This window comes from Pinus tabuliformis, chromosome 5_1 (assembly GCF_031772625.1).
Source record: "Pinus tabuliformis cultivar Carrire ecotype Pingquan chromosome 5_1, CPIR1, whole genome shotgun sequence".
Lineage (NCBI taxonomy): Eukaryota > Viridiplantae > Streptophyta > Pinopsida > Pinales > Pinaceae > Pinus > Pinus tabuliformis.
Window position 1 is genome coordinate 62,595,768 of NC_142305.1, and position 72,089 is coordinate 62,667,856.

General features: G+C 39.3%; 2 pseudogenes; both read left to right on the top strand.

Moving 5' to 3' along the window:
- Positions 1-27,723: 27,723 nt before the first annotated feature.
- Positions 27,724-28,440, top strand: LOC149163461 (dolichyl-diphosphooligosaccharide--protein glycosyltransferase subunit 1A pseudogene; annotated as a pseudogene).
- A 4,775-nt stretch (positions 28,441-33,215) lies between these two features.
- Positions 33,216-33,932, top strand: LOC149163462 (dolichyl-diphosphooligosaccharide--protein glycosyltransferase subunit 1B pseudogene; annotated as a pseudogene).
- Positions 33,933-72,089: the final 38,157 nt, after the last annotated feature.

Genomic DNA, 72,089 nt, shown 5'->3' on the forward strand with positions numbered 1-72,089 from the left:
GAAAGAGATTTTCCCGTCCGATGAGGCCATTATAGAGATTATGTCTCTAGAAGAGCTCCCTTGGTCAGATCACCACCATCGCTCTTCGTTTCTCCCTCCCCATCCGGAAATGGCCGCATGTCTCGAGCGGTTTGCTTCACGTGTCCCATCTCTGCCTCTCCAAACACCTATCCAGCTATATCAAGTGTCGTCGGAGGGAAATTTGGGAAATATAACGCAAACCCAGCCAATCGACATCTCTGTCAAACCAGGGATTGTCGAGAATATTTTCATTGGAGTCACATGCACTCCTGAGGAAGTTCAACTTTATACCGCTTTATTTCGTGAATTCCGGGATGTCTTTGCATGGTCTTACGAGGAAATGCCCGGCATCGACCCTAGTATTGTGGTGCACGAAATTCCTACTTATCCAGGCGCCAAGCCTGTTCGTCAGCGTTTACGTCCTGTGCACCCTCGAAAGGCAGCAGCCATCAAGGCTGAGGTTGAAAAGCTTCTTCGAGCTGGTTTCATCTATGCCATTCCTCTCACGGAATGGGTATCTAACATAGTCCCTGTGAATAAAAAGCAGGGCACTATTCGGGTCTGTGTTGACTATCGCGACATCAATCGTGCCTGCCCAAAAGACAACTTTCCTACGCCTTTTATCGATTAGCTCATCGATGACTGCGCAGGAAGTGAAATTTATTCCTTTATGGACGGCTTCTCTGGTTACAACCAGATCAACATAGCCCCCGCAGACCAGCACAAGACAGCTTTCATTTGTCCTTGGGGTACCTTCGCTTATAAAAAGCTCCCTTTCGGTCTCAAAAATGCCGGTGCCACTTTCCAACGTGCGATGTCGTATGCTTTTCATGATATCCGACACATCGTACAGCCTTACCTGGATGACCTCCCAGCTCATTCAGCTAAACGTCAAGACCATCCATCTCATTTACGTGAAATCTTTCTCCGCTGTCGACACTACCGTATTCGACTCAATCCGCATAAGTGTGTCTTCTGCGTGGAAGCTGGCCGACTACTCGGGTTTATCGTCTCCCGGGAAGGCATCCGTCTGGATCCCCTGAAAGTCGAGGCCATTTTGAATCTTCCTCCCCCTGCCTCTTTGCAACAATTGCAGAGCTTGCAGGGTAAAGCTAATTTTCTCAGACGATTTATCCCGAATTATGCCGAGGTGGCTAAAGGCTTCACGCGGTTATTAAAGCGAGACACACCCTTTCGTTGGGATGCCATCGACCAAGAGTCTTTTGAGCGCCTTAAAGACCTTCTTGTCTCAGCTCCACTCTTAAGACCCCCGAACTATCGCCGCGACTACATTCTCTATTTAGCTGCTGCTGACACCACCATCGGTATGGTTCTAGTGCAGGACGATGATGCTGACACCGAGCATGTTATCTATTATCTTAGCCGCAACCTTCTGGATACGGAAACTCGCTACGCATACGTCGAGAAGTTGGCATTGGCAGCTATCTGTGCCGTCCAACGATTCCGGCATTATATCCTGTTGCGTACAATGACCGTGATCTCTGATTGCAACCCCATGACCTACATTTTTTCATGTCAGCTGCTGGGGGGAAAATACTCGAAGTGGATTGTAATCCTCCAAGGGTTCGACTTGGAATTCACTGCAGCCAAGTCTAAGAAATCTCTGGTCTTTGCTGAACTGCTCTGTTCCTTACCATCTCACTCTGCACCATCTCGCTCAGAGGAGAATATTTCGGATGAAACTTTGTTTCTCATCAGCACCCTCGACCCGTGGTACGGGGATATTATCATATATTTACAAACATCTTCGTTCCGTCCCAATGTATCAAAAGATGCTCGACGACGAATTCGTCACCAAGCTCAACCATATCGTATCTTGGGCGATACCCTGTACCGCCTCGGCGTCGATTCTGTTCTTCGCCGATGATTAACTCTCGAGGAGGCTGAGCGAGTCTTGAATGACTGCCACTCCGGCGCTTGTGGCGGCCATATGACCGGATATGCTACCGCCCAGAAGATCCTTCGTGCTGGTTATTTCTGGCCTTCCATCTTCAAGGATTGCATCCTTGCTGTACGTGCATGTCACGAATGCCAGGTTTACCACCGGAAGATGCGTGCACCTGTTGCACCACTGCACCCTGTTGTAATCGTCGGTCCATTTGCCAAATGGGGCATCGATTATACATCCTGTAACCCTCGTTCATCCGGGGGGCATGGGTACATTATCGTTGCTGTGGATTATTTCACCAAGTGGGCCGAAGCGATGCCTACATTGAACGAAGACGGTCACACAGCGGCGCAGTTTTTATTCAATCATGTTATCACTCGTTTCGGAGTCCCTCAGGCTATCGTTACAGATCATGGAAAGCATTTCCGAAATCATATGATGACGGAGCTAACGACCCAACTAGGCTTGCGCCAAGATAGTTCGTCACCGTACTATCCACAATCTAACGGTCAAGTTGAAGCCGTGAACAAAGTTTTGATCACCATGCTTCAGCGCACCGTCAATACGCACAAGTCTAACTGGCACCTTATGCTTTTCCTAGCCTTGTGGGCCTACCGGACTTCTGTGAAGGATGCCACCGGTTTCACTCCTTTCCAGTTGGTTTATGGACTGGAGGCTACCCTTCCCGTCGAATGCGAGATTCCTTCATTAAAATTAGTTGTCGAGTTACTTCCCAACACCACTCCGGTGGAGGAACGGCTTCTTTACCTAGAACGGTTAGACGAGACTCGTCATTTGGCTTCTCTGGCTATCGAAGCACAGAAGAAGAGAGTCAAGGCTCACTTTGACCAGAATATTCATCCTCGTTCCTTTGTTGAGGGAGATTTAGTACTGCTCTACGATCAAGCTAAGGATAAGCTGTGGGCAGGGAAACTCGAATCTATGTGGTTAGGTCCCTACATCGTGAAAAGAGTTTTGCAAAAGGGCGCATATGAGTTGATTGATTATGAAGGAAATCCTCTTGACAAGCCCCGCAACGGGCTGTATCTGAAGAAATATTATGCATAACTTCGCGCACTCACTTTGTATATACGTGTGTTTTGTGTGTTGTGCATGATTTCGTTTTTGCTTTGGTGTGAAAGCGTGTTTGCCTCTTATTGTGTTTTCTTCTTCTCGTGCAGATGTCTAGTGCACCTTATGTTGGTTTCGCTGATGGCGCCTGCCGTAGTACTTGCAATTTGTCATCTGCGGCGTGGGTGATCTACGATCCTCACGGAGAATTGTTAGACCTTCAGGGTGTCTGCCTAGGTCGTACCACTAACAACGTTGCCGAATACAGCGCTGTAATTGAATTACTTGCCGAAGCAGTTGACCTCGGCATCCGAGAATTAGTGGTGAACCTGGACTCCCAGCTGGTCGTCCATCAACTTAACGGGCGATATTCCGTCAGAGACCAACGCATACTAAGGTTGTACCTACGTGTAAGATTGTTGGAACGGAACTTTGATTACATTACTTATCAACACATTCCAAGACGATTGAATACGTTGACTGATGCATTGGCAAATCATGTGTTAGATAGACATTTGCGTAACATATAACATCATACAAGAAGACATAGAAAACATAATAGAGTAAAACATATGTAAATAAATCATTTCAAGCATAGTTTGCATGTGTGTGCCTTTAAGCTTGTTTAAAAATATAAAATACATGGGTCATGTGTCGTGCAAATTCATACATAAGATCACAGTTGTACTGAACAATTGCATAACATAAACAAAACATCATCACATGTAACCATGATCCATCCAAAAAGCCGGTATGTATATATATATATATCGTGTGGCGCACTAAGGCGCTCAAAAATAAGTGTATATGTCCAAAATCAGTGCATCTGAGTCATGTGTCTCAAAATAACAGTGGAAATAAAGCCTAGGCGACTATTGATCCGGGTGGTGCTCTCTGTAGTACACAGCCGCTCGTGCTACCCGCCTCAGAAGGCGGTGCACCCTGGGTTCCACCCCCACTGTATGGATCTGGTGCCCTAAAGGGACCTCCTCGACCCCCTGGTAGTCAGGCACTCCCTCCAGCAACCCCTCAAGGTTGCGAGCTACAGTCTCTGACGTGTCAACCCCTGGAGGGACTAAGGCCAGGGCTCCAGCTCCCTGTCCCTCTCTCCGTGCCTCGGCAGCCAGGCCAATGGGTCTAGTGGGCCCCACATCTGCATACCATGACATTTATTAGGACATGTACATGAAAAATTCAAAAACATTACAAAACTCAAAAAGTCAAGGGTTATACCTGCATCATCCCACTGTTCCCCTGGGGGTAGCGCCATATCAGGGTCATTGCGGAAATCCATACCCGAGTATGGCCAATCCTCCACGAAGATAACCTGCTGATCCAGCCAGTCCCGGAAGAATGCTCCCCAGGAATGCGGCCGGCCACCGCCTCCGCGTGGCATGATACGAGCCCATCGTGTGGCCCTCGTCTCCCGAGGATCCCTGGGAGCATCCACAGCCATCGTCTGCAGCCGCATGGCTGGCACTCGCTCTAGGATAAGCGGGACTAAGATAGACCCGTAGTCGAACTGCTTCGTCTCTCCGCGACGACAGTTGTTGAGTTGCCTCTTCATGTTGTTGGTCACCGCTGTGGCCCGATCGAACACAGTAGGCTCAAGGCAATCGAGAGCTAGCATAAGGGGAGTCTTCGAGGCCTCGTGGTTGGCCATGCTTCCCGCTGCCCGGGTCACCATGAACAGGATGGTGCGAAGGACTATGTTTCTCACTGTGGGGATTGCCACTTTCCCACTCCGCGTCTTCTCGGCTTCTGGACATACTCGAGCCATGAGATCGTTTAGAGGACTACCGCCAGGTCGTTGTCCCTCTATGATGGGCCTTGCACCCCGGCGTGACAACCCAGTCAGAAAGAAAATGTCCATATGGTCGAATTCAATGTCTTGGCCCCGGATGGTGAATTTCCCATCCACCGGGTTCCATGCCCTGATCAGTAGCTCGAGGAGATCATGCTGGGCCCTTAGGCGCGGTGTGAGGAAGAACTTCATGAACCCGCATGCCCGCATGGCATTGCAGCACTCCACACTTGCAAATGCAGCTATGTCCTCGACCTCATGCACTCTTTCTTGCCATTGGAAAGCCATTGCGTCCTGCACAAGCCATGAAAAGAAATTAGAAGTGCTGGCATGAGATTTTTCACGTTCAAATTGAAACAAAAAAATTTTCCGCGCCAGCGCGGCTGTTTTAAAAACAGCCGCGCTGGCCATGGCAGCCCTGTGTTATTTTTCAAGGTCAGCGCGGAAGAACACGGGTTTTCTGCGCTGGCCCGAAGTTGGGTGCGTTTTGTCCTAATTCGGCCAGCGCGGACCCGCGTGGGAAATCCGCGCTGACCGAGAGCGCATCCATGCGCCAAGAATTTGTCCGATTGGGCAAATTCGACCGTTAAAATCCTATAAAATATGATCAAAATGCAGGGCAAGGAGAGGAGAACCTACCTGGAAGAAACGGTTCGAAGAATGGTGTCCGTACGAGCTGGAAATCACTCCGTCAACTTTCTGGCTTCTCCACGTCCTTCACGTCCAGAAATGGTAAAATGGTAAAAATGATTTTTCACCCCCCCTATTTATAGTAAAAACTCATAAATGTCCATATTTTTGGGTTTCTACCATCTTTTGCCATAGATTTAGCCCTAGATTTATCGAATGCATGTTTTAATATGTTTTTTACACATATCGAATGGATTTATGCGGGTAGTGCTCTTGTGCAGGTTCGAATAGACGGTGAAAATCATCATGGTCCTGAAATCACTTGGTCCCAACAATGTCGTCTTTGAGCTCTTTTCCGACATAAAACAAGAAAAGATGGCCGAGCCTCCTTTCAGCTCGTCAAAGGGAACGAGAAGCGGTCATTTTAAGCTCTTTTTCCGACCGTATAACTTAAAAATATTGCCGGGTGTTTGTCGTTTCGCACTCGTTGTCGGCTCTAAAACGACGTGTTTTCAACCGCTTTTTTTACTTTTTCGGGTCAAAAGCACTATTTACGAAAAGTACTCCTCGATCGTAATGGTCGGGCGGTTCTTTCGAGCATTGTTTTATACTTTTTCGGGCTCGAGAGACACAACTGTACGAAAAAGGACCCCCCTAGAGTCTTCTTTTCTGCTGTCTTTTCAGGCTCTCTAAACAAGAAAAGACGCCGCGTTTTTCCTTTGTCAGGCTCATTAAACACTTGATGACATCGGACATTGTCAAAATGACACTCTTCAAGCATATGCTATCCCCGTCAAGCTTGTCATCCAAAAATAACCGGGGTACCTGCCAGAAATGGTGGGGAAAATGGAACTGTAATCATAGTCGTGTCGGCAGTATGTCGCTCTTGAACATGGCACTCTTCTGCTTCGTGTCTGGGTGGGACCATCTCATCTTGTTTTCACTGGCCTCCGTGGGTTTGGGTTATCCTATTCGACCTCTCATCTGCTCATTGCCATCATTACTATACCCTCTGCTCATTTGATGTCAAATACTGCCAAACCCGCTACAGTGCCGCCGATATGTTCAAGAGAAGTTGACCTCTGCAATAATACAACCTCATCTGCTATCTCACACAAATCATTTTTCCTCTGTCTCGCGTCGATGATGTGGGAATCATTATGGCCCACCTTCGATCAAGGTCACTTCCTGTCGACTTCAGCTCATTATCCGGGAAGGTGACTTAGAGACTCCTTTCGGGTGCCTTAGAGCCTGCATGCCTCAATGGCAGGTTCTTCGTGTTCGACACGAGGTTTACATCATTGGCCTTCGATCGAATGATTCCGTGGGTGTTTGACACCAGCTCATTGATTCACATGCCGCGGATTGTACCTATAGTACCTTGAGGGCCATTGTCATTATTGGTGGTACCTCTCGCGTCTGTTAACAGTTTTCATCATTGACTGGTAATCAGACGATGTTCATGCATGTTCGACTTCAACCGATATATTCACATGCTTGAACTTGTACTTTGTTCGGATCGGGACGGAGCGCAAGACCCTGGATCCTTGTCTGTTATGGTCCAGGTTGCGATTTTGTGGATGATCATTACATGACTCATTGATGGATGGCTGCGCCCATACCTGAGTCCTCATGGATGGCTGCGACCATACCTTATCATTATTATGGTCTCTTTAGCTGGGTGGCTGCGTCCATTCCACAGACCTTTTCGCATGTCTTTTAGATGGCTACGCCCATGCCTAGACTGCATGTATTTGATTATCAGAGATATTTCGGTCCTTCCTGGTGGTGTTCCAGTTCGGCGTGTGTTGTAAAGCATTTCACCCCTCCCACTCTCTCAGTCTTCATGCTTTAGGGGGCATCTGTTACACAGTAATTTGTCACTGCCTTCCTGTCAATCACCCTGTTGTGCCAATCACTAAGTTCATGCCTTCTGAACTGGCCCAGAAACCCATTTTTCTAAAGTTTTATTCATCAGCGCGTCTGTTTGCAAAATACCCGCGATGACTGGCGCTCCATAGTGTATTCCGTGCGCTGCCAGCTCGGAAGGACATCACTTTTCCGCGCTGGTCGCCAGCGCGCCTTTCCCGTGTTCTTCCACGCTGACATGACTGTCCCAGTTATGTAGACGCGGCGACATCGTGTCAGTTGCCTCATAATCCGCGCTGATCCAGTTTGGGCAAATTTGTTCAAACAGCCAGCCTTCCAGATCACTCCAGGCTTGGTTGTTAGCTTTGTGAATGTCGACTCCCTTCTATGGCATGTCTGTTCGACCCTTTGCAACCACTTCCCTTGAAGATAAGCTCATCCTTCCACCCTTTTAGGAGGCTCCTTCTCCTATATATACTTCCACCATTACCATGAGCAGCTAGTTAGACATAGCTTGGATTGTATAGAGCTTATAGTGCTCAGATTGCTGCCTATAGGTATTTGGTGTGCTAGGTGTGGAAGTGATTGATTGCTTAGGGAAGGTTGTTTTGTGTTGCTTGTGTGTGAGAGAGAGTTGTTTGTCTTGGGAGAATCATCCTCAAAGGTGAATGCTTGAGATACATGCTGACCGGCCCCTCCTGAGAAGTTTACCGACGTCAGAACATTTGGTTGTACTCTTCTCTATTCTGATTAATAATAGATGACTGCTATTATTGTTCCATTCTCATTTGTACTTGCAATGGTTAAATGTGAATTACATCTTTTCTGACCGATGTATGGTTGCTTTTACTAGATTTCACGCTTGCGTTTGTTTCCTCTTCGTGTGTGCAGGTATCTATTCGCAGAGATCGCGAGGGATCGTGACCAGCTGAAGCGAAGGAGCGAAGGCAGTATCCCTTCGTCAAACGACAGCGCTGGAATCCAAGTAGGTGCTCTCTTCCTCTTGTTTAATTGTAATTAGGAACATGCATAGCAGCATTGTTTGATTGTTGCTAGACCCTTGCTGGGCTAGTAGGGATCGCCTCTATCCGTAGAGGGGATTTACCTCTCCAACATATACAATAAAGCAATCAGAAAAAGGAGATTTCAGAGCATATTCTAAGTTATTCAGAAGGCCATCTGACCTGTTGTTCTTGATTTTCCACCAGGAAAAGCCATCCCCAAGTGGAGCCACTGTTATGCTCCTATACCAATAGGTATTATATTTCATGATTGACTTGATGAGCTCTATAATATGTTCATTCCTTTCCTTGTTGCAAAGGTTTTCCATATTATCAAAAAACCAAAAAAAAAATGTAAAGAGGGTATACCCTAAAAGAAAAATCAAAGGGTGAAAATAAATAAAATGGTCAAAAAAGTGAAAGAAATGAACCCCAAACAAAAATAGACCAGGAAAGTGTGCAAGTCCAAAATGCCGCTACTTTTTCATTTTATATATTAAGCATTGTGTGCTAATTGTTAACTCATGCCACAATTGATGAAGAGTCAAACAGCTTAAACTTGGCTCATTCATATTTGAATTTCATGTTTTAGAGATAGAGAATAAAATCTGACCAAACTGTTTAATCTTGGCAGATAAGTAGATAGGTAGAGTAAATAAAAAGGATCTCAAAAGTTTAATCTGAGCCCTTGGATGAAATAAGTGCAGACTTAGCTATACTTACTATGCTAAGAAAAGAAAAGTTGACTAGGGTTTACCAATCTAAGCGCACCCAAATAAAGAAGAAAAAATGCTAGGCCAAAGTAGGCAGGGTAGGTAGAATGGTGTCACAGAATGATACTTGTGATAGATTATGTCTCTAAATGTGTTAATCTTTATCTCTATCACAAGTGCAAGGTAGACATTATACTTGATGCAACTCAAGCAAGGCAAGGTTACATAACTAACTCCCCTTCATACTTTTCCCTAATCATTCACTAACTCCACCAAAAGTATTAAGATCTGTGCTTAATATCACTCATAAAACATTCAGTCCATTTCATAAAGTTTGCCTAAGTAAAAACCCTATTTTGCTTAGGAAGATGCACTATCTCACCTAAAAACCGCATTCCCACTTTAGCCTAAGTTTAAACATATGTAAAGTGTTTTGACTTGGCACTTTTCATTTCAATCTCATGTTAATTGCTAACACATATTATATAAATCCCGAAACATTTTAAACCTTTCCTGTATTATATAACTATATGAAAATCCCCAAGATTTACATATTCCCGCCCCGTTTGGATACGACCATAAACACCATTTAAACAAAGATTAATAGGTTTATTTGAAATCTATTAGTAACCTTCCCGTTGCACAACCATGAATTAATTAACCGTCCGGGTTTATTAATAACTGTCCCCTACCAATCACCGTGCCCCAAAAAAATTAATACTTTTATGAACACGCTGGGCCCGCTACGTTAAAATCCCACCATGTCTCACACCTGTCCACCGCCTGATCCCTGCCTGTCCATTCAATGATTGAAAATGATTTCACAACCCCCTTTGTGATCGCGCTTTAACTCACGATCATAAGGTGGTTTTCCACCCGTACCAAATCCACGTGTCACGCAGCCGATGTGCTCGCTCATCCTCCATCCAAAACCACCCAACCCCAAAAGTGGTGCGAACAAACTGCTTACTGCCCTCTGCTGACGTCAGTCTAATTCTACCTATGTCATCCGCCCAATGAAATCCAAAAAATCCCGCCAAACCTTCGTTTTGTCAAATAAAACCGATAAAATGTCATTTTTGCTATATTTTGCTGCATACCGCGCTCTTATGCAAGTAATGTCCTGCTCCAGTTTTTCAGCCGCCACCTGACTAGAAAGACTACAATGAAGAAGCTCTGTAGCCTATCAGCCAACCTGCTACTGTACGGTTTCCTTCTTTAACGCAGTCGGTGTTGCCATGAAGAGTTCCCAAACCATCTGTTGGTCTATTTTTCCTCAGAAGCCCTGAATTCCAATTTCAATATACAAAGAACTAAAGATAGAAACCCCTTTTTTTCGCCCCTCGACGCTCCTCACACCTGAGGAAACTTCAGAAGCATGAATTACTAGAGAAAAGTGGTGAGAAGACACGTTAGTAGTTTTGTAAATTTACCCTTGGTGAAATGTAAAAGTTGAGCTATTCACCAAAACGCAATGGACAGAGATGAACAGGGTAAGCAAGTCGAAGTGTATCAGACCAGGGTTAAAGAGCATCCGTAAATATAGGGTAGCTAGCATAGAGTGATTGAAGAAGACAGCTACAAGCAAAATCCTAGGGCCTGCCTCCAACACATTCAACAAAAATAGGACCAGCACAACATCAGTTTATCTTTTCCCTATTTTCAAGACTAGCTAATTCTATTTACTTGTAAAACTATTTTTAGTCAGCCTAGATGTTATCGGGAAAACTAGTGTTTATACAGAGCTTCTAGTCCCACTAAGGCTGGTATCTACCTTAGAAACAAACACACTAAAAACTGCTTTTGTTTTCCTTTATGAGAAATAGATAAGAGAAGAATAAGGAGACAAACCTCTGTCTTGCGCTTGGTTCCTTGCTTGATTCCTCTCTCTTCTGGTAGGTCTTCGCCACTCGCTTCCTTGTCTACCGAGCTTCAAAGAGTACCTGTAGAATCAAAGCAGCATAACACTATCCAAGAACATAGATCTATTATCATAAACAATATAGGATCAGATGTACATTGACCACACACATGCATAAATCATCAATCATACAAAAATGTGGAGGAAAACTTGAATAGCTTTATTGATAATCAAGAAAGAGAAAAGAGGATTACAACCAATTGTTCTAACCCAGCATCATCCTCTCAGCAAGAAAGCCCTTCTTCACCTCATGAAAATCTTAGATCACCCAACACTATGATATTGCACCAAGAAACCAACAGCACTTCCTTACAAGATACAAAATTCCAGCCTCTGGATCTCTGGGATGAGGGATCCATATATAGATGTCTGCAAGGGAGGTGAGTCAGATTTTGAGATTTGATTAGTGTCTTCTCTCTGATAGTTCTTGATTCCACTTGGAGATTGATGATCTCTTACTCATCCCTGGTCGAATTCAGGGAGGCAAGTGTCACAGGAGAGGTTTCTGGAAGATTCCATGCTCCTCCACCTTGTGGATTGACCCTGTCATTTGTCCCTTCTCGCCCATCTCACCCCATATAAGGGTTTTTTGACATGCATCAAACCTATTGTGTGTATTTAGGTGGGATGCAATGCACTTTGCCTATGGAGTAGGTGAAATGGTCCAGTTTTGACCAGTTCTGAGTAGTTTTTCATGGAGAACTTCTGGGAGATGCTGTAATCAGTTGACCTTGTTCTTTTAGGGGTTGGAACAAAACCTTTAGGGTCTTAGGAGCCCTCGGTTTATGGACATTTATGCTTGGGGTTGCAGTGCCCAAAAATGTCTATAACAATTGCCCCCTAAAGCATCAGGTCGTTAATATTTTGATGTCGGGTGAAATGCTTTATCATGAGGATTCAAAGTTTTTTCGAGCTGGAAGGCGACCTGTAATAAGATACAATACAATACATTATCTTCATATTATTTTCATGATCTAGCTGAGGCGGGCATTCCCATGCTCAGCTTTATAAATTCATTTTCGTGTACATAGGACAGACAATCATCTGAGTGTAGACTGATGATTCTGGTAGAGCCATCATCACTTAGATTGGATGATTATCTGTGCAGCAATGATGTACATTTGATGTCTTTATTCTCCTAAATATCTATCGCAGCCCGGATGGATGAAACTAGATCCAGGGTCTTCAATCTCATTCTATCTTCACTCAAAGTACAAGTCGATCCATGTAAGAGATGTTCTGGAGTCGAACATGGAAAGACATTGCCTAATTACCAGCCAATGATGTAAGCTATTAACAGGTGCAAGAGGAATCACTGATAATGATGATGACCCTCAAGGTACTGCAGTACAATTCACGTGGTGTGAATAAGGGACTTGGCGTCGAACACCACGCAAAATCTTTCGGTCGAAGACCATTGATGTAAACCTATCGCCAGAAGTGAGAAACTTGCCATTGAGGCATGCAAGCTTCAAAGTACTGAAAGGGTTGTTCCTAGATCGACTTCTTGGATAATGAGTTGATGTCGACAATAAGTGATCCGTCATAGGAGGGCCTTAGTGAATCCCACATCAATGACACGGAACGGAGCAAATGATTTTAATGGAGGTGAAAATGATCTAGTGATATAAGGTTCAGGGTGGCGGTCATGAAAGAATGGAGTGAAAATGTATTATAGTGGGTGAGACACAGGTGAATTCTCTGAGCGACTTCTCTTGAACATATCGACGACACTGACATGATGGATTGGTAGCACTAACCCCAAATTTGGATGGTGTGATGGAACCATGGTGATGTGACCAGTGAATGGAACAACCCAACCCGACTCGGATGCGGAGTGAAGTGTCATGTTCAAGAGCGAATTGCTACCAACAAAGTTTCTTCAAGTTTTCTTCCCAATTTTTTCCCAGTCATTGCTGACCAATACATCTTTATTCCTTCGGGCAAACCCATCGCTATGTTTTAATGAGCCTAGCGATAGTGAAACTCGTTCTAGTCTATTATGGACAAGTTTGTCGCTATTAGGTTTTAACGAGTTTAATGAAAAATATAACTCGGTCCTTTTCAATTTTAGAGAGTCTGAAAAGGGACATAAAGGAAACTCAAAAAATCCTTTTTCGTCATCTAATCCCTTAAGTCCGAAAAAGTAAAATAATACAAAAGGGATGAATTTTTGGTAATTTTAACGAGCCGAACAAAACAAGCGCTTGATATTTTTGTGTAATAATCCCTTAGGTCCATAAAGATTAAAATTTAAAGGAGGGATAGCACTCCCGGTCACTTTAACGAGCTGGAGAGGCCAATGGCTCAGCAATCTTTTCATATTTTACGAGTCAATTGAAAAGAGCTTAAAGGAGACTCGTTTTTTGAGGAACGAGTGATAAATTCGGGTAGCAGCTGATTCCAGGTAAGGTTTGGAATTTTCCAATCACGGTAGTGTCACAAGGATGGCTAACAGGATCACTCTTCGCAGCTGTTCCTCAGAAGGGTAAACAATCAAGTGGAGGTGAATGATCGGCCAATACGAAGTGGAGGCGATGATGAGAACATGACCAAGGCTTCAAAGGATGAAGTAATACATTCACAATGGTTATTTACCGGAAATTGGTTCATTTTTTAATGAGCATAAACACTGGTGGAAACACTTGCTCATTGCTTATGTTTATTTTTTAACGAGCTTGAATTCTGCGTTAAAACTACTTGATTAATCTAGTCACATAATAAGGATGTCCCATATATAAAAATGGAATTATTTCAAAGCTTTGCCCCGCATCCTTTCTTTATGCAAGTTAGGAAATGACCAATCCTACGAGTTTAAAGGGTTATAGGACCTATAAATTTAAAAAATAAATGGTCGCTCTTCGCTTACGCGCCAAAAGGTTTGCATTCCCCCAGGTATAGCAAAGTAGAGTTTCCAGGTTACCCCTCAATTTGTAGACAAAACATTTGTTTTATCGGGAAAGGCCTACCTTTTCAGGTTACCCCTCAATTTGCAGAAAAAATATTTGTTTTATCAGGATAGGCTTGCCTTAATAGAGGTATCTTATTCTGGTCTAATCCCATTTTCCAAAATGGATGGGTGTCAAGCCAGTCATATACTCTCCGCTGAAACCTACCCTATACCCAAGGTTTTCCTGTCGAAACAGGCCAGGGTACATGCCCCCTAGGTTTCAGTCATATCCTCTGAATCACTTGCACTCATCAGGAGGACAGACTGGGGATTGATGAGACATTCCTTGCGTGAAAAGACCATTCAGGGTTGGTATGTGACTATTTGTTATGTGTGAACTGGGAAATGAAAGCTGGTCTATGAGCTTGACCACTCTTCCTTCGTGCGGAAAACACATTACTCTAAAGAGTGAGGAGATAATGGCTCCCATGCAATAAATATAGTCTCGTCCAACGAGAATATTATAATCGAGGGGTTCTTTGACTACCATTACGTTCATGTGAACGGTTTTCCTTCTCAATGTTATCGGCACATCGGGAAGGATCCCTAACGGTCGACTGGTTCCTTTGTCAAAGCCTTTTAGATTTCTCATCTCAGGCAAAAGCGATGGTGAACCAAGCGCTTTCCAAGCAGTTGAGGAAAGAATACACACAGAAGCCCCTTCATCTATGATGGTACCAGCCATAACCGTTCTATATACTTGAGCAATGATTCAGAATGGTACACTAGCCAGTAAATGGGGTCTACCTAGTAGATTCCAATCAAAGGAAACAACCAGGTTGCTTGGAGGTGGGACCGAATAGATGGCCGGATATGACTCTGATGAACTTCCTTCCTACGGTAAAGGATGGTAGACTGCCCCCATGTTCAACGGAGTCTGTGCTTACGAAGAGAATTTGAACAGTGTCGTTCTTGTTCTCTTCGGTGACTGTATCATCTGAAGATGGACCTTCTGAAGGCAAGATCGGGTCAACTGCCGCCTCGACCTTTTGACTTTCGTCTGGTATGGATTCATGGTTTATCTTCAATGATAGACGCTTCGGCCGACCGCAAGGGCGTGTCAGCCGGATTTTCGACTGGTGACGAACTCGGCAAGAGTTTCTTGTATCCAGGAGGAAACCGTAACAGTGAAACCGGACGGTCGTCCAAAACTCTTTTAGCTTCATCTAAGAAGGGACAACGGTGGACGACGTGATCGCCTTCACACAATTTACAAGGAAATTTATATTTTCCTTTTTTCTAGGGGATTCACTTTCATTAGTTGACGGTGTATGCTCAACATGATTGTCAGAGGTTGATGACACCGAATTGTGCAAACAAGGAGACCAGTCCCTTAAGATCCGAGGGATGCAAGAAAAATCTCGATGATAGTGGTCTCATTTGCAAATGACACATGGCGATTTAGGCTTGGTCGGTGCAGTGTGTGGATTTTCGCTAGACGATGCTTGGTTGCCCCTTTTCACCTTTGGATCCTTATTCTTCTTCTCCTTCTTCTTCTCAGTTATTTGATTTTGGGCTTTACTAGCTTCATCAAGCGAAGAGGAAGGAGGAGAGGAAGAATTGGAAGAAGTAGAGGGTTGGGGGGTAACTCTAATATCATTTAGTTGTTGACTTGACTGTTCAGGAATCACGATATTCTGAACAACAGAAGTTGAGAAGAGCCATACGGGCATGCCGATTATCAATCCTGGAAGAGACAATGTGGCCATATGGGGTGCACCAACATCTCCCCAAGAGGAGAAGGGACTAGGATTTCCTCCAAGGGGAACTCCTTGGTTGGTGGACTCCATTTTTCTCAACTTAAGATCAACGTAGGAAAGGTGATGATTATTCCATTTAAAATAAATTTTAGATGCTTTGACACAACTTGTTTTTTTAATTTTTAAGAGTCAAGAAAAAACAAAATATGACTCTAGTCGCCTTCGATTTTTAATGAGCCTGAAGTGACAAGTGCTCAGATGGACCTTTTCTGTTAAGGAGTCTGAAAAGGAACGAAAGGGATTGCTCTTGAAATCTAGAGAGAGGGATTACCCAAACAATCGTAAAACTATAGCATACTTTTTACGATACGGCACTCAATCTTCCAGAATGCTATGTTTAGTGCATTACAATCGATAGGGCGGCAGACACAGCTTCCTATGGATAAAGGATAAAACCTATTGTGGTCTCCCAAAATGTACTCGACGGTATGTGGGAGCACAAGTCCGTACTGGCACTTATCGTCTCAAAGTGGAGGAACCACCCAACTAACAGTGAAAACAACGGTTACCAGGCTTTACGACGCCGTAATACATCTCTAGCCTAGACTTCTAGATGTTGTGCGTTAGGTTCCAAATCGTTTTTAGATTCATTAAATTTATTTTATAGTTTATCTTTCTTAAGAAATTTTCCTTTCAGGTTCACCGCGTGATGTAGATGTACAATTCCTAAAATGCAATCTAAGATGATAAACAGTCGTTTAATCTTCTTTTTGCAATGAAAATCCTAGCTACTAAGGAAAGAGAGATGGCGTTCTTTCAACAAAGAGCAGAGAGCACACACTATATGCACTATCCTAAATCGAACCAACAAATAGTCTAAATGCAAATTCACATGCATGTATTTGTTTTCATCCTTCTTAATGTGTGAATGATAAAAATAAAGCTAAGCGCAAATCTGAATTATTTTCAAAACCGACAATTACTAACAAGTTTCTTTTCAAAACAAACTGAGGACAATGACGACACTTTGATATTTGGAATTGAAAACTTGCTTTCGACACTTGGAAAAATACTAACTCAAATCAAATACAACAGTAACAGTGTAATCGACTATCAAGAACAATCAGATTCTCTTCTATGACTCAAAACAACACTTGCGACACTTTCAAATCAAGAAACGATAGTACAATTACGCTACTTCTTTGTAAAGGAGAACTGAAAATGACTCAAAAATACATAAAAACATTTACAGTTCTTTTCACAATGGAGGCAGAATAACAGCAAGGAATGGGGTTTCAAATAGAGGTGTACTGACTACAGGCAGCAAAACTCTTGAATAGAGCTGAAAAGAATGAACACAGAAACCAAAATTTAGGAACAAGGCCTTGTCTGATCAGTGCACCTATAACACAGTGAAACTGAAATGCAATGCACCTACTACACTTGGGAAGTGCGATGCATTTGAATTTCACGGAACAGACAGTCCGTTGGACCAAGGACGAGACTTTGATTAGGTTCTGGGTCACAGTTTGCAGTTCAGTTCAAGGATTTAGGCCGAGCAAGTGGTAATCAGTAAATCAATCACAGGGGTAGATATAAAGAAGTTACTAGAGCCACCACGAGGGCAATTAGAGAGCTCGTAAATCAATCATTTAATTCATAAACAAAACCCAGATATAGACTGAAGCAGCATTGATCTACTTTGCACTTGCATAGCAAATGCAGTTCGAAGGCTAGCTGGCTTGACTTCAAGCTCCGTCTGTAAATTTATAAAGTAAAAAAATGTAGATGAACAAACAATCTATTCGCTCCCCAGCAGAGTTGCCATTTTGTTATCAGGAAAACTAGTGTCTATACAGAGCTTCTAGTCCCACTAAGTCCGGTAGCTACCTTAGAAACAAACACACTAAAAACTGCTTTCGTTTTCCTTTATGAGAAATAGATAAGAGAAGAATAAGGAGACCAACCTCTGTCTTGCGCTTGGTTCCTTGCTTGATTCCTCTCTCTTCTGGTTGGTCTTTTCCAATCGCTTCCTTGTCTACCCAGCTTCAAAGAGTACCTATAGAATCAAAGCAGCATAACACTATCCAAGAACATAGATCTATTATCATAAACAATATAGGATCAGATGTACATTGACCACACAAATGCATAAATCATCAATCATACAAAAATGTGGAGGAAAACTTGAATAGATTTATTGATAATCAAGAAAGAGCAAAGAGGATTACAACCAATTGTTCTGACCCAGCATCATCCTCTCAGCAAGAAAGCCATTCTTCACCTCATGAAAAGCTTAGATCACCCAACACTATGATATTGCACCAAGAAACCAACATCACTTCCTTACAAGATACAAAATTCCAACCCCTGGATCTCTAGGATGAGTGATCCATATATAGATGTCTGCAAGGGAGGTGAGTCAGCTTTTGAGATTTGATTAGTGTCTTCTCTCTAATAGTTCTTCATTCCACTTGGAGATGGATGATCTCTTACTCATCCCTGGTCGAATTCAGAGAGGCAAGTGTCACAGGAGAGGTTTCTGGAAGATTCCATGCTCCTCCACCTTGTGGATTGACCCTGCCATTTGTCCCTTCTCGCCCATCGCACCCCATAGAAGGGTTTTTTGACATGCATTGCACCTACTATGTGTATTCAGGTGGGATGCAATGCACTTTGCCTATGGAGCAGGTGAAATGGTCCAGTTTTGACCAGTTCTGAGTAGTTTTTCATGGAGAACTTCTGGGAGATGCTATAATCAGTTGACCTTGTTCTTTTAGGGGTTGGAACAACACCTTTAGGGACTTAGGAGCCCTTAGTTTATGGACATTTATGCTTGGGGTTGTAGTGCCCAAAAATGTCTATAACACTAGATATTATCTCACTCGGTTATGAGATATTTGTTGTATAATTTTCTGCATAAATACCCCCTCAATTGGAGTATTGAAGTGTGGATTCCTAGACTTTGCTGTAATATTGAATATTTTGGAATAAAGTGTTGATTGGATCAACTGTTGCATGGCTTACCGGATGAAGAATTGAAGCAATGGACTTTTCACAGATTTCTTAAATCAAAATCTGGATCAATAAGTCATCTATACTTTGTGTTTTAAAGTTTTCTTTGTTTATTATATCATCTGTGTTTCAAAATCTGAATGATAAAGAAAAAAGATAAATTTCAGAATATGCTTGATTTCACTCTGTTTTCAGTCATCATTGTTCTTTGTGTTTTCTTCTGAATTAGGATAAGCAGTGAAATCTTAATTTCTCTTGTTTCCTAATTCTTTCATGTTGATTATTTGTTAAAGAATACTTAACTGATCCTTATCAGTAATCATCCAATTTCCCTCTTTAAATAGGCTGAAGGATTCTTAACTACCCTTCACCCAATTTGAGCCCATTCCATCTATTTCAATTCTTTATCAGTTCCATGTTTGACTACCTTGCTATGTGAAACCATCCTCTGTTAAGAAACCAAATCTAGTTAAGCCATCTTCCTTGACTCCATTAGCCCAATGGCCTGAACTACTCTATGTTACCTCTCTGCTCTATTGAACCTCACCACCCAAACTCAAACAAAACTCCTAAACTTCATAAATAGCTTAATACATTTAAAAACATAGCTAAATCATAAAGAGAAAGCCCTCTTTGGATACAAATTGGCTAGATTCTGTATCTAAAATATTGGTTTTTGGTTACCTCGGCCTCATTTCCCTTTCTTACAACTTTTGGGAAAACCTCAGTGATAACACTTCCCTTTTTCATATTTATCTTTATGAGGACATTTGGCAGCATAATGACTGACTCTGCCACAGGCAAAGCATTTGAAGGGTAGCTTACCTGTTACAGGGAAAAGTGTCTACTCAGAACTGCTTATCCCACTAAGGTGTGATAGCTACCTTAGAAACAAACAAAGTAAAGCTACTTTCGTTTTTCCTTTATGAAGTATAGATAGAGAGGAACAAAGAAGACCAACCTCTGTCTTGCGCTAATCTCCTCGTTCGATTCCTCTACTTCTTGATAGTCTTTCGCTACTTGTTCCCTTGCACGCCCAGCTTCAAAGAGTACCTGTAAGATCACAGTAGCATAGTACTATACAAGAACATGGATCTATAGTCATAGACAATCTAGGATCGGATGTAAATTGACCATACAAATGCAGCAAACATAAATGACACAAGAGTATGGAGGAAAACTTGAATAGCTCTTATTGATAAACAAGAAAGAGCCAAGGGGAGTTACAACCAGTTGTTCTGACCCAGCATCAACCTCTCAGCAAGGAAGCCCCTCTTCACCTCATACAAAGCTTAGATCACCCAACAATCTGATATTTTTCTCAAGAAACCAATAGCAATTCCTTACAATATGCAAAATTCCAGCCTCTAGATCTCTGGGATGAGGGATCCATATATAGATATCTGTAAGGGAGATGAGTCAGCTTGTGACTTGATTAGTGTCTTCCCTCTGATAGTTCTTTCTTCCACTTGGAGATTGAAGCTCTCTTACTCATCCTTGGTGGAATTCAGAGAGGCAAGTGTCACAGGAGAAGTTTCTGGAAGCTTCTATTGCCTCTCCACCTCGCGGAATGACACTGCCATTTGTCATTTCTCACCCATCGCACCCCATAGAAGGGCTTTTTGAAATGCAACGCACCCACACAGTGTGTTTAGGTGAGATGCAATGCACTTGGCCTGTGGAGCAGCTGAAATGATCCTGTTTTGACCAATTCTGAGCAGTTTTTCATGGAGAACTTCTGGGAGAAGCTATAATCAGTTGACCTTGTTCCTTTAGGGGTTAGAAAAACACTTTTAGGGACTTAGGAGCCCTTGTTTTATGGACATTTCATGCTTGGGGTTGTAGTGCCCAAAAATGTCTATAACATTACCTCTAAATCTTCTAGAACCCCGTTGAAGCTTCTTGACAAATTTTACCTCATCTTCTTCTTCTAAAATATGTCTTGATTCATTGTGTTCTTCCTTTTCTTTTGCTAAAGCTTTAAATGCGACTTCTCTCATATCTGATGGTCCTCATTTTCTCTTTTCAAAGGCAGTTAAGATTCCATGAATCTGTGTCATAGTGATAATCTACAAATCCTATTTTTCTTCTATGGCGGACACTTTTGATTCAAATTTAGCAGACAAGGAACTCAAAAATTTCTCAACAAAGGTAACTTCCTTTATTTCTTCACCCAAATTCTTCATACAATTAACAACCTCATCTATACGTAAGAATTAACTAGCTATACTTTCATCATTGTGCATCTTAAGAGTTTCATACTAAATTCTAATAGTTTGAAGCTTAGAACATTTTACCTGAGAGTCTCCTTCGTAGCTCAGAATGATTTTGTCCCATATTTCTTTGGTTGTTTTGAGCTACATGACTTTGACAAATTCTGATTGTGACAGACTTCCCAATAAAGTATTGACAGCTCTAACATTTCTTTCATATTTCCTTTTACCTTTCGTATCTGTAGGAATTGCTGTTAGAAATGTATATCCTCCTTCCACAATTTCCCAGACATCCATTCCAAGTGATTGTAGATAGGTTGTGGTTTTTATTTTCCAATAAACAAAATTGCTCCCATCAAATATTGTCGGTCTGATGGATCCCATGCTTTCTTGGTTACTCATGATGATGGATCTCCCTTCAAGTGATCAAGCTTCTTATGAACGACCTGCTCTGATACCAATTGTTGGAAATAATACTGAGAGGGGGGTGAATTAGTATTATCAGATCTATAATTTTATTTCCCAAACAGATTTATATATGCTACTTCAGTGAAATGAACTAGTGTGTACATGCGACTGTACTTAAAGAAACCAACGTATATGTAGAGAAATTTTGATTTAGAAAATTTATCATATATTGAGCTTAAACCAGTATATCAGAGATTTATTAGACAGTGTAGTAAAAGAAGAATAAAGCATGACAAATAAGAAACACACATGAACACCAAGATATAAGGTGGAAACTCAGTGTGGGTAAAAACCACCTACTGCCATCTTCTCTGTCTTCTTTTTAATAATAAGAAAATCTATTTACAATCTTGTAATGGTGTAAACTCATACCAATATGCAGGCACCCACTTGCATAAGGCTACAACCTTCTCTCATTTTCCAGCTACTACTGGAAGGGAGCTACAACCCCTTAACTCTTATACTAGCCAATATGTTTACTAGTACGTAGGTGCTAGCCTGCAGATAACTCCACCCTTTGACTAGGGACCACGTTTCATGAAATTTCAAACTAGATACTCCTGGAACACAACACCACAATTTGAAGGCCACGTTTCATTCAATTTTCATACTGGACCCATTAACAACATTGAAACCTAGAAAATCATAACTGCAATACAACCATCAAATACATTTGTATCAATCAATCACTGAAACTCAACCATCACTTTTTGAATCAACCACAACTGAATCAATCAATCACTAGACAACCCATCATCACTGAAGCAAATTACAATCAATCAATCTGATCATTCCAAACACTGTCACCAGAATATAGTCACCGAAACACAAAGTAGAACTCATAACTCTACAACAACAAACAGAAACAACTAAAACTTTAAACATCATACTTCATAAGGTATACACTACTTCCATGTGTCAAACCAGCATGTATACGCACTTTTATCAAAGGGAACCAATGTACAGATCTGCAAATTCAAATTTATGATATATATGCTACTTTGATATGCAGTGCAAGCATGTATATGATCTTTTACTAAAGCGAACCTGCGTACAGATCTGTAAATGTTAACTTAAAACATCACAACTATTCCAGACTTCAGTCATACCCAGATCATCACATTTACAGAATAAAACATGCGTTAGTATTCAGATCTAGACTGTTCAAGATCAAACCACATAATGATAATACTCTTAAGCCTTTATGATCCTGGTCCATCAACCTTCATCAGCCATATAGGTGAATCCTTAGATCAGATCAAGCCAACCATCAAAAACTCATTAACCTGCATATTTGACCAACACTTCATAATATATTCAAATCCTTGCACACCATTGGCCTAATGATCTTCTCCTCCATATATAGTTTTAGGCCTTTCTCAATACCATGTCCAAAACTACTTAGGACCAATACCTTGGACCAAAACTTTTGGGTTTCCAAGATATACGTGTTTTTCCTTCTGTGAGAGTGCGTGTGTGCGTATACGCTCCTTTTGTTCAGTAACTCTGCTTGTATACACAACTTGGACAAGGTTAACCTGTGTATACCTCTCTTTATTTATTCTTTGGAGTCTTATCTGTAATTATTTATTGTTGGCCTACTGTACCATGATCTTTCATCTAAGTGGGTTTCCATCAACGACAACACCTGTATCATAATGCCAACAATCTCCCCCTTTGGACTTGATGGAAACTACAACACCATGTCACTCTCCCCCTTTGACATCAAGGGAAAAGGGTGGACCAAGATATTTTCTCCCTTTGACATACATTATGTTGTTCATTCTCACCCTTAGTACATGTTGAATTTTATGATTGAGTGCTCCTTTTGTACATATTGAGATGCACTGAAACCGTCCATGCTCCCCCTGAGCACAAGTAGAGTCCTAGACAAATGGTATAAATATCTAAAGCCATAGCTAGACTCAACAACCATAATGCCAACAATGTTGAATGTACATGAAGGCTAATGCTCCCCCTGAACCTGTGCTACCTGTGCATTGTTAACAGGTCAATGATCAAGGAATCTTTGTTAGTCAGATAAAAATTAATGAACAAAGCATATTGATAGACATTAATCATCAATATCAGTCAGAGCACCCATATCATAGCCTACCCCATTGTTTTTATTGTATGAAAAGCATATATGCTCCTTCACCCATAGAAACACGCATGTGTACGTGACTATACTCCATGAAACGTGCGTATAATAATCTGTCTCTGAAAAATTGGATTTAACAACAGGATGATGTAGTAACTACTCCCAGCTTTTGTCTGAGATATTCAAATGTCTCTCTGGGCAATGGTTTAGTGAATATATCAGCACCCTATTGTTTGGAGGGAACATACTCCAATTTGACCTTTTGTTCAAGCCCTTGTTCACATAGAAAATAGTATTTGATGGGTATGTGCTTGGTCTTGGAGTGCATGAATAGATTCTTTGAAATACTGATGGCACTTGTATTATAAAACATAATGGAGATGGGTGGAGTACATGTGATCTGAATACCTTGCAAGGTTTTCATCATCCAAAGTAGTTGTGTGCAACAAGATGCAACAACAACATATTCTACTTCAGTTGTAGATAAAGCAATTGAACTTTATTTCTTGCTGAACCAAGACACTAACCTAGAACCCATATAGAATGCACCACCACTAGTGGTTTTTGTCATCAACACTTCCTGCCCAATCTGCATCTGTATATTTATGAAGAGTAAGATCTGTATCTCTATGATACCATAAACTAGAGTTCTGAGTTCCTTGAATATATTTGAAAATTATTTTGACTGCCTGAAGGTGTGATTCCTTTGGATTTGTTTGGAATAATCCAACTATTCCAACTGCATGCATGATGTCAGGTCGGGTACTTGTTAGATAAAGCAGACTGCCAATCATGGATCTGTAAGTTGGTTGATGTACTTCTGCTAATTCATCATTTGAGCTGAGACTTCATACTATTACCATTGGGGTACATACATGTTTAGAATCTTCCATGACGTACCTTTTGAAGATCTATTTGAGATATTTGGTTTGTGAAAGAAAAATACCATCTTTATTTTGTTGAACTTATAGACCAAGAAAATAGGTAAGTTCACCAAGTGAGGACATGTCAAATTCTTGTTGCATTACTGAACCAAAATTCTGACTCATGGATTCTTCATTGCTACCAAAAATGATATCATCAACATAAACAACAATAATTAGCAACTTATCAGTTTCAATCTCTGTATATAAATTGCTATCTGTTGAACCTTTTGTAAAACCTTGTTGGTGTAGATATTTGTCAAGGTGGTAATACCATGCCCTTGGAGCCTGTTTTAGACCATAGAGAGCCTTTTTGAGTCTTCATACATGTTTTGCATCATTTCCAAGAATTAATCCTTCTGGTTGTTCAATATAAACTTTTTCTTCTAAATCTCCATTAAGGAAAGTAGATTTTACATTCATTTGGTACTTTGAATTTATGAAAGCTAGAAAAAGCAGGAAACATCCTTATGGCTTCAACTCTAGCAAAAGGTGCAAAAGTTTCTTCAAAATATATACCTTCTTATTGAGCATACCCTTTACAAACAAGTATGCCATTGTTTCTAATGACTTCTCCATTTTCATTCAGCTTGTTTTTGAATATCCATTTAGTTCCTATAATATTTTTATCATGACGTCTAGGAACTAATTCCTAAGTTTTATTCTTTTCAATTTGCTCAAGTTCTTCATTCATGGCATTGACACAACATCCATCTTTGCATGCTTCATTTACATTTTGAGGTTCAGTGGAGAATAGTAATAATAGATAGCTTGAGGTTTCTCTAATAGTTCTTCTTGTATGTACACCTGCCTCATTTTCCCCTAAAATTTGAGTTTCTGGATGATTTTTCTGAACATACCTGGACGGGGTTTTTTCTTCTACTGTTATCTCTTCTTCTGGTGCTTCATTGGTTTCTTCTCATTATCACTGTGATTTTATGTGGGAAAATAATCCCCATCTTCTTCATTGTCATAATCCTCTGCTTTTATCTATTTTTTAATTTTTGCATGCTTCATCAACTACAACATCAATACTTTCAACAATTTTCCCAAGTTTTTAATTATAACATTTATATCCTTTACTTCAGGAAGAGTAACCAAGAAGAATACCTTCATCTGCTCTGGGCTCAAACTTACCAAGTTTTTCATCAGTCCTTCTGATATAACATTTGCTTCTAATAACTTTAAAGTATTTTACAGTAGGAGTCTTACCATTCCAAAGTTCATGTGGAGTTTGAGTGCTATTTACCTGAACATTTTCTTGGTTGAGAATAGTTACGGTGGTGAATGTAGCTTCACCCCAGAAGGTTGCAGGAATTCTAGATTCATCTATCATAGCTCGAGCCATTTGTTGAACAATTTTGTTCATTCATTCTACCACTCCATTTTGTCGAGGAGACCTTGCGGTGGAGAATTTCCTTTTTATTCCATGTTGTTCACAAAAATCAAAGAATTCATCTGAGGTAAATTCCCCTCCTCGATCAGATCTTAGGCATTTAATTTTTCAATTTGATTCATTTTGAACCAAAGTGTTGAAGGCTTGGAACTTTTCAAATGCTTCATATTTATGCTTTAGAAGACCTATCCAACACGTTCTGGAAAAATCATTAATGAACAAAATAAATTATTCTTCTCCACGAGGTGACTTTGTCCTTAATGGTCCACATAAATCAGTATGGACAAGTTCAAGAGGCTTACTAACTGACCCTTCTTTTTCAATGAAGTGAGATCTGGTTTTCTTACCAATTTGACATGGTTTTCATATTGTATTTTTAGGGTTGTTGATATCTGGTAGATCGCGAACAACCTTGAATCTGCATGCTTTTCTTATTTGAGAAAAGCTTAGATTTCCCAATATTCTATGCCTCAGTAAGTTTTCATCATTTTTGCTTAGATAGCATTGTTGTTGTCCTCCCTTGAGTATGTATAAATTTTTTGGAGTTATTGTACCTTTGATCATGGTCTCTCCTGTATGAAGTTCAAGAATAACACATCCATTTGATCAAAACACCACTTCATTTCCTTGATCACACATTTGACTCACACTCAATAGGTTATGCTTTAAACCATTTATATACATAACATTTCTAGATTTAACCTTTTCTTTCAAGAAAACAGAACCTTTACCTTTTATGACAGGACGAGAGTCATTTCCAAATGAGACATTCTCTTCCTTTTCTAAGGCATTATATGAGTGAAGTTTTTGTTTGTCACCTATTGTTATCACTGAAAATGCTGTTGCTAAAAATTTTTTAGCCTAGCTTAAAGACAGGGTGTTTTCGTAGCGCCTGAATTCTTTTTTAGCAGTTTCGCAGCGCTACATGTTTAGGTGTTTTCGTAGCGTGCTACGAAATTGGGAATTTGTTTGAGTTTTCAGTGGAGGCCCAAATCCTAGCATGCCTATTGTACAGAGTTTTGCTTCCCTCCAGAAATGCAGATGAGAGCAGTGACAGCGTTCTCAAGAAAAAAGTGCATTCAGCTCGTTTGTAGCAACACAGATTTGCTCAGTGTTCTCCCTGAGGCTAATACCTTGAAGATCTTTTCCTGGGACAATCGCTTTTCTCGAGTAAATGAAGTCCTTCTAATCCCAACTCAGGTTAATTATGTTGGAAAAGTAGCAAATATATATGAAGCTGGTTATCGACTAAGTGGTGGTGCATATATCATCTTCAAGTACATTGGAAATTCATGGTTGTGGGATCATGTTCGTGTCGGTGATGAGTTTTTGACAAATGAAATGTATTTGCATTTAAATATGCGCCTCATGTTCTAATCTTTGTGTATTGACCGAATACAAGGAACCAAATGAGATGTTGAGATTTCATAAACATTACCAGCTGTTTGTGAGTTAGTTCCTCCACCGACACCTGGTTGACATTTGTTTTTCTTTGCCAGAAAAGGGGTTTTAGAAACGAGAGCGTATTATTTGAATGTAGGGCATCACAAGTTTGGGATTCTGTTCCAGTTGCAGATTCATTTTTCTCCCAGAGAAAATATGGGGATTGTGAAATTCGCAATCGGGGATGCTGCAATAACGTTTCTATGGGTGTTTGGCGCATCATGCCTGGGAGCAGGGATTTTGGTATTAGCCTCGTATTTAGGTGTGCAGGGGGGCATAACTCTGTTTATAACCCTCTCCCTGTTGTTTCTACTTGTGTTTGTGTTCTCCTTTCTAGGAGAGGTCATGGGTGGAGCAACTTGGAATCCCACTGCCTTAGCTGCCACTTTTGCTTTGGGCGCTGGCAAGGATAACTTGATAAGTTTGTCCATTCGATTCCCTGCCCAGGTAGCTGGAGCTGTTGGCGGGGCCTTAGCAATCATGGAGCTCATGCCTGCATCGCACAAACACATGCTTGGAGGCCCTTCGCTAAAGGTTGATTTGCATAAAGGAGCGATTGCAGAAGGATAATGGCAATGGCGATTCATGGAGTGATCCCGTCAAATCTCAAGCATTCAGTGTTTGCATGTGTAGCGCTCTTGACAATATGCCATCTATGTCTGGCAGCACCATCATCGGAATGGTTGCTCCTAAAGGTGGATACAGAACTTAAATATGGTTCATATGAGAATCTTGCTGCGTTTTCATTTTCACCCTTTATTGTTCACTTTGAAGATAACCAACCATTTGCAGTTGACGAGGAGCTGGTGCGAGAAATAGAAATTTCACATTGGGGAAATGTTCAGATAACTGAAAATTATCATCTTTTTCATGGTGATGCTCGAATCAAAGGTGGCTTTTCAAGGATTCAACACCAAGCAAAACCCAATGCTACAGGTGAATCATCTTTTAAGAGTCTAGTGGCAGGACTGCTACCTCGAGCACATTCGGTTTATTACCGAGATGAAATTGGGAATATTTCTTCCTCACATTTGAACGCCGACTTTAGAAAAGCAGAACTGGAGATTGAACCTCGATATCCTATGTTTGGAGGCTGGCAAGCCACTTGTACAATAGGCTACGGCTTATCTCTACAAGATTTTCTCTTCCAAGCAGTTGATGGCAGGCGTTATCTTAATATTGTTTTTGTATCTTCATTCAGTGTTGTGGTCATTGATAAACTTATTGTGAAGGTTGCACTGCCAGAAGGATCTAAAGATCCTGATGCTTCTGTTCCCTTTTCTACAGATTGACATATATAATATCTATGCACCTCGTTGTTTAGAGAACTCGAGTTCAGGAGTAAAGACGAGAGACAAGCTTACAGTTTCACAAAGTAAGGTCTCGAGGAGGGTATTGGGTTTCCTATACGGTGGATATGACCCCTGTTTTGAACTATACACAAATGAATATTTCAATAGGCCTGATGTTCAAGAAGCTCTTCACGCAAATGTTAGAAAGATTCCTTTCTAATGGGCAGTCTGCAACAATTCTGTGTTCAATGCATATAATTACACAATATTCTCAATTCTTCCAATCTACATAAAACTTATCAAAAGTGGTCTAAAGATTTGGGTTTACAGTGGAGATATTGATGGGAGAGTACCTGTAACTGCCACGAAAGATAACATCAATGCATTACATTTGCCCATAAAGCAACAATGGCATCCGTGGTTCCATGACAGACAAGTAGCAGGATGGTTTATACAATACCAAGGATTAACATATCTGACATTTAGAGGAACAGGGCACGCAGTTCCCTTAGACAAATGTAGCGAAACATTGATTGTGAATTTTTGTGCCCTGTTTGTTCCATAAAGTGTGATCTATTTCCTTTTTGGAAGATAAGATTAGAAAATGCATCTGACACAGGAACACAGTGATACATGCAAATGAAGCTGCATAGATGAACATTGGAAATGCAGGGGTGGTTGCACAGGAAAGAGACATGAATGTTTTCGGTCCATTAATATCTTCAGTTTCCTGGTGTTGAAGGTTTTGCTTTCTATGTTTGTTGCAAGACTTTAAATTATGCAGCGGGTAGCCTTGTAAAGGTTTTGTAAGGTGTTCTAACCTAATTGATCTGGAATGTATTCCATATCAATAGTGTTTGTTAAAGACTATGAGCACATCTTGCAGAGGCACATTTATGCCTTGTTTAGTGATCTTTGGAAAATGGGTTCTGTAAGAATAAGGATTCCCACTTAAAGCTGATGTGCTCGATTCAGATTATAGAATGTGCCATTGTTTTGTGCACTTAAGGAATCAGAAATGGAAACAATTTCAGATGGCAGAGCCAAACATGAGTTTGATTTAGATTTCAATTCAACACATAAGGAAGCAGGTATTGTAACAACAAGACAGTTACATGAGAAGGATGGTCAGTGTTCGGACCTTGCTGATGTTGAAGCTACACACTGGCAATCATTTAGCTATGAGAGGAAGACTATGTTTTTTAAAATCACACAGCAGTTTCGTAGCGCGCTACGAAACTGCTGTAGGTGATGATTTTAAGCGAAGAGCAGCTATTGTGATACTGTGAGCGGGAGTTGAGGAAGAGAAACACCTGTCTATCAATACCACCTACAGCACATCAGAAACATGGCAGTGTTCCATACCTGGGGTTATTAAAAGAGCTGGGACATGTTGCTGAACTTTCGAAGGATGGTGGGAGACAGGGACCTTAAAAATAGGTGTTTTGATCCTGATGATAAATGATCCATCAGCGCTAACAGGTATCCAAAGTTAGCGTTCCTTGCATCTTTAGCTCAGCCATCTCAGCCTAACTGAACGAGGACAGCTGTCAAGGATCCAAGAAGAATCAAGCATACGAGGGGAATGGAATTAGTGTTTTAGTTTGATTAGGATTTTGTGTAATTACAGCTCAGCATGTTTGTAATTAATGAATTAGTTAAATAGCATGTAGGAGTAGTTAATAGGGCCTTCGAGCTCGCTCTAGAGAGGGAAGAATGTATTCCTATAAATGGATCAAATTAGGATGTAATAGGGGTTGGAGATTTTATACAAAAACAGAGTTTTATTTGGGCCAATGTAAAAGACTTATTACAGTAATAGTAAAACAGCTGTTGTTTCTTCTCAAGATTCTCAATAGATTATATTGTTCAAATGTAATGGTGGTTTATTCTCTTAATGTTCTTTTACAGCCTTGTTACAGCATAATCACTCAGAATTCATGTTTAATGCTCTGACTTCCTGTATGCTTGGCAAGCTGTGGTTTATGTAAAGTATGTTTGAACATCTAATGTAAAGAGCCTTGACTTCCATGAAATGACTGTGCTTTTGTTTACTGAATGTGTGAGACTCCATAGCCCAATGAAGACTAATTTGATATTTGTCCAACCAGCTTTGTTTTCATAAATGTGTGAAGAGTTAGCCATCTTTTGTTGTGATTGATTCTTATCAAAAGTCTGTGAGAGAGCCCTCTCTGACTAAGGAGGCTAATCCTTAGTCTAAAGTCTGGTTGAAATAGTTTCATGAAATCTTGCTAGGTAGCAGCCCTTAGTACTGATTTTGTGATAACATTTTGGTGCGTCTGCCGGGAGCCTGATGATTACTCATTCCCGAAATTTGAAGATTGGATTTCTGAAGGTAGCAGGAGTTCAAAATGATTTTCGAGGCTGCAAAACTACCTTGGCGACTCCATTGTTGAAGAATTCAAGGTTTATACATTCATGGTGATTCCACTGGAGTTATGAAGGACCCAGAAGCTGCCATTCTTTGTTCAAGGTATGCATGCATAGATTTCTCAGGAATTCATGGTTTCCCAAATCATTTTCCCAAGGATGCATATTTTCTAAGGAATGGTCCCAAATACAACGGAGAAGATTTGAGTTTAACCTTGAATCATATATCAGATTTTTGTGAATTTTTAGAGCTTCTGAGAGTTAAACATGAGGATGTTTGTATAAGGTTATTCTATGATTCACTTCAAGGGAAGTGCAAACAGTGGGTTGAATGCTTGCCTGCCAAATCCATTAAGTCATTTCAAGACCTTTGGCTCATGTTTTTGGAGGAATGGATAGATAGGTCAGAGTTGGTGGCAGACTCTCCCTCAGTTGAAGGTTTCAAACAATGGAATGATGATCATAGTAAAGAAGAAACAAATGAATCTTTTTCTTTGTCATTATCCTCATATTTAAAATCTTTTGACTGCAAGGCAGAGGATAGGATGAGATTTTTGGATGAATTTGCTGAGGACCTTGAAAAAGAAATTGAAGGTTTAGAAGGACAAATTCAGGCATACAATTTTCATGATCATGATCATTATTCTCAGAAGTTTTCTATGGCAGAACGCAAGGAGACTATGCTGGTTCCTTTCTCTTTCACGATTGAGGAACTGAACATTGTGGTTGAAGATCAGTTTGCACAGCTGGGAAGTTACAAGGAAAGACAAGCTGATCATGTGTTCTGGGATCCTATAGCTGATTACATGGAAGAGTTTTACTCTCCAGTGTTTCAGTTTTCATATAAAGATCAGAGGCAGTTTCAGTGGCAGCGGTCATCACACTGTCAGATTGGCTCTGAACTCCAATGCGGTCAAAGAAATCAAATATCAGATAAAGCAGAGGATTGGCTACATTGGAAATTTCATATTGATTGAGCAGAAGGAAATTGAAATTGTTAGGGTAGGTAGGTAGGTAAATTGCTAATAAGCTCAAGGTTAACTGAGCATTTCTTTTTCAGTAGATGTAGCTTTCTTTCTCCTATAGTCATGCTTGTCAAGCAAATTTCTGTTTGTCATAAATGGATAAGGCATTGGACCTGCGAGTTCTTAGTGCACCACAAGGGCACACTATCCCAAGTGGAGCCACTGTTATCACTGAAAATGCTGTTGCCAAAAAATTTTTAGCCTAGCTTAAAGACAGGGTGTTTTCGTAGCGCCTGAATTCTTTTTTAGCAGTTTCGCAGCGCTACATGTTTAGGTGTTTTCGTAGCGTGCTACGAAATTGGGAATTTGTTTGAGTTTTCAGTGGAGGCCCAAATCCTAGCATGCCTATTGTACAGAGTTTTGCTTCCCTCCAGAAATGCAGATGAGAGCAGTGACAGCGTTTTCAAGAAAAAAGTGCATTCAGCTCGTTTGTAGCAACACAGATTTGCTCAGTGTTCTCCCTGAGGCTAATACCTTGAAGATCTTTTCCTGGGACAATCGCTTTTCTCGAGTAAATGAAGTCCTTCTGATCCCAACTCAGGTTAATTATGTTGGAAAAGTAGCAAATATATATGAAGCTGGTTATCGACTAAGTGGTGGTGCATATATCATCTTCAAGTACATTGGGAATTCATGGTTGTGGGATCATGTTCGTGTCGGTGATGAGTTTTTGACAAATGAAATGTATTTGCATTTAAATATGCGCCTCATGTTCTAATCTTTGTGTATTGACCGAATACAAGGAACCAAATGAGATGTTGAGATTTGATAAACATTACCAGCTGTTCGTGCGTTAGTTCCTCCACCGACACCTGGTTGACATTTGTTTTTCTTTGCCAGAAAAGGGGTTTTAGAAACGAGAGCGTATTATTTGCATGCAGGGCATCACAAGTTTGGGATTCTGTTGCAGTTGCAGATTCATTTTTCTCCCAGAGAAAATATGGGGATTGTGAAATTCGCAATCGGGGATGCTGCAATAACGTTTCTGTGGGTGTTTGGCGCATCATGCCTGGGAGCAGGGATTTTGGTATTAGCCTCGTATTTAGGTGTGCAGGGGGGCATAACTCTGTTTATAACCCTCTCCCTGTTGTTTCTACTTGTGTTTGTGTTCTCCTTTCTAGGAGAGGTCATGGGTGGAGCAACTTGGAATCCCACTGCCTTAGCTGCCACTTTTGCTTTGGGCGCTGGCAAGGATAACTTGATAAGTTTGTCCATTCGATTCCCTGCCCAGGTAGCTGGAGCTGTTGGCGGGGCCTTAGCAATCATGGAGCTCATGCCTGCATCGCACAAACACATGCTTGGAGGCCCTTCGCTAAAGGTTGATTTGCATAAAGGAGCGATTGCAGAAGGATAATGGCAATGGCGATTCGTGGAGTGATCCCGTCAAATCTCAAGCATTCAGTGTTTGCATGTGTAGCGCTCTTGACAATATGCCATCTATGTCTGGCGGCACCGTCATCGGAATGGTTGCTCCTAAAGGTGGATACAGAACTTAAATATGGTTCATATGAGAATCTTGCTGCGTTTTCATTTTCACCCTTTATTGTTCACTTTGAAGATAACCAACCATTTGCAGTTGACGAGGAGCTGGTGCGAGAAATAGAAATTTCACATTGGGGAAATGTTTAGATAACTGAAAATTATCATCTTTTTCATGGTGATGCTCGAATCAAAGGTGGCTTTTCAAGGATTGAACACCAAGCAAAACCCAATGCTACAGGTGCATCATCTTTTAAGAGTCTAGTGGCAGGACTGCTACCTCGAGCACATTCGGTTTATTACCGAGATGAAATTGGGAATATTTCTTCCTCACATTTGAACGCTGACTTTAGAAAAGCAGAACTCGAGATTGAACCTCGATATCCTATGTTTGGAGGCTGGCAAGCCACTTGTACAATAGGCTACGGCTTATCTCTACAAGATTTTCTCTTCCAAGCAGCTGATGGCAGGCGTTATCTTAATATTGTTTTTGTATCTTCATTCAGTGTTGTGGTCATTGATAAACTTATTGTGAAGGTTGCACTGCCAGAAGGATCTAAAGATCCTGATGCTTCTGTTCCCTTTTCTACAGATTGACATATATAATATCTATGCACCTCGTTGTTTAGAGAACTCGAGTTCAGGAGTAAAGACGAGAGAAAAGCTTACAGTTTCACAAAGTAAGGTCTCGAGGAGGGTATTGGGTTTCCTATACGGTGGATATGACCCCTGTTTTGAACTATACACAAATGAATATTTCAACAGGCCTGATGTTCAAGAAGCTCTTCACGCAAATGTTACAAAGATTCCTTTCTAATGGGCAGTCTGCAACAATTCTGTGTTCAATGCATATAATTACACAATATTCTCAATTCTTCCAATCTACACAAAACTTATCAAAAGTGGTCTAAAGATTTGGGTTTACAGTGGAGATATTGATGGGAGAGTACCTGTAACTGCCACGAAAGATAACATCAATGCATTACATTTGCCCATAAAGCAACAATGGCATCCGTGGTTCCATGATAGACAAGTAGCAGGATGGTTTATACAATACCAAGGATTAACATATCTGACATTTAGAGGAACAGGGCACGCAGTTCCCTTAGACAAATGTAGCGAAACATTGATTGTGAATTTTTGTGCCCTGTTTGTTCCATAAAGTGTGATCTATTTCCTTTTTGGAAGATAAGATTAGAAAATGCATCTGACACAGGAACACAGTGATACATGCAAATGAAGCTGCATAGATGAACATTGGAAATGCAGGGGGTTTTATTTGTAATACTCTGTTTACTGAAATGCAGGGGTGGTTGCACAGGAAAGAGACATGAATGTTTTCGGTCCATTAATATCTTCAGTTTCCTGGTGTTGAAGGTTTTGCTTTCTATGTTTGTTGCAAGACTTTAAATTATACAGCGGGTAGCCTTGTAAAGGTTTTGTAAGGTGTTCTAACCTAATTGATCTGGAGTGTATTCCATATCAATAGTGTTTGTTAAAGATTATGAGCACATCTTGCAGAGGCACATTTATGCCTTGTTTAGTGATCTTTGGAAAATGGGTTCTGTAAGAATAAGGATTCCTACTTAAAGCTGATGTGCTCGATTCAGATTATAGAATGTGCCATTGTTTTGTGCACTTAAGGAATCAGAAATGGAAACAATTTCAGATGGCAGAGCCAAACATGAGTTTGATTTAGATTTCAATTCAACACATAAGGAAGCAGGTATTGTAACAACAGGACAGTTACATGAGAAGGATGGTCAGTGTTCGGACCTTGCTGATGTTGAAGCTACACACTGGCAATCATTTAGCTATGAGAGGAAGACTATGTTTTTTAAAATCACACAGCAGTTTCGTAGCGCGCTACGAAACTGCTGTAGGTGATGATTTTAAGCGAAGAGCAGCTATTGTGATACTGTGAGCGGGAGTTGAGGAAGAGAAACACCTGTCTATCAATACCACCTACAGCACATCAGAAACATGGCAGCGTTCCATACCTGGGGTTATTAAAAGAGCTGGGACATGTTGCTGAACTTTCGAAGGATGGTGGGAGACAGGGACCTTAAAAATAGGTGTTTTGATCCTGATGATAAATGATCCATCAGCGCTAACAGGTATCCAAAGTCAGCGTTCCTTGCATCTTTAGCTCAGCCATCTTAGCCTAACTGAAGGAGGACAGCTGTCAAGGATCCAAGAAGAATCAAGCATACGAGGGGAATGGAATTAGTGTTTTAGTTTGATTAGGATTTTGTGTAATTACAGCTCAGCATGTTTGTAATTAATGAATTAGTTAAATAGCATGTAGGAGCAGTTAATAGGGCCTTCGAGCTCGCTCTAGAGAGGGAAGAATGTATTCCTATAAATGGATCAAATTAGGATGTAATAGGGGTTGGAGATTTTATACAAAAACAGAGTTTTATTTGGGCCAATGTAAAAGACTTATTACAGTAATAGTAAAACAACTGTTGTTTCTTCTCAAGATTCTCAATAGATTATATTGTTCAAATGTAATGGTGGTTTATTCTCTAAATGTTCTTTTACAGCCTTGTTACAGCATAATCACTCAGAATTCATGTTTAATGCTCTGACTTCCTGTATGCTTGGCAAGCTGTGGTTTATGTAAAGTATGTTTGAACATCTAATGTAAAGAGCCTTGACTTCCATGAAATGACTGTGCTTTTGTTTACTGAATGTGTGAGACTCCATAGCCCAATGAAGACTAATTTGATATTTGTCCAACCAGCTTTGTTTTCATAAATGTGTGAAGAGTTAGCCATCTTTTGTTATGATTGATTCTTATCAAAAGTCTGTGAGAGAGCCCTCTCTGACTAAGGAGGCTAATCCTTAGTCTAAAGTCTGGTTGAAATAGTTTCATGAAATCTTGCTAGGTAGCAGCCCTTAGTACTGATTTTGTGATAACACCTGTCATCTGTTTGGAGCATCCACTGTCGATGTACCACTGATTTTCTTGTCTTTCTACATACAAGGCTATACCACATATTTATGTTTGAGATTATTTCCTTCTCCATATCTTGGGATTTAATGGCATTTACTTCTTTTTAGATGTATGCCATATTTTTCTCCTGCATTCAAATTATTCATGACCAAAGTTGTTACCGATTGAGCATTCTATTACATTTTCAATAGGAGAAAAGTTATTATAGGAACTTCCCTTGATCCCTGTTACGTTCTTTTGATTTCGTGCTTCTCTAGTCATGATGGTTTTGTAAGCAATGCATTGAGCAACTTTGTGCCCAAAATTATGACATGAAAAACATTACTCATTAAAGAAGTTGTTGTGACTATTGAATCTATTGAACTGGCGATTGTAGTTTCTATTGATATTCATCTTTGGGGCAAATTGAGTATGATTTTCCTGCGGTTGGTTGTGGATTTTATTCCTCCTTGGAGTAAAGTGAGTATGATTTACCTGATGATCAACTTTATGCCTTTGCTGACGATTGTCATACTATTCACTGGTCTTTGTTGCATCAAGATAGCTTTTAGTGGAGGTTGACGACTTCTATGATTGAGATTATTCTTCAGTATATCTAAGACCTGTCTTTGTCGGAGGAGAATGTTGCACTTTGATAATTTCATTTAAAGTTTTTGATCCTCTAGCAAATACAAGATTGAGAGATTTCATTTTCTCAAGATCCTTTCTTAGACCCACAATTTCACATTCTAGCTTTACATTGTGTTTTTCTTTTTCAGCAAGTTGGTATGTCAAGGTATCTATAATCATATTCTTTTCTTCTAAACAGATTTTGAGTTTAGATATTTCTTCATGAAGTTCATCCTCTTCTAAAGCGTCCCAAAAATTATCATCTTCATAAGCCATTAGAAGTCTATAATCATTACTATTCTCATCTTCATCACTATTTGATAAACCATCGCTATCTTCATGAGCATAGTAACTCCTTTTATTTACAACTTGTTTTCTATTCCATTTTGCATATTCCTTCCCTTTTTCATATTTATCTTTATGAGGACATTTGGCAACATAATGACCGACTCTGCCACAGGAAAAGCATTTGAAGGGTAGCATACCTCTAAATCTTCTGGAACCCCGTTGAAGCTTCTTGACAAAGTTTACCTCATCTTCTTCTTCTTCTGAAATATGTCCTGATTCATTGTGTTCTTCCATTCCTTTTTCTAAAGCTTTAAATGCAGCTTCTCTCATATCTGATGGTCCTCCTTTTCTCATCTCAAAGGAAGTTAAGATTTCATGAAGTTGTGTCATAGTGATAGTCTGTAGATCCTGTTGTTCTTCTATGGCAGACACTTTTGATTCAAATTTAGCAGACAAGGATCTAAAAACTTTCTCAACTAAGGTAACTTCCTTTATTTCTTCACCCAGATTCTTCATACAATTAATAACCTCATCCATACGTAAGAATTAACTAGCTATACTTTCATCATTGTGCATTTTAAGAGTTTCATACTGAATTCTAAGAGTTTGAAGCTTAGCACGTTTTACCTGAGAGTCTCCTTTGTAGCTCAAAATGATTTTGTCCCATATTTCTTTGGCTGATTTGAGCTTCATGACTTTGACAAATTCTGATTGTGATTGACTTCCCAATAAAGTATTGACAGCTTTGGCATTGGTTTCATATTGTGTTTTACCTGCCGTATATGTAGGAATTGTTGCTGGAAATGTGTACACTCCTTCCACAATTTCCTAGAAATCCGTTCCAAGTGATTGTAGATAGGTTGTGGTTCTTATTTTCCAGTAAACAAAATTTCTCCCATCAAATATTGGCGGTCTAATGGATCCCACACTTTCTTGATTACTCATATGATGGATCTCCCTTCAAGCAATCAAAATTTTTCTAAAGGACTTGCTCTGATACCAATTGTTGGAAATAATACTAAGAGGGGGGTGAATCAGTATTATTAGATCTATAATTTTATTTCCCAAACAGATTTATATATGCTACTTCAGTGAAGTGAACTATCGTGTACACGTGACTGTACTTAAAGAAAACAACATGTATGCAGATAATTTCTGATTTAAACAATTTATCATTTATTGAGCTTAAACCAGTATATCAGAGATTTAGTAGACAATGCAATAAAAGCAGAATAAAGCATCACACATAAGCAACACACATGAACACTAAGATATAAGATGGAAAACAAGTGTCGGTAAAAACCACCTGTTATTTTTGTCTTTGTCTTCTTTTTAATAATAAGAAAATCTATTTACAATCTTGTACTGGTGCCGACTCATACCAGTACATAGGCACCCACCTACATGTAGGTTTTAACCCCGTACAAAAATTACCTACATACAAATTCTAAAACACAGAAAATAAACAATGCAAGAGCATAACACATAAAACATAAAACACATATACATAGAGACTTTCCCCTAGATCCCAAAACTGGGACTACTAGCTTGATTTTTCATTATGTTCCTTTCAATGTTACAATACATATTTATACATGCCGAAGCATCCAATACCATGGACCGAAAACCATCCCGTCCAAAACCATCGACTAAAAACCATCGCATCCAAAAACATGTGTTAAAATCATGCGCAAAACCATAGGTGTTAGAAAATTATATATTACGGAGGAATGGAACACATAAAATATTGCAGAAATATAAACACTAAAAATGCACAAAACAAGAGAGACACAGATATACGTGGTTCACCCAGTTTGGGATACGTCCACCCCGAACAGCCAGTCCTTCCTTTCTATTATCCAGCAAAATGAAGAGATACAACCTACAACAAATCCGCTGTAATATCCTTTGTTTTCTCTCACAGTCTCAGCTCTCTGTTTCTCGCTCACAGAATACACATCTATCACACAACCTCAAATACAATGCCCTCATACAAAGAGAGGGGTTGCCTTCTAGGGAAAAAAACCCTAAACTAAACATAAGTTCTACCGTCAGATCATCCGCCTAATGAACGACCCAGATTGACTAGAAATTACTATACTTTTACAAGGCAATTTTATATTTATTTTTGGCTTCGGGGGTGCTGCCCCCAAGCCCCCGCCGGGGGACAGCTGGCCCCCGATCCCCCCAGCCGGGGGGATGCCCCCCCCCCCCCCCCCGGACCCCTGCGGGGCATACAAGTCCCCCCCACGTGGAGGGGTGTACAAAACTTCCTGGGGTATACATCCGATTGAAACAAAGACCTCTGAACAATCATGCTCCACACACAACAATAGGTGGGTCCGCCCAACCTAACATAGGGTCCAAAACCAAAATTTTCTGGGGTGCTGCCCCGGACCCCATAAAGTGGGGTTACAGGTACCCCTCAAACCCCATGTGACCTCCCCCCTTCTAACCCTCGGTTAACTAAGTAGGGTAGTCGTGGAAAGAATATAACACAACCCAACATTTTCCCACTTGTTGCTTTCTTTCCATAGGGGGCCACAAGAGAGCTTAGTCATTTATCCAGCCCTACAATGCCCATTGTTTCTCTACACCAAAAGAACTTCTTAGAGCTCACAGATTTTGTCAATGCATCTACAATATTCTTCAAAGTGTCCACCTTTAGCAGCAACACCTTTTTGTCTTCTATCATATCCCTCACAAAGTGATATTGAACATCAATGTGCTTTGTCTTTGAATGATATGTAGGGTTCTTTGCCAAGAAAATTGCACTTTGGCTGTCACAATCTATCCTTATAGCTTCCTGTACTAACCCCATACTTGAACACAATCTCCGCAACCAAAATGCTTCCTTGCTTGCATGAGTGTCTGCCATGTATTCTACCTTTGTAGTTGATAGTGCCACTACAGATTACTTCTTACTCATCCAACTGAATGCACCTCCAAACAGGTTAAACATATACCCACTTGTAGATCTTCTTTGATCTAGATCTCCAACCCAGTCTGCATCAACAAAGCCACGAATATCCAATACTCTATCCAATCCTAGTCTTCCTTGGTAGCACAAACCATAATCACTACGCAAATACCTAAAAACCCACTTCACTGCTGTCCAATGCTCCTTCCCTGGTTTTGACATAAATCTGCTCAATACTCCCACTGCATGTGCAATGTCTTGTCTAGTACAGACCATTGCATACATCAGGCTATTGACTGCATTTTCATATGGAACACAGGACATGTCCGCTTCCTCTTCTTGTGTCTTGGGACACTGTTCAGTAGATAACCTCACACCTACAGGAATAGGAACCTTCACCGGTTTACTATCCTACAAATTAAACCTCTGTAGTATTGTCTCGACATACTTCCTCTGGTTTAACCAAAGCTTCCTCCTTGCCCAATCTCTTTGGATTTCCATGCCCAAATTATAGTTTGCAACAACAAGATATTTCATGTCGAATTCAGAGGACAATTGGGTCTTCAAATCCTGGATAATTTCTTTGTCATTTACAACCAACAACATATCCTCAACATACAAGACCAGATAAATAACACGGTCACCAATTAATTTAAAATACACACAGTGATCTGCTTTGCTTCTGGTGAATCCAAGTCCCCGTATAAATGTATCAAATTTCTGATACCACACCCTTGGTGACTGTTTTAACCCATACAGAGACTTCTTTAACTTGCATACTAGTTCTTTCTTACCCTTTAGCGCAAAGCCTTCAAGTTACTTCATGTAGATTTCCTCTTCCAAATCCCCTTGAAGAAATTTTGTCTTCACATCCATCTGTTCTACCTCAAAAGCAAATCCAGTAGCAACATATAAAAGTAATCTATTAGAAGTTACCTTGGTAATAGGAGAAAAAATATCACCAAAATCAATTCTCGGTAGCTGGGAATAACCTTTCGTTACCAACCGAGCTTTGTATTTCTCCACCTTTCCTTCTGCATTTGTATTCTTCTTAAACACCCATTTGCTTCCCATGGGTTTCCTTCCAGCCGGTAACTCCACTAGATCCCAAGCCTCATTTTTGTGTAAAGATGTCATTCCATCAACCATGGCCTCTTTCCAGAGTTTTCCATCCTCTGAATCTACTGCTTCGTTCACAGTTCTGGGATCATCATCAGTAATAGATAAAGCAAAATTTGAACAGAAAGCAGATGGACTATACCTTTCTGGCTGCCTTCTTTCTTGAACTAATCTTCTCACACCCAAAGTTTGTGGCTCTTCATCTTCTGATTCCTCCTCTGTTGTAGAGTTTGATTCTTCCTCAAGCTCAAACTCTATCTTCTCCGGTTCCTTTGGTTGGACTTCATGTTTAATAATATCTTTTACCTCTCTGAACACCACATCTCGGTTGTACACAAACTTCTGTGTGACTGGGTTCCAAAGCTTATAACCCTTTAAACCATCCTTATACCCAATAAAGATGCACTTTTCAAATTTACTATCCAACTTGGTTTGTTTCTCCTTTGGAACATGTACATATGCATCACATCTAAATACTCCCAAATGTGAAAGAGAGGGTTTATTACCAGTCCATACCTCTTGTGGAGTCTTATCCTCCAACACTGATGAAGGTGACCTGTTGACCAGGTAACATGTAGTATCCACTACCTTTGCCCAGAATTCCTGTCCTAACCCAGCACCACTGAGCATGCTTCTTGCCCTTTCCATCAACATCTTATTCATTCTTTCTGCAACTCCATTTTGCTAAGGTGTATATGGATTAGTCTTCTATTGTGCTATATCACACTTCTTACAGAATTATTCGAATTCCTTACTGCAAAAATCTCCACCATTATCCGTCCTTAGCACCTTTATCTTCTTCTCTGTCTAGTTTTCCACTAGAGCCTTAAATTCTTTAAACCTATCAAAGACTTTAGATTTCTTCTTAAGGAAATATATCCATGTATTCCTTGAGAAGTCATCTATAAATGATACATAATACATAGACTTACCAAGTGATGGAACCTTCACAGGTCCAAACACATCAGTGTGCACAATCTCTAATATCTATTTCCCCCTCTTATTACCAGAGGGGAAAGTCACCTAATTCTGCTTCCCATATACACAATTTTCATAGAAATCAAAATCCAGAGAGCTATTACTCATACCTTATACCATACCTTTACCATGAAGTATTTGAAGGTCCTTCTCTCCAATATGTCCAAACCTTTGATGCCACAGCATGGTCTTTTCTCCAGAGACCACTAGATTTTCTGCTCCACTTCCAGGAACCATAGAACTGTTGCACCCATCAATAAAAGTGCTACCTTGCAGCTTGTACAGAGTTCCAATTTGAACTCCCCACATCAATACCAGTGCTCCCTGAATCATTTTGCAGGTATCCTTCTCGAACACTGTTTTTATACCTGCATCATCCAGATTGCTTACAGAAATTAGATTTTTGGCTAATGTAGGAATATGTAGATCACCCAGAAGTATTATAACCCTTCCACCTTGCAACTTCAACTTTATTTTTCCACGACCAACGATTCTAGCCTTTCTATCATCCCCAAAGAAGACATCACCACCATCATATTTCTCATACTCACAAAACCACTTTCTATGAGGAGTGAAGTGAAAGGATACACCTGAGTTAATCAACCATGCCTCATGATCTATATGTGTACTTGAAGAAGCCAAGTACACATCCCCACCTTCATCTGAGGTGGTTTTCACCTCTACAGAAGGAGCATCATCAAATCCCTTTTCTTTATCAAGAGCTTTCTATTTATAGTCCCTTTTGTAGTGCCCTTCCTTTCCGCATTTCCAGCACACCACCTTTATAGGTTTTCTTGGACGTTTAGATCTCCCTGTAGATTTAGATCTCCCACTTGATGACTTATTTTTGTTTCTATTCTAGGTACGTCCTCATACAGACAAAGCATCACCATTCTGGCTCTCTGTATTTTTCCATCTCATCTCCTCCGTCAGCAAGGATGAGACTATTTCATCAAACTTCAAGGTAGTTGCATTACTACCTATTGTAATAACCAGACTATCCCACGAATCTGGTAGAGAACACAACAAACTGATGAACTTATATTCATCTGAAATTTTAATATCAAGAGATAATAACAAACTTACCACAATATTAAATGCGTTCAGATGTTCTGTCACTGAGTCTCAATCCTTCATCCTTAGGTTATACAACTTTTTCCACAGGAAAAGTTTATTCACCAGACACTTAGATTGGTACAAAGTCCCTAACTTGTCCCACAAAGCCTTCATGGTAGCTTCCCCTGATACGTTGAGAAATACTGAATCTGAGACACACAATCGTATTGTGCTCTTTGCCTTCTGATCCAAATTCTTCCATTCTTCATCAGACACTCCCCTTGGTTTATTACCTGGATCTACCATGATCCACTAATCTTTATCCACCAATAGATCCTCCATCTTAAGTTTCAACAACTCAAAGATCTGACCATTAAATTTCTTGATCTCTATCTTTCCAGTGCTCGCCACCTTCTTTTACCACCAGAATTGGTCTCACAGATCTCCCACTGAATAGGGTCTACCACAGGCCTGAGCAAAACCCCTCAGCAACAAAAGCTTCCCCTTGAAGCCAAAACAGCTCTGATACCAATTGTAAGTTTTAACCTCGTACATAAATTATATGCATATGGATTCTAAAACACAAAAATAAAAAATGCGAAAGCATAACACATAAAACACATATACACAAAGATGTTCCCTTGGATCCCATAACCAGGACTACTAGCTTGATTTTTCATTATGTTCCTTTCAATGTTACAATACATATTTATACATGCTGAAGCATCCAATACCATGCACTGAAAACCATCACATTCAAAACCATGGACTGAAAACTATCAGGTCCAAAAACATGTACGAAAATCATGCACAAAACCATAGGTGGGTCTGCCCAACCTAACATAGGGTCCAAAACCAAAATTTTTCGGGGTGCTGACCTAGAACCCATAAAGTGGGGTTACTGGTGCCCCTCAAACCCCCTGTGACCTCTCCCCTTCTAACCCCCGATTAATTACGAGGGCTTGTCGTGGAAATAATATAACACAACCCAACACTAGAAAAGGCTACAACCTTCTCTCGTTTTCCAGCTACTATTGGAAGGGAGCTACAACCCCCTAGCTCTTGTACTAGCCAATATGTTTACTAGTACGTAGGTGCCAGCCTACAGAAAACTCCACTCTTCAACCAAGGATCATGTTTCATGAGTTTTCAAACTGGATACTCCTGGAACACAACACCACAATCTGGAGGCCACATTTCATTCAATTTTCTTATTGGACCCATCAACAACATTGAAACTCATAAAATCATAATAGCAATACAACCATCAAATACATCTGCATCAACCAATCACTGAAACTCAACCATCACTTTCTGAATCAACCACAACTGAATCAATCAATCACTTGACAACCCATCATCACTGAAGCAAATTAAAATCAATCAATCTGATTATTCAGAACACTGTCACCATAATATAGTCACCAGAACACAAAGCAAAACCCATAACTCTGCAACAAAAAACATAAACAATTGAAACTTTAAACATCATACTTCATAAGGTATACACTACTTCCATGTGTCGAACCAGCATGTATACACACTGTTATCAAAGGGAACCAATGTATAGATTTGCAGATTCAAATTTATGATGTATACACTACGTTGATATGCTGAACAAGCATGTATACACTCTTTTACTAAAGCAAACCTATGTAAAAATTTGTAAATGCTAACTTAAAACATCAAAACTATTCTAGACTTCAGTCATATCCAGATCATCACATTTATAGAATAAAACATGCGTCAGTATTCAGATCTAGACTATTCAAGATCAAACCACATAATGATAATACTCGTAAGCCTTTATGATCCCATCCCATCAACCTTCATCAGCCATATAGGTGCATCCTTAGATCAGATCAGGAAAACCATCAAAAGCTCATTAACCTGCCTATTTGATCCAACACTTCATGAGATATTCAAATCCTTGCACACCATTGGCCTAATGATCTTCTCTTGCTTATATATTTTTAGGCCTTTCTCACTACCATGGACCAAAACTACTTAGGACCAATACCTTGGACCAAATACCTTAGACCAATCAAATACCTTGTGTTTCTGGGAAAATTAGTGTCTTTTTGAACGACTAGCCCTCTAGGCTTGGAAGCTACCCTAGAAACAACAGTTTAAGCAATTCACGATTTCTTCTATGTATAATAGATAAGAGAAAGACAATGAAACCAATTTGGAACTTCCACTTAATCCCTTGCTTGATCTCTCTCCCCCTTGACAGAGCTTGCAACTCCTCCCCGTACTTATCCCGCTCGGAGAGTACCTATAGAAACACAGTAGCAAAGAACCATCAAAGCATCTTGATCTATTATATCATAAACATTACAGAATCAGATATATAATGAACATACAATAGCATTCACAAATGATAACATTCACAACTGCACAATCATATGGAAGAAAACTTGAAAAAATTTATTAAATATAAGGGAGAATTACAACCCTATTGTATGATCTAGCATCATCCTCCCAGCATCATCCTCCCAACATCAATCCCTCTTCACCTCAGGAAATAGCAAGATCACATCAACAATACAATTCTCTTTCCTCAAATACAAGCTATCAGCACTTCCTTGCAATTCACAATATTCCAGCCTCTAGATCACTTAGATGAGGGATCCATTTATAGATGTGTGGAAGGGTGTGAGTCATCTTTGGGTTTTGATTAGTGTCATTCCACTTGTTCCAATTGGTGCCACTTGGAGATCTCTTGGATCTCTTACTCATCCCTGGGCAAATTCCGAGAGGCAAGTGGCACAGAAGAAGTTTCTAGAAGATTCCATGAGCAACCACCTAGCAAACTGTCTTGGACATTTTTCCATCCTTGCCCATTGCACCCGACAGAAGGCCTAATCAGTATGCATCACACCTTAGCAGTGTACCACTCAGTATGCATCACACTTGGGCAGTGTAGCAGTTAGTATGGTTCAGTTTAGGCCATTTCTGGGTGGTTTTTCAGGTGGAACTTTTGGGGAATGATGTAATCGGATGACCATGTTCTTTTATGGTATGAAACAACTCTTTTTAGGGGTTGATGAGCCCTAGTTTATCAACATATAATTTTGGGGTTGAAGTGCCCAAATATGTCTATAACACCTTGGACAAGAAATACCTTGGACCAAAACTTTTGGTTTTCCAAGATATACACGCTTTTCCTTCTGTGAAAGTGCATGTGTACATATATGTTCCTTTTGTTCAGTAAACCTTTGTGTATATGAAACTTGGCCAAGGTGAACCTACATATACCTCTCTTTCTTCATTCCTTGGAGTTTGATTTGTAATTATTTATTGTTGACCTGCTGTACTATGATCTTTCATCTAAGTGAGTTGCCATCGAGGACAACACCTGTATCACAACGCCAAAACATGAGTTGTGTAGAAGATAGAAGGAAGCGTATCTAGAGTGTTGGGTGTGGAGCCTGACTATCTTCTGTATTTAAAGGTGTTGCCGCATTGGACCCCAGTTCGTAATGGCTCAACAATTCCGCTCATAAAATATTCACTACAGGGGGGGTTAATGGGGGCCCGGTTGCAACCTTTGGGAGACCCCCCCTTGGCAGGGGATCAGGGGCAATGCCCATGAAGCTAAAAATAGATGTAAAATTTCCTTGTAAAATGTTGTAATTTCATAGTCAATCTAGGCCATTCATTAGGCGGAGATCTGACGGTAGAAGTTATGTTTAATTTAGGGTTTGTTGCCCTAGAAGCCAACCCCTCACTATATTTGAGGGAATTGTATTGCGTTTATGTAGAACAATATTCTGTGTGAGGAAGAGAGAGGAGATTGAGAGTGAAGAGGGAATTACAGTGGATCTACTATAGGTTGTATCCCTTCAGTTTGCTGGATAATATAAAAGGAAGGACTAGTTGTTTCTCCGTGGACGTAGCCCAAACTGGGTAAACCACGTATATCTGTGTCTCTTTTATTTTATGCATTTTCTGTGTTTATATTTCTGCAATATTTTATGTGTTCCATTTCTTTGTACTATATAATTTTCAAACAAGGAGCAGGAATAGTAGGAGGTGCAACATGCACATATTGACGAAACTGCACCTATACAAGTGATTGATTCATCCAAGTAGCTAGCACATAGTAGAAAGGGTGAGCAGTCACAAGAGCATGACTTTGATCAGAAGATTGAACAAATGCTAGAGAAGATAGACACGGATAAGATTCAACCAAATTTAGATGAGGACATTGACCTCATGCCTCAAAACCAAGTGGTTAGTCCACCAACTTCTCTAGATCCAGAAATAGAGCAAGTCCCAAGCAATAAAGGAGACAATGAAATCCTTGAAGACAATCCGGAAGTAGATGTGAAGAACATATCGTTCAATGAATCACAACATAGAGTTGTGCAGTCATAGAGAGTGCCCAATCCATATGTCCATGTATCTCCTATGTAGTTTGAATATCAATTGATCATGTCTAATGTGCTTAGACATCCAGTAGCATTGGATGATGCTACCAAAGCATATTTCAAAGCCGCTAGCTCGAGTGTTATATTATTGATAGTTGAGAATGAGTACATAGAGAAGGAGCTACAAGTAGTCAAGCAGGGAGAAGAGCAAGTTATAGAATCTGCCAGAGAAGAGTTGCGGAAAGTGATAATTGATGAAGTATCGTCTCTCGAGATAGTCATGCAGAAGTTGTACTTCAGATTTGTCACTATGCATAAGTTAGATGTCCATATTAATGGTTGGCAACAACGCTATGCTAGGGGAGCACACATCTTATAAGACTTACACACTGTTGTCGATCACATGCTAATATGGACAATGAGGTACAAGGGAGCTCCATTTCACTTGCCAAAGATGATGAAGCAAAAAATAGTGGAGTTGAAGGCACGCATCTAGAGTCAGATCTGGAACTATGAGGAACTCCCACATATCATCACCAATTTATAGGCTTCACATGCACGGGTGTTTAGGAAGATGGATGCATTGTGCACATGCATGCAATCCCATCCATTGGCACATTCACCAAGGCGAAGTCAAAGAACCAAGTCCAACTGGAGCTAGATATGTACTTTGATCCGTTGATGCACATAGCCACTAACGGAGACTTGCAGATGAGTGCAGACACTATGCACTAGTATGTCATTGGTCTGGCTACACTCAAGACTATGATGCACATGTATCTGGCGAGTTGGACAGAGGTGCCAAATCAATGTACTTGGATGTAATGGAGGTTAGAGTTTGTTTTAAGAGAGATGTCACCATAGAGTATAATGAAACCATAACATACTACCAAGCTTGGAATCAGTTCACCACCATCGATCATCGAGAGGATATCGAAGAGTTAGTCTTCCCATAGCTATCTGAGTCTTAGTGATGTCTTACATGGATTACTCAACCCCATTTTTGTCTCACATAGGTACATGTGCATATTTTAATGTAGACATGTTGTAAAAGTGAAAGACGAAGTGTCAATAGTAGAATGTAACAGTCATGTGTAAGTTGAAGAGTCATGAAGGTAGGTGAAGAGTCACAAAGGGGAATGTCAAGGGTTACCCCACCCTTTTCTATTTATAGAACTTCAAAACTCATTATACAGGCTTTTGGGAGCCAATATTCCTATAGGTGTAACTTAGAGAAAGATTGGAGTGTATTGTAACGAGCATTTGCTTCTCCACAGTGCAAAACTAGTACATCTCTTTGGAGGAGTAGGTGGCAGTGACTATGATGTTCCGCTATCAGGGCTAGTGGAAGTCATGGTTGTATGTTTGATTGGGTATTTCACACTTTTAATATAACAGAGACAAAATATTGCATGCATATGTTGTTATTTTAGTTCGACTATCCTGGTTACTTTAATGATGTATGTAATTGTTATTTACACATGTATGTATGGACTATTCCTTATGTGTTTTTATGAATCTTATCGAAGCGTGTTGTTGGTATAATCCATCACTTTCGATCACCGACTATCCTTCTTTCCATATCATTATTTATTTATACTCGTGTGTTCCCTTTCAAGTTGTGTGTTATCACAAATTTCTAAGGGGGGCACTCACTCCGCCTTCCATGTGTTAGAGTCTTTCATGCACCTTCCTTGACTTGCTACAATGTCACACCCTTGCTACAACAAGGAAATCGTACTTACCTTTGCATGCAACCACATTCAAGGTGATACCATACTATCCACTGTTGGGACTCCTACTCCAAATAGTCTAAGGTCTAGTTGGGACTTCTTACAAGGGAGATCCCTTGACTTGTTGGCAGGTCCAACGCTATCAACAAAACCCTTAGACTCCTATATATACAAAGGAGGCCTTGTCATTTCTATCATCCAATAATTTTTCATTTAGGTAATGTAAATGAGGTTTCCCCATCGAGGAGGATAATTTTTAGGTCGTTGATTTATCTTTTTGTGAACCGGTTACATAACATTTGGTATCATAGCTTTGGATTCTAGGGTTTTGCTGATTAAAATAGCCCATTGTGGAATTTTCACTATAACGTTTTTCTACGAAGATTTAGAATCTAAGATTGAAACCATGTGGATCCACAATCTTGGTGAATATCGTGTACGAATTTTAGATCTTGTCTCACTATATTTTCAGAGATATGTTCAGAGGAAGTTAGGGTTTTTGTAGGCTTCAGAATTCCATCTCAAGTCGATGACCTAGTGAAAATCGTCATAAATTTCTCTTTGAGCATCAGATTTGAATTTTTTTTAAATTATCAGAGCAAGGGTAGAGTTTAGTTTTTGGGGTATCATTTTCAGGGCCTAAGGTTGAAACGGGGACACGTGGAACTCCATACAAGTTCACTCTACTGAACTAGTCTATAATGAGGTCATCGTGGGATAGTGGGCATAAATATTTCATGAAGAATCTAACATTGGTTCGAATTATTGGGTTGGAAATACAACATGGAGGGATACCGCATAACCAAAGCTTAGACCTTGGAGATCTGAAATTATAGAGTTACAATCGTTTCAAGATATAGCTCCTAAAAAACAACAAAAAGGTGTGTATTTTTTAATTTTGTATAACTTTTGTTTGAAAAATCAGTTTGAAGTGATTAAAAGGGAATATTGAAGCATAGATATTAGTATTTGGATCTAAAATGCCTCCAAAACATAATAATTCTACACCCATTAAGCCCTCATAAATTTCTACTATGAAACATGAAGAAGAAGAATTGCAACATGATATATCAAAGTTATAGGACCAAGTGCAACAAATTTCGCTCTCATAAAGAGCAACCAAAGATGACATGGATGCATTAAAGGGAGAAATTGATGGTATAAAAGGAAACTTGGATTTTTTTAAAGTAGGCATGGATGCAATAAATGTCAAGTTGGAAGGGTTGACAAAGTTGTTGCAAGAAAGGCTTCTCGGTGGTGACAAGGTAATCCATGAAAATCATGACGAGGACAAAAGGAATATGAATTATGATAAGAGATATTCCAATGTGGGGTTTAAGAACCACCACATTCCAAAGACATATATGAGGAGTTTTGATGGCAAGGATCTAGTGACATGGATACTGCAGATGGAGCAATATTTTGATCTACAAGATGTGCAACTCTCAAAAAAGGTATCTATTACATCTTTATATTTAGAACCCAATCAGTTTGTCTAGTATAGATTGCTTTTTTCTCGTAAACCACTTTCCACCTGGTCAATTTTTATGGAGGAAATGATAGAACATTATGAAGATACAAAGAGAAACACCTTCTTTAGCAAATTGATAAATCTCAAACAAAAGAGTTCAATGGCGGAGCACATTGAAGACTTCCAAAAATTGAATATTAGGGTAACCGATATTCGAGAGGAGCATAGGATTAATGTCTTTATGGGGAATTTAAGAGATAAAATCTAGCATGAGGTTCACCTTTGGGAACTTGATTCAGTAGAGAAGGAATTCAGGGTGGCAAGAAAAGTTAAAAGTAAAATTATGGCAACAAGGAAGTCCATCACTCACAACTATAAATATGGAAGTGTAGCTGCTCCCAATATTCCAAAACCTACAAGGTTGACACCACAACCATTGGAGGAAGAGAGAGAAAAATGGATTCGTTACAATTTTGATAGAAAATACACCAAAGTTCATAAGTGTGCAGAGAAAAAATTATTCTACATAGATTGTGAAGAGGAGGAAAAAAAGGAACAAGAAACATCAAAAGAGGAAGATAAATACCAAGAACTAACCCCAGAGAAAGAAGAAATGAATCTACCATATCTTGTAATGCATTTTTAGGAATTACCACTCCTGAAACCCTCAAGATAGAAGGATATATCAAGAAGAAAAAGGCAATAGTGCATATTGATTCGGGTAGTACCCATAATTTTATTCATTGTAAGATAGCCAAGGAATTAACTACTTCTTATATCTAGCACTAGAGTGTCAAGTGATAGCTTCAAATGGAGGAACTATAAATTTCTCTCGAAGGTGCCATAATATAAAGCTAACAATGGGGGAATATGTATTAAATAGTCCAATTCTTTCCATTCTAATGGGCAATGTTGATGTTGTACTAGGAGTTCAACGGTTAAAATCTTTGGGGACAATAGCTTTCAATTTTCAAAAACGTTTCTTGATTTTTTATTAGGAAGGAAAGGAAGTTGAATTAATGGGTGTTGCGGGGAAACCAAGAAATATAATCATCTCTAATGGCACGTTGCACAACAGGGTATAATTGCACAATTATGCTCACTATGGGTTCAAACATTGAAATCATCTATTTCTCCATATCTCCAAAAAGTCTTATACAATCATTCCAAGGTGTTTGAGACTCCCAAAGGAATCCCACCTATTCATGATCATGATCATGTGATTCACTTGATTCCTGGAAGTGTTCCTCTAAACATAAGGCCTTACAGATATCCTTATGCCCAAAATAGTGCAATTGAACGTATGGTTGCAAACATGCTAGAGGCTGGCATAATTCAACCTAGTCAAAGTTCTTTCTCTACTCCAGTAGTATTGGTGCTCAAGAAATATGGATCATGGTGTATGTGTCTATATTATAGGGAGCTCAACAAGCTCACAATTAAAGACAAATTTCCCATTCTTGTCATTGATGAATTGTTGGATAAATTACATAGATAAATTTACTTCACCAAGCTAGATCTTCATTCAGGATATTATCAAATTAGAATGAAGATTGAAGATATTTTGAAAACAACATTTAGAACTCATGAGGGTCATTATGAATTTTTGGTCATGCATTTTGGCCTTACTAATTCACCTTCCACATTTCAAGGTTTGATGAATTCCATTTTCAAACCCTTCCTTAGAAAATTTGTGTTAGTATTTTTTGATGATATACTAATCTACAACAAGTCTTGGAAGGATCATGTTCAACATGTTGATAGGATGCTCAAACTATTTTAGGAGAAACAATTATATACAAAAAGCTCCAAATGTTTCTTTGGAGTACAAGAGGTGGAATATTTGGGTCATATTGTATTTCATGAGGGTGTTAAGGTAGACTGTAAAAAAATTAAAGAAATTAAGGAATGGAAAATCCCCACAAACATAAAGCATCTTCGAGGATTTCTCAGGTTGACACAGTATTATTGAAATTTTGTTAAGAATTATGGGAGAATAGTGACACCTCTAACATCATTACTAAAGAAATATGCATTTTCTTGGACTTCAAAAGGAATGAAGGCCTTTGAACATCTTAAAGAGGAAATGTGCCAAGCACCGGTCTTAGCTACGCCAGACTTCACAAAAACTTTTATTGTGGAATGTGATGCTTTAGGAAATGGAATTGGTGATATTTTGATGCAAGAATGAATACCCATTGCTTTTGAAAGTCATCCAATCAAAGGAAAGTATTTACAGAAACCTATTTATTAGAAGGAAATGTTGGCAATACTACATGCACTAAAGAAATGGAAACCTTACCTAATGGGAAGACCCTTCAAGGTAAAAAAAAATCATGATAGTATTAAATACATTTTGGAACAAATAACATCTTTAGAAGAGAAGAAAAATGGGTGACAAAGATGTTGGTTTATGACTTTGAAATCATCTACAAAAAAGGGAATCAAAATGTTGTTGCAAATGCACTCTCAAGAAAGGATGAGGACGTGGAAGCATTACTTTGTTCCATTTCATTTTTCTAACCTGAGTGGATAACTAAAGACAAGGATGAATGGAAGAATCGTGAAGAGGTGTGGTCACTCATTCAAAAGTTGTAGCAAGATCCCAGTACATATGATACATTTAGTTGGAAAAGTGATTCATTATGGTATAAATATCACTTATATATTTGTAAGAATTCCCAATTCAAACAAAATATTCTTTTGGAATTTCACACTTCTCCCTTAGGAGGGCACTAAGGATTTTTAAAAACTTACCATAGGGTCAAGAAGGAATTTGTTTGGGATGGATTTAAATCTAACATTCAGAAGTTTGTGGCAGAATGCTTGGTTTGCCAACAAAATAAAGTTGAGACAATTAAGAGCCCGGGCTTGTTATATCCTTTAGCCATTCCAAGTCAACATTGGGATGAGGTCTCACTGGATTTTATCATAGGTTTACCCAAGTCTGGAGGAAAGAGAGTTATCATGGTGGTAGTTGATAGACTTACCAAGTATGCATACTTTCTTACATTATCTCATCCTTTTAAAGCCAGTATAGTTACTACTGCATTTGTGGAAACAACTCAAAAGCTTCATGGAAATACAAAGATTATAGTGAGTGACAAAGATCCCATTTTCACTAGAAATTTATGGAAAAAATTATTTGCTTGTCTTGGTACTCAGTTAGCTCATATCCCATATTATCATCCTCAATCTGATGGGAAAACTAAGATAGTGAATGATTTTTTGGAAGGATATATTTGTTTCTTGTATTTGATAATCAAACACAATTGGTCAAGTGGTTACCTCTCACTAAATGGTGGCATAACACTTCCTTCCATATTGCAGCAAAAATGACCCCATTTAAGGAAATTTACGAATATCATCCACCATCCATCACATCATATTTAAGAGGAAATTTTAAGGTTTAAGCAGTGGAAGATCACATCAAGCATCAACAACAACTTCCCCAACTCTTAAAGGATAACCTCACTCTGGCTCAGAATCTAATGAAACAATAGGAAGATTAGGATCACTGTGAAAGAAGTTTTGATGTCGGTGACTGGGTATTTTTATGAGTACAACCATACAAAAAAATGTATCTCAAGAAAGATAAGAAGGATAATGAATTATCACCCGAGTACTATGGTCCTTACAAGGTGTTGTAAAATATTGGTACTATGGCATACAAATTGGAGTTTCCTACATCTTCCTGACTATACCCAATTTTTCATGCTTCATGGTTAAAGAAGGTTATCAGTAACAAGCTTCCCGTTCAAACAATATTGCCAGAACCTGAGGAAGAAGGAAAAATCATATTTAAGCCTAAAGCAGTCATAGAAATAAGAACTCGACAACTATGGAATCGATTAATTTCATAGTATCAAATAAAGTGGAAGAACTTAAACGCAGAATATTCCACATGGGATGATGAAAATTTATACAGAAGAATCTACAAATACTCAAGCGTTGAGGAGAACACTTTTTTGAAGGAGAGGGGCATGTTAGGTCCCTATAATACTGGTGTATCCCCCTTATTGTTATTATTGTGCCCTTACATTATTATTTTTATGTAGGCTATGATTATATTGTGACCACTTAGACTCCTATATATAAAAAGGAGGTCTTGTCATTTGTATCATCCAAAAATTATTCATTTATGTAATGTAAAGAAAGTTCCCCCTCGAAGAGGATAATTTTTAAGTTGTTGATCTATCTATTCGAGAGCTCATTGTTGTTGGGCATGGAATCCCCCCCACAACATGTTTTGGGGCTTAAAGCCCAAGTTTTGAGTTGATCTTGTTGTAAAGTTCCACGAATTGTGGGCATGGGGCGTGAAAGTATAATAGAGTCATAGTGTTGTCCACCCTAGTTTTGTGATGTAACGTCAGCTAGATAGACCTACCCATGGTCTACGAACCATGGGATTGTATAAATAGAGCAAGGATCTAAGTGTAGAAAGGAGAGAGATAATAGAAGAAAAGAATGAAAAGTCTAAGTGATTGAGTCATAGTGCGAAGTGTGTCTTTGGGTCGTAGAGTAGAAGGCTCTACAGTTGAGTGTACAGAGGCCTAGTAGAGTCTGCAACTGAGTGCGCGGACCCTTACAACTAAGTCCGTAGCATGGAGTCAAGTCTATAATTGGAGAAGAGATTAATAAAGAAAGGTTTTGTTACCAATTTTGTGTATCTATTCTGACTTATTATATGTTTGATATCATTTGCAAATATACTGTTTATTTCCTGTGTGAACTTGTATGAATGGTAAATCTTGTTAAGTATAACTAAAAACCTACAAATAAGCTAAGTTAGTTAACTAATATTGGATTACTAGTAAGGGCTTGGGTAATAACATTGTTCGGCCCCCGAGTAGGGTTGTGCGAAGGCAACATCTTAGGCTGCAAGGAACAAGTAAGTGCGTGTAGCGACGTCCACTCAGGGTCAAACCGTGGACCACTTGAAACCATCAGACGTCTCTAGGGTGCGGAAACCTGGTTCTAGCACCCTCCCCTACTACCTTCGGTGAGACCTCAGTCTGTGCTCTGCAAACTATTGCCAAAAGGGCCAGTAGTACTAGGATTTGTTTGGCTAAATCACCTCTAAACTTTGGCCAGGCACCAACAAGCCAAAAAATGGTTCCGTTGTCGAGACCAAGATCTGCATGAGGGATGTCTTACGTTGTGTCATTGGAATCTGATGAAGAAAGAAATTGAAGGGTGGTTGGACAGAAAGATTCACGAGTTCGCAGTGCAAGAAAATAGGAATCCATGAGTATCAATGGAAAAGTGGTTAGAGTGCTACTTATATATGGAAATCTGTGAAATTTTCTTTGCATCCTTCCCCTCTCATTTCTATGAGTAGATCGCGAAGACAGTCAAGGATGGTGTAGGCTTGAAAAACCGATTGTGTGGACTCTGGAATTAGTACGCACACTAGAGGCATCATAAGATAAGATTGCGCGCGTTGTGGACCATTGGCTCGATTGAATTATAGGGGCGTTTATCACCGAATTCACGGTAGACATTGTTAGTGTCAGTATCTTCACACTTCCATCGGTGATGAAATTGTTCTTTTGCACGCATATTAGGTGTCTCATCTGATCATCTGCATTCCAATAGGTCATGGATCAACTGATGGCAGTGGCTTCATGTCAATTTCCCTCATGACTTTCACTTGCTGACCTGTTTTCACATTTTTTAGGTCATTTACAGTCATTCTGTTTCATTTCATTTACAAAAATCAATTTTAGGGTTTTAGTCTCAGTAGGTCTAGGGTTTGTTATCATGGTCATCCAAAAAACTGAATAAAAGGTCAGCAGGCCCATGAGGAGGATTATTAGGTTCATAAAATCATAAATTTATTGTTGATATGCCCAATAATTTTTTTTTATACCTAAAAACTCTGTTTTGAGGTGAAAACAGAGTTTTTCCATTCTATGTACAAATTTCATGTAATTTAAGTGTTTATATATGTAATAAGTTCAACAGCTACTCTTGGTCACCTTGCCAACTCTAGCCACTGCAAAAACAAAAGCATCAATGCATCAGTCCATTAAATGGTTAAGAAAAAGTCAAATTTCAGATGAAAAATAGAGTTTTTGAGAAAAAGTGACTAAGACTTTATAAAAGTGGGTTTTCAATGAGGAAAAATTAAAGAGCATCCATTTATAAATTGAATTCATGCTAGTCATCCATTTCATTGTGCAAAAGATCTTTGAAGAGCCAAAATTGTGATTTGGAGGGAGATCGAGCAAACGAGGAAGAAAGCCTTGTTTTTGCAGCAAGTTTGCCTGGCGCTGCACATCAGAGGGTTGGTGTTGGACATCAGAGGGTTGGCGTTGTGCATCAGACCAGCATAGGTTGCACATTAGCCAGACATTGTGCATTGGGCTCAGTGCACTACGCATGGGCTAGGGAGGTTCCAAAATCACTCAACTTCATCCCAAACTCTTCCAAACGATGCATTTCACTCTTTCAAGTAAGTTTACATCAATATTGAGCTGAAATTGGTCTTCTTCATGTTTTCTTCATGAGTTTTACTTCTTGAGATCAAACCCTAGCATGTCTTCATATATTTTCATCTCATTGCAAAATCTCTCATTGCATTAAAAAAACAACATCTTTTTGCCCTTTTCCACACTTCATTGCCCTAAATCTACCCATTAATTTCATTTTCCCTTTCCCATTCCCCTAAGAAACTAATTCCCTCCATTAAACCCTAAATCACTCATAAGTCAAAACCCTAATTTCCTAAATCTATCCCTTCATTCCCCTACTCCACTTCATATTCGTAAAATCTCTTCATCCTCATCTCCTTTTCCCCACCCATTTTCATTGGGCACCATACCATCATCACATCACATCCCTAAGACGAGCATCACAAAAAGAAGTAGTGAATCAAATTTTGAAGAAGAAACACTTAGTGATAGCTCAAGGGAAAGAAATGTGCAGCCCAAGAGACCTCACAAGGGTGGAAAAATTATTAGGGAGGAAGCTATTAGCATGACTGAACTCCTTGCTTGCCCTATAGCCAGCACATGTTTCAGATATCAGTCCTATTTTGAGTTTTGTGAAATGGTTGAGAGGGTCAAATATCACCATGAGTTGGCAAGGCAGTTTTTCATAAACATGGAAAATAATGTGGTACATCTTGTTGGGGTCAATTTCACTCTTTCACTAGCTATTATTGCAAAAGCTAGAAGAATGCCAAATGTAGCGGAAAAGTGGAACAAAAGGCAGAATATTAGTAAACAACATTATGAACCTTATATCAAGGCCAAATACCATGGTAAACTTAGCAGGGTGTTTCCTTTCAAATTCTTGGAGGACCAGTATGTTCCACTCATGAAGCTTATCATCAAATACTTTACATGTGAGGATAGGTTCTCCAGACTTTATGCTTACCACATCAGATTGCTTATTCACTGCACTAGGGTCAGAATGATGAGCATTCCTTATTTCATATGTAAAAACATAGAGAAGATGATAGTGATTGCAAAAACAAAACCATTTCCACAGCAGCTCAATAGTATTTATCATTTTTCAATCATTAAAATTGTGGTTTTTCATCAACTCACTTAGTTGGGAGTGTCATGGGAAACTTTCATTTCCCATGAATGATTCAAGGGGCCTCAAATATTTTTAGATCCTCAAGAGGAAGGTGAACCTTCCGAGCAACAAAAAGAGCTTGAGAATAGAATAGAAGAGGCTCATGTTCCTATGTTTTTTACTTATGAAAGAGGCACTAGGATGCTTTTTGCAATTGCCAAACAAGTACTATCTCCACCAGGGGTGGAAGGGGTCTCATTTCCTTCACCAGAAGACAAGCAAATGCTATCTTCACTCGCAGTGAAATGGGATTTTCCTTCTTCTCCAACTAAATAGGTATAGGGCAGAGATGAAGGAAAGCAACAGATGCATGAAGAGGGCCCTACTGAAGGGCAAGACATGGATTTTGTTTTGTTTGAGGAAGATGTCACTGATTTGGGCTCTCAAAGCTCAAGACTCAAGCATATAATCATCAAAGAGAAGGAGGTTGAAATACAAGCCTTATCACTTGACCTTGAGAGGGCCAAATGGATCATCAAGTTTCTTGAGCAGGAGAACAAGCAACTGGAAGATAAGAAAGGTATTATGGAGCTTCAAACTAATAGAGAAAATAGGCAAGTGAAAAAGAGAAGAAAAATCAAGATGACATCCCTTAAGCAAGAAAATTGAAGCTAACCAAGAATCATGGTTGCAAAGGGTGAACATCCAACTTGAGAAGATGCTTGAGAAAGCTAAAAAAGAAAAGAAAATGTTGCACCATATGCCTTATCATTACTTAGCTCAGAATAAAATTTGCAATACAAGGATAAACAACCTAAAAGCTAAGTTAAAGAGAGCCTTGAGGGCCAAAAAGGAACAAGATAAACTTGAAATTTTGGCTGAAGCTTCATTAGCTCAACAAACTAGTTAGTAAGCTTCCTTCTTGCCAAATTTGAAGAAATTTTGGGAAATTTTTGTCATTTCACAATTTTGTAATTAAAAACAGAGGAATTTTCAGCTAATGAGCAGTGCCACCAGCGCTATGCTAGCTTAGTATTTTTCAAAATGGCTTGCGTTTTTGGATTCCTCATGGAAATAAAATGAAACGCAGAAAGTTTCATAAAATTTGGAGGAGATCTGGGTCACCTAAAGAGAAAGAAACACCTAAAAAATGCATTCTCTGCCACTTTTGGGACCCACAGGAACCAGTCTTGGGAGAAATGACTTTTTAAGGGGAAAATAAACTCCAAATCAGAAAATTCAAAGTGTTATAGAAACTAGACATGCCAATATTTCCAACAAGCTATCTTGGGCCTGATGTGGTGAAGTGGAAGGACTCCAAAAGAAGCCTTGAAGTGGTGTTGCGCATCAAGCTCAAGGTGTTGTGCATCAGGCAAATTTTTGCCAATTTTTCCTAAAACTCAGAATTTCGGCCAGTTTGACTATCATTTGACTTTTTCTCTTCTCCTTGGTACATTTGTGATGGTAAATGATGTAATATCATGTAAATATGATGAAAAATGACTTGAGGGGGTAGATACATTAGTTAGAGGTGGTTTGAGGTTGAATGAATCAGTTTCCATAGTTTTAGAGGCAAGTTGTTCCACTGCGTATTTTCTAGTTCCTAGTTTAGATGTTGTTGAAATAGCTCCTTGACTCATGGATTCGACCCCTAATGGCTAGCATAGGTGGTTTGATGCCTATATTATGTACTTTCTTAGTCATTTGTAAAGGTTGGACTCTTGTGGATGCTTTGAGCTTTATTGTAAATCACTTTTGCAGTTTGGCAAGGAAATGAACCAAGGTTTTGCAGCATTTTGTGGGATTCTTGTGGTAATGTGTCTTGGCATTGTTTCTTCCTTTGTTATTTAGTTTCTCTTATGTGTATATGTGTCAGCATCTATTTCTTTCTTCATAACTAAATGAATCAAGATAAATAGGTGGAATCCATTGATATTCAGTGCTTTGCCTTGAGGATACATTTAGTTTTTAATGTTTTCTGCTATTTGAAGAGGACTCATGAACCTTGCATGCCCTCTCCAACTCCTCACTGGTCTTAGAATTACCATCACATCCAATTCAAAGTGCCAAAACACCTGCCTACCTCGCCCCACAGAACCTCCTGCAAATCTGAGTTGATTTCCCGGACCCAAAGCTGCCTTCTTCATTTGATCCAGCAACCAACCATTAAAATCAAACAAAATACTCTGGCCTAATATACCTAGCCTAAAATCAACATTCATTTCAGTGATCTCAAGCCCTAGTTTCCATATTCTAATTAAGATTGACAAGGAGAGAGCCCTCTCCTGACCTAGTAGGACTAGCTACCATGTTAAGTGTGGTTTGGTGTTACCCTAGACCTACCTTCCTTCAACCTGAGGTAGATTTAAGCACTAACATAGTGGCAACCATGATGGGGAAGAATTGAAAAATATTACCCCAGTACTTGTAAAACAATTGTAGACTTTTGGATGATAAGTTTAGAATTCATTAGGCTGACAAAATTGTAATGTTCATTTGAATTTTGGGAAAGTTTCAACACACTGGCTTCCAGAAGATACACCAGGGCCAATCCTATTCCTGATCCTCCTCTCCTGTTTGAAAATCCAAATCTCATTCCAAGAATACTCAGGCAAGAAAGTTCATTGAGTCCAAGACCGGTTTTCGGATCTCATTCATGCCGAGTCATATTTCAATATATCGAAGATCTCCCGTTTGATGAACACTTTGATCTATCTTTGTTTGAAACTAAATCTGAAAAGTGTAGTTGGTGATACTGTATTAAATCTACAGTTTGTCTAATACCTTAAAACTAAAAGAGAAAATAGATCAATTGATGCTTATATTTTGAATCTTCATACATCTATTGTGGATACCAATATTCTCGAGCTCCTAGAATCAACATCTGCTACTCTTGGTTCATCTGTTGTTTTGTCTAGTTCTGAAATTCATACCGAACCACCTTTTATCCCCACTCTTCCCGTTCAACCCACCATATCTGATCAGAGATCTGTTGTCCCTTCTCCTCCTTCAACACCTCAAACATCTATCATCTCTTCTCCACCTTCGACATGTCATACACCCATCACATCGACTACTGTTGTTGTTATAAATCTTGTTGTTTCTCCAAGGCCAGTTTCCATTCCACCTTGAGAAATGGCTGCCAGATATGCACCTCTTGTTTTTCCACAGAACTTAGATGCTATGCCTGCTGATTACCAAAATAAAATATGATTGTTTGATGCTACCCAAGGTATCACAACGTAGCATCATGTTGACAAGATGAACGACTTATTTGATCTTCATGAGATAGATGAAGAGAATGTGACCATGCGATTATTTGTGCAAAGTTTTGGAGGCGAGGTGCAAAAGTGGTTTAGAGCACTTCCTACAGGGACTATCAATACATTGCCAGTTCTTCATAGACAATTTCTAGATTGTTGGGAGGTAAAGAAAAATCCACTCCAAATCCTTTCCGAGTATGAGAATATAAAGAGGAATGCTCGTGAAAGCGTTTAGGATTACTGTGTAAGATTCAATACTGTCTATAATGCTATTCCAGCTGATATCAAGCCACCAATGGGGCTGTCTTTGATAAAATTTCCTGATGGTTTCGATCCCAACATGGTACCGATTGAGAGAATGAGATCCTGCCACATTGGAGGATATGCAGAAATTGCAGTGAGTGTGGAGGAAAATCTTCTAGCTAAGAGAGCTAGGACAAAGACCGAGAAGAAAGTGACCAAAAAGGAAGAAGCTTCTTCTTCAGATAATTTTCTTTGTAAAATTGAGAAATTTTTTTATAGATTCACGATTAAAGAGTTTAGAATTCTGTGATCCATACTTTGATTATGAGAATAATTTTGGCAAAATCACATAGAGAATCATTTGTTGATGCGTTTCAAACCAACTAGTGTGGTTCATCGTCAGGACAAGTTGAGGAACAAATCTAAGTGATCAATTAAATAGGGAATGCAAGTCATCCCTGCATCGCTTTAGAAACACCAGATTTGACTTCAACTTCGAGACCCGCATGTGTGCCCGTTCGAAATGATGAAATTTTTTTGCAGTGGCTTCTCCATGTAGGGAAATTATTAAAGAGTTTAGAATTTTGTGATCCATACTTTGATTATGAGAATAATTTTGGCAAAATCACATAATGAATAATTTTTCGATGCGTTTCAAACCAACTAGTGTGGTTCATCATCAAGACAAGTTGAGGAACAAATCTGAGTGATCAGTTAAATAGGGAATGCAGGTCATCCCTGCATCGCTTTAGAAACGCCAGATTTGACTTCAACTTTGAGACTTGCATGTGTGCTCGTTCGAAACAATGAACCTTTTTTGCAGTGGTTTCTCCATGTAGGGAACTTATTAAAGAGTTTAGGCTTCTGTGATCCATACTTTGATTGTGAGAATAATTTTGTCAAAATCACATAGAGAATCATTTGTCGACACCTTTCGAACCAACTAGTGTGGTTCATCGTTAGGACAAGTTGAGGAACAAATCTGAGTGATCAGTTAAATAGGGAATGCAGGTCATCCCTGCATCGCTTTAGAAACGTCAGATTTGAATTCAACTTCAAGGCCTGCATGCGTGCCCGTTCGAAACGATGAAACTTTTTTGCAGTGGCTTCTCTGTGTAGGGAAATTATTAAAGAGTTTAGACTTATGTGATCCATACTTTGATTGTGAGAATAATTTTGGCAAAATCACATAGAGAATGATTTGTTGGCATGTTTCGAATTAGAAATCCAAATTTTTGTGGTCAGTAGCAACCATAGTTCAGGATCAAATGGCGGGAGCAAAGAGCGCAAGATCAATCATCAGAGTAGCAAGTCAAAGCACCTCTACAACAGAACTATGTGCATGGCCCAGAGTCAGAGGATGATGAGAATCTAATAGGAGAGGAGAATCACATTCTTACAGTAGATGGTTTGCCTATCTATATCATGTAGGATGAGGAATATTTACAAAGCCTGGTTGTATAGAAATATGAGGATTTTATACTAGCCAATGAGACAATCTTGGAAGAAGAATCAGATGAATATCAAAGGGGATATATGAATGCACTGACAGTGTAGCAAAGACAATATTCACTCAGGAGCAGGGATGTACCAATCAATCCAATTCAAAGGTGTAAGGAAGCAGCAAAACCAAAGAATGATTCTCCAAATGTTAAGAAAAAAGGAAAGGAGTCAGCAGATCCTACCTCTAGCAAAGTGCAATTTGCAAATGAGAAGACAAATCAGCCAAGTACAACGAAGGAAAAGTCTAAAAAGAAGGATTCTCCGGCCAAAGAGGTAGATAAAACTACAACCTTTAGCTTAGAGAATGAGATTGATAAGTTAAAAGTGTCAATATCTCTGACTGAATTAATGAAAAATAGTTGTTATAAGAGTCAAGTATCAAAGATTTTGAATGTAGATCCCCTATCTGATATGGTTAATGTGGAAGAAGACCAACCCGAGCTTATTTTTGGTCTAGCATTAGAAGGCCAACCTAAGGATAGTGAAGTAGCCCCGTTTTAGATCAACCTTAGATTGCATGATTATGTCTTGCACAACACCATGTTTGATTCAAGAGCATCTCATAGTCTGATGCAAAAGGTGATTATGGAAAAACTGGGTCTGGACATCACTTGTAAATACCATGATCTTTATTGCTTTGATTCTGGTAGGGTTAGATGTATTGTTATTACTAAGGATTTGGTTGTGACTTTAGATAAGATTCCAGCAAAGAATGTTCTCATGGATGTAATTGTGGCCAACATACCCCCTAGATTTGGCATGCTTTTATCTAGGTTGTGGGGTGCAAAATTGAAAGGGAAATTGCAATTAGATTTCTCCTATGCCACTATTCCTGTGTTTGGTTAGCTGAGAAAATTATATAGGGAGAAGAAGATGAAGTATATGATCACAAGCAAGGAGAAACCTTTCAATCATCTAATTAACTATGTACATACAAATTTAGAATCTTTTGTTCTTTTTTTAGATAATGGCTTTAATGATGTAAATAGTCAACTAGTTGAAGTGGAAGATGTTCCAGAGATAACAGAAAATTTCAGGGTAGTACTTGATCAATAAAGACAAAGGCTTGAAAGTACCACTGAGCAGTCTACATTCTACCAGTAGCAGAAAATTGATGGACAATAGCCAAAGGTAGAAGAGAAAATAGAATTCCAGCACTTGGAGGAAGAAGCCGACTTATGGAGTATGGATTTTGATGGAGTAGTAGGTAAGGATGGTGTAGGAATTGGTATTTGGGTATGCAGCCCTATTTTTCTACCAAATAAAGTCCCAAGAAATGTAAGAATTTGTTCATATAAATTGGCTTTCGATTGTTCAAACAACGAAGCCGAGTATGAGGCACTGATTGTAGGGTTGAAGATACTCAATCAGTTGAATGCAAAGAGAATTTCAGTTTATGGTGACTCCGAATTAGTAATCAAACAAGTTAAGGGTGAATACCAAGCCAAAAATCCTTGAATGAGGGCTTACCGTAATGTAATTTTAGACATTTTGAGGTTGTTTCCAGATTATACCTTGACATGTGTCCCTTGTACACAAAATGTTATTGCAGATTCTCTTGCCACAGCTACAAGTAACTTAAAGATCCCAATGAATTCAAACAATAAGTTTGAAATTCATGTGAAGCATCGCCTAGTTGTCGCTAATAATCTGAGATATTGGCAGGTGTTTCAAGATGACAAAGAGATTGAGGATTTTCTGCAAAATGAAGGCAAATATAGAGACACTTCTATAGATGGTGAGCAAGATGATGGTGAACTAGAAATAGAGGTAAATTAGATGGAAGTCTTATTGTTGAAAGATAATGTCATCCCTAAAGGCATTATACCTTTAGAGGAATTATTTGATTAAGATGATGTAGCCTAGAAACCAAGCTTAGTGCCGACCGAGAAGGGTGTTGAAGATGTAGATATCAGAACAATAGAAAATCCAAAGATGGTGAAGTTGTCAAGGGCATTACCTCCTCAGGTAAAAGCTAAATACATTAGTTTATTGTCTTCATTTTCTGATGTATTTCCCTGGGACTATATAGATTTAAAGGAGTACAATAGAAGTACAATTCAACATATCATTCTAACTAAGCCAAATAAGAAGCCATTTCGCCAAAAGCTGAGAAGGATAAATCTGAAGTTGCTGCCATCAATAGAAAAAGAGGTGAATCGATTGTACAAGGCTGATATAATCATTCCAATCAGATTTTCAGATTGGATCTCCAATTTGGTCCCCATGAGGAAGAAGACGGGTGAGATTAGAATGTGCATAGATTTTAGAAATTTGAATAAAGTTTCATTGAAAGATAACTACCCGTTGTCGAAAATGGACCACATACTCCAAAGAGTAGTTGGAGCATCTCGTATGTCGTTGCTCGATGGAGATTCCAGCTATAATCAAATTTTGGTTCATGAAGATGACAGGGACAAGACAACATTCACCACTCCTTGGGGGACATTCCACTATTCCAAGATGCCATTCGGTTTAAAGAATGCTGGAGCAACATTCCAGCATGCCATGGACATCGCCTTCGAAAATGAAAAGGATGTCTTTTTAGTAGTGTATCTTGATGATTTTACTGTCTTTTCAAATTCAGATGAGGAGCACATTTACCATCTGAAAATTGTTTTTCAGCATTGCAGAAAATATGGAATATCACACAATCCCAAAGAAAGATTGTTTGCCATGGATGAGGGGAAGCTTCTCAGCCACATAATATCAAAGGAAGGAATCCGCATTGATCCTGCTAGGGTGGAAGCTATACAGAAGATAGATTTTCCTCGTAATAAGAAAGAGATCCAAGAATTTAATGGTAAGATGAATTTCTTACGTCGTTTTGTGCCTAATCTAGCTCAACAATTGAGGGAAATTACAAATATGTTGAAGAAGGATAGTGTGATCAAGTGGGCTGAAGAAGCTATGCAGTCTTTTAACTTGGTAAAGTTGGCTCTTTCTTCGGCTCCAATTTTGATTAGTTCGGATTATTAATAGGATTTTATATGATTTTCATTCACTTCTGAACATATTATAGCAGTAGTTCTAATGCAGAAAAGAGATCAGCTAGAAAATCCAATTGCCTTTTTCAGTAGGACAATAAGAGATGCAGCCTTGAAATATAACATTATTTAGAATCAAGATCTCGCCTTGGTGAAATCTTTGAAATATTTCTAGGTATATATTCTACACTCTCATATTCTTGCTTATGTCCCTAACACAACAGTCAAAGATGTTTTGGTACAAATAGATTTGGAAGGTGGGCGAGGCAAATGGATCGCAGCATTGCTAGAATATAACTTGGAAATAAAGTTGACAAATCTAATCAAGGGGCAGGGTCTAGCAAAGTTGATGGCGGAGTTTAATTTACATGCATTGGACATAAATCTAATTGCAGCCATGTCTAAAGAAGACAAAGATAGTTAGTTGATTTAGGTATCTGAAATTTTTATTTATTCTCCTTGGTATTTAGATATTATATATGTGCTTCAGCACCTTTCACTGCCACCAGGGATGGCTAAAAATAAAGGTAGAACTTTGAAACTAAAGGCTGCTAGATTTTTCATTTTAAACAATGCACTTTATTGGAAGGATCCTGGAGGAATTTTGTTGAATTGTTTGAACGAAGAGGAAGCACAATAGGTCATGAGTGATTTTGATAAGGGATATTGTGGAGGTCACTTTTTTGGGAAGACGACGGCTAACAAAATTTTGAGAGCAGGGTACTATTGGCCTTCCTTGTTTGCTGATGTTTATAAAACTGTCACAAGCTGTCATGAATCTTAGATTTTTCAGGGAAGGAGAAAGTTGCAGCCTCTACCTCTCAAGCCAGTCAAAGTTAGTGCACCGTTTTAGCAATGGAACCTAGATTTTATTGGAGAGATTCATCCCACATCTTGAGCTCAGCACAAATGGATCTTAACAGTGACAAATTATTTCACAAAATGGATTGAAGCAATCCCCACTTAACAGGCTACAGACTCGGTAATAATTTAGTTTCTTGAAAATAATATTTTGTCACGTTTTGGCTGTCCTAGAAAACTTATTACAAATAACGCAGCCGCTTTCAAGTCCAAAAAGATGATTGACTTTTGCAAAAAATACAAAATTACCTTGGGAAATTCTATTGCATATTATCCGCACGGTAATGGATTGGCTAAATCTTTGAACAAATCATTGGTCAACATCATTAAAAAGTTGTTGGAAACCAATAAGAAGAGCTAGCATAAAAAATTGGTTAATGCACTATGGGTGGATCGAGTAAGCCAAAATAAGTCAATCAACATGTCTCCGTTCGAGATTGTATATGGTATTAACATGGTGTTCCCGACATCTCTTGCAGTCCCGGTTTTTAAGCTTCTAGAGGAAGCTGGCAGTGAGGAAGATCATTTTTAGCGGAGAAGAAGCCAATTGTTTCATTTACAGCAGACAAGAGAGGAATTTTTTCAGAATACCTTCAAGCTGCAAGAGAGAACTAAAAATATTTATGATTAGAAGGCAAAGGTAGACAAATTTCAGATTGAAGACATAGTGCTAAGGTGGGATGCTAGAAACGAGGATAAAGGCAAGCACGACAAGTTCAAGAACCTGTGGAAGGGACCATATAGAATTGCTGCATATAGAGGTCAAAATGATTTTCTACTAAAAGAAATGAATGGGGAAGATTGTCCAGGAGGGCTGGTAAATGGTCGGCTACTGAAACAGTACTATCTCTGAGAAGTTTTATGCTATCACATCTTGACATTGTACATACCATTTTATTTCTTTCATTGCAAAGTTTGCACTATCACCATTCATTTAGCTTGGGGCTCGAAGTGAAGGCTATAAAGCTGAATGTTTGGCTTTAGTCTTTGGTTGTTTAGTATCAGTTGTTTGAGTCTTAGTTGAGTTGGTTTAGTCTTGAGTCTTGAGTCAAGGTATTTGTTTTGGTGTTCTAAAGTTATTGACTCCATTGCCCAATGGATGAAGGCACTTATCTGACTTTCCAGAGATCTATGGTTCTTGGCACTTCCTAGGAGCTACCATCCCCATTGGAGCCAATGTTAGTGTCAGTATCTTCACACTTCCATCAGTGATCAAATTGCTCTTTTGCACGTATATTAGGTGTCTCATCCGATCAACTACATTCCAATAGGTCATGGATCAACTGATGGTAGTGGCTTCATGTCAATTTCCCTCATGACATTCACCTTCTAACCTATTTTCACATTTTTTAGGTCATTTACTGTCATTCTGTTTAATTTCATTTATAAAAATTAGTTTTAGGGTTCTAGTCTCACTAGGTCTAGGGTTTGTAACCATAGTCATCAAAAAAACTGAATAAAAGGTCAATAGGCACATGAGGAGGATTAATAGGTTCATAGAATCATAAATTTACTGTTGATATGCTCAATATTTTTTTTTTAACCTAAAAACTCTGTTTTGAGGTGAAAACAGAGTTTTTCCATTATATGTACAAATTTCATGTAATTTAAGTGTTTCTATATGTAATAAGTTCAACAGCTGCTCTTCGTAACCTTGCCAACTCCAACCACTGCAAAAACAAAAGCACCAATGCATCAGTCCATCAAATGGTCAAGAAAAAGTCAAATTTCAAATGAAAAATAAATTTTTTGACAAAAAGTGACTAACACTTTATAAAAGTGGGTTTGCAATGAGGAAAAATTAAAGTGCATCCATTTATAAAGTGAATTCATGCTAGTCATCCATTTCATTGTGCAAAACATCTTTGAAGAGCCAAAATCGTGATTTGGAGCGAGATCGAGCAAAGGAGGAAGAAAACCATGTTTTTGCAGCAAGTTTGCCTAGCACTGTGCATCAAAGGGTTGGCACTGCACATCAGACCAATGCTACACATCAGACAATTTCTGCCAATGTAAAAATACACAGGCGTTGTGCATCAGGCAGGCACTACACATTGGTCTCAGTGCACTGTGCATTGGCCAGGGAGGTTCCAAAATCACTCAACTTCATCCCAAACTCTCCCAAACATGGCATTTCACTCCTTCAAGTAATTTTACATCAATCTTCAGCTGAAATTGGTCTTCTTCATGTTTTCTTCATGAGTTTTTCTTCTTTAGATCAAACCCTAGCTTGTCTTCATATATTTTCATCTCATTGCAAAAACTCTCACTGCATTACAAAACCAACATGTTTTTCCCCTTTTCCAAACTTCATTGCCCTAAATCTACCCATTAATTTCATTTTCCCTTTCCTATTCCCCTAAGAAACTAATTCCCTCCATTAAACCCTAAATCCCTCATATGTCAAAACTCTAATTTCCTAAATCTGTCCCTTCATTCCCCTACTCCACTTCATATTTGTAAAATCTCTTCATACTCATCTTCTTTGTCCCAACCCAATTTCATTGGGCACCATACCATCATCACATCACATCCCTAAGACAAGCATCATGGAAAGAAGCAGTGAATCATGTTTTGAAGAAGAAACACTTAGTGATAGCTCAAGGGAAAGAAATGTGCAGCCTAGGAGACCTCACAAGGGTGGAAACATTATTAGGGAGGAACTTATTAGCATGATTGAACTCCTTGCTTGCCCTTTAGCCACCACATGTTTCAGATATCATTCCTATTTTGAGTTTTGTGAAATGGTTGAGAGGGTCAAATATCACCATGAGTTGGCAAGGCAGTTTTTCATAAACATGGAAAATAATGTGGTACATCTTGCTAGGGTCAATTTCACTCTTTCACCAGTTATCATTGCAGAAGCTAGAAGAATGCCAGATGTAGGGGAAAAGTGGAACAAAAGGTAGAATATCAGTAAACAACATTATGAACCTTATATCAAGGCCAAATACCATGGTAAACTTAGCAGGGTATTTCCTTTCAAATTCTTAGAGGACTGGTATGTTCCACTCATGAAGCTTATCATAAAATACTTTACATGTGAGGGTAGGTTCTCCAAACTTTATGCCTACCACATCATATTTCTTATGCACTTCACCAGGGTCAGAATGATGAGAATTCCTTATTTCATATATAAAAACATAGAGAAGATGATAGTGATTTCAAAAATAAAACCATTTCCACAGAAGCTTAATAGTATTTATCCATTTTATGTCATTAAAATTGTTGTTTTGCATCAGCTCACTCAGTTTGGAGTGTCATGGGAAACTTTCATTGCCCATGAATGCTTCAAGGGGCCTCAAATATTTTCAGATCCTCAAGAGGAAGGGGATCCTTCCGAGCAACAAAATGAGCCTGAGAATAAAATAGAAGAGGCTCATGTTCCTGTGTTTGTTACTTATGAAAGAGGCACTAGGATGATTTTTGCAGCTGCCAAATGAGTACTATCTCCAACAAGGGTGGAAGGGGTCTCGTTTTCTTCACCCGACCACAGGAAAATGTTATCTTACCGATGATGAAAGGCACTTTTCCTTCTTCTCCAGCTAAATAGGTACAGGGTAGAGACAAAGGAAAGAAATAGATGCATGAATAGGGCCCTACTGAAGGGAAAGACAAGGATTTTGTTTTGGTTGAGGAAGATGTCACTGATTTGGGCTCTCAAAGCTCAAGACTCAAGGATATGATCAACAAAGAGAAGGAGGCTGAGATACAAGCCTTATCACTTAAGCTTGAGAGGGCCAAGTGGATCATCAAGTTTCTTGATTAGGAGAACAAGAAACTAGAAGATAAGCAAGCTATTATGGAGCTGCAAACAATTAGAGAAAATATGCAAGTGGTAAAGAGAAGAAAAATCAAGATGACATCCCTTGAGCAAGAAGTTGAAGTTGACCGAGAATCATGGTTGGAAAGGGTGAACACCCACCTTGAGAAGATGCTTGAGAAAGATAACAAAGAAAAGAAAATTTTGTGCCATATGGCTTATCATTACTTAGCTTGGAATAAAATTTGCAAGACAAGGATAAACAACCTAAAAGCTAAGTTAAAGAGAGCTTTGAGGGCCAAAAAGGAACAAGATAAACTTAAAATTTTGGCTAAAGCTTCATTAGCTCAGAAAAGAAGTTAGTAAGCTTTCCTCTTGCGAAATTTGAAGAAATTTTGGGAAATTTTTGTCATTTCACAATTTTGTAATTAAAAACATAGGAATTTTCAGCTAATGCTTAGCACCATCGGCGTTGTGTATTGAGTTGGCTTAGTATTTTGTAGAATGGCTTGCATTTTTGGATTCCTCATGGAAAGACAATGAAACCCAGAAAGTTTCATAAAATTTGGAGGAGATTTGGGTCACCTAAAGGGCAAAAAACACCTTAAAAATTCCCTCTTTGCCACCTTTTGGACCCACAGGAACTAGTCTTGGGCGAAATGATTTTTGAAGGAGAAAATCAACTCCAAATCAAAAAATTAAAAGTGTTATGGAAACTAGATAGGTATAGCTTTCCAACAAGCTATCTTGGGCCTAATTTGGTGAAGTGGAAGGCCTCCAAAAGCAGCCTTGAAGTGGTGTTGCGCATCAAGCTCAGGGTGCTGTTCATCAGGCAAAGTTTTGCCAATTTTGCCTAAAACTTAGAATTTCACCCAGTTTGAATATCATTCGACTTTTTCTCTTCTTCTTGGTAAATTTATGATGGTAAATGATGTAATATCATGTAAATATGATGAGAAATGACTTGAGGATACATTAGTTAGAGGTGGTTTGAGGTTGAATGAATCAGTTTCCATAGTTTTAGAGGCAAGCTGTTCCACTGCGTATTTTCTAGTTCCTAGTTTAGATGTTGTTGAAACAGCTCCTTGACTCATGGAT